We start from the raw sequence: 58,301 nt of genomic DNA on the forward strand, positions 1-58,301 counted from the left end.
TAGGCCAAAACGCTGACATACAACTGCCCAGATCAGGGGCTATAGGAAATATAGGTAGGGGGCAATTCGTGCTCCCAACAGTGTCCGTATTTCCTCCTAAAAAATAATGTCATTACAAGCAACTGATTCAAAATTTAGGTTTTTAAAACATACTACAAGTTGGAACGATATTTGGAAGATATAACGACTTAGTATTTACTGATTTTGTGTGAAAAATAAGACAGACAATTTTCAACTAAATGAATTCAGTGAGCTTTAGATTCCCCGTCATTTTTGACATTTCTTTCAATTTCCAGCAAGTTAAAATAATTGTACAGATTTCTCATCTTGCTGATACACAGTAATAAATGAACGAAATTATCAAACCTTTCATGGTGAATGTAGATCACGAGCTACCTTTACGTATAAAAAATGGAACTTCAAAGAGCGAGAGTTTAATGACAATATAGACAACAAAAGAGTTGGTCATGGATGCGCATGTCTATTTATTTATTTCCCCAGGGGTGATATCAAGCCAGAATCCAGCTATTTGCATAGCCTCCCGTTTTTAAACATCCATACCATAAGAAGGAGGAGCCCCCCCCCAAAAAAAAACAAAAAACAACAGAACTCTCAATTTCTGACCAAAAGAGCTTCCTCCGAAGTTTCTATGAACACGAGGGGGAGGTCAGAGATAAGGAAGAGGCAGACCCCCTAATATACAGAAGAAATTCTCCAGGTTTCGGGTTGATGTTACTCATTACTTTCATAATAACGGCCTAAACCAGAAATATTCCCAGAAATCAAGAGGGATTATGTATCAATTTCCACCTCCACACCCCTTCCTTAGAACTAATTCTGTATTTATCTGAAGCATTAATAAAAGTTGGGATGTTTTACCATAGAAATGACCTTTTGAGACACCTACCCTCCCCCCCCCCCTAACTGCAAAACGATCAGAGAATCCTACTGTCGAGGTTTAAAGCTCTGATCTACAACATTTTGAAATTTTGTATTTTTGTCAAAAAAGATCATGGATGTGTATTGTTGTTGTTTTTTTCCAGGGATGGTCGTATCGACGTATCGAAACAAGAATTATAGACAATCAAGAAAAGGCTCAGTCGAACAAAAATTTAATTTTTAGTTTATTTTTTAAGCACCCAAACAGAATGGAGAGCAATTAGCCCCCTGTCCATGCCCCATTTTTCTCCAAAGACATCCGACTGAAATTTTGCAATAGCCATTTGGTTCAGCATAACTGAAATAACCCCCACAGCCCCTAGGGAAAGGCTGTAAGTTTAATTTGTCCGTTGTTTGCACATAGTATTTGTTATTGGGAAACTAACGGATATTTTTTTGCGGGGGAGCTTCCATTTTTTGCGGGTGGGATTTCCATGGGGAGAAATTTCCTGAATTAATATATAGAACTTTTTTATTCGTCCTTCTTTCTTTTTGGATACCCAGTTTTACATACGGAGATATTTTACAGGGAAATTACCAGGGAGAAATTTTCAGCAGCAAGGGAAATTTCCACGGGGGAGGGGGGCACCTAGTACCGCTATGGGGTAGCGCCTTTGTCCCTATCCATACATCCAATCCATACAAAATGACCCATGATTTTACACAAAGTGTTTGTGGGAACACTAATAGTTAAACAGTATTGCACAGTTGCACAGCACTTATTAGGGGGGAAGAGAAGGATTTGAAGGCTCAAAAAGTGCATTCTTAGGTCCAATGTTTCGGAACATTCTTGAGAGGTCTTCCAGATTACCACCTAAACTTTCTTCATTTAGAAATTATATTTGTGCTGTAAGTACAACATGGGATCAGATGGGTTAGAAGCTCCTCTCTAATTACAAATTTCAATGTCTAAAACCCATGAAGAAGAATTTTTAGCTTCCCATCTTGAAAACAAGGAAACTCCCTTTTTGCACGGGTAGCAGTGTTGTGTCTCCCTTTTTTATTTTTTCCACCAGGACTAGCAGGCTACCTCAAGAGACGTTTGATCACTTGTAAGCCACTGGCCATATCTACGTTCTTTTATAGGTTCGTCTTAAAAGCTCCATCGTAAAATATCATATGACACCAACAATGGCAATTTTTAGCGTCATTTATAGAGAGGAAAGGCTAGAAAGCTTGACAGGGTGCTACTGGAAGCTCCACAGCCGAAAATCTTAAACCGGAAGTTTAGAATCCCCTTTTTTGTGACGATATACCGCACAAATTCTTTTTCTAAGTGACAAAGCTGCACATATTTCGGTGGAAAACGGGAGAAAAACCGGATAAATTTTAAGAAATCCAAAAAATGAAAAAAAATTGATTTTGAGAAACAGATTTTTTCTTATGAAAGTAAAGAGCGAAGTTGAAACCTAAAATAATAAAAAATTTCACTTCGCGGTCTATTCTAGGTATGTTTACAAAAATAGCTCAAATAAACTGATTTGTGATATTTCCCAAAATTTACAGCAAGGTGGTTCCTCCTACATAACACCATGAATTGTCCATTTTAGGGCCTAAAGAAAAATACCCCTAAAAAAAATTCTCTGACTTAGGCTATACCCCTACAAATATCCTCTCTCTATTGGTCGAACCCTGTAAAACTTTAAAGGCTCGATAACATTTACGCCAATCTAGGAAAATTTGACGGGAAGTAAAAATGTGAATCAAAATCAAAGGAGGAGCAATCGTTTTTTACCAATTTTTCAATGAAAATACCAAGAAAAGATTTTTTCAATGAAAACATCAAAAAGATCATTATTCAAAATCAAAGTGGAGGGCGTGGAAATTTTTTTGGAGGGAAATGCCCCTCCCCCCAATTGGTGTCACTACACACTGAAGACTATAAACAGTGAAAACATAAGACTTGAGTGGTGAAAACATAGACGAATGCTGTCACTTTTAAAATGGCGCTGCCCAATGAAAGGAAATTTTCACCCGAAACCTTGCTAACTTTTTTTTTCTGATTTGAAAAAAAGAGCAATAAATAGCATGTCAAAGACTCACTGTAACAAGACCTAAAATACCTTCAGTGAGCCTTCAACATTTATGAGCTTAAAAAAGGCGTTGGAAAACTTTCAAATTCGGAAAATTTGGAAAACTTTCAAAACTTTCGAAAGCTTAATCTCGTAAACCCAGCTCGACTATGGGGACACGGTAGTTGAAGTATTCATTTTTCTCAAATGAACTTAGCCTTATCGTTTTGCATTTCATTCTACTCAAACAAAAGTTTTGCCAAGCTACAATTAAAATAAGCATGTGTGTGTTCTGTAGAACTTTTTCAAGGTATTTTTGGGGACGAAAGGAAGAGGAGGGGTTGTTTTCCAGCAGCTATCCCCTCACTCGTCTCTGTGTAAATTACACAAATCAACATAATCAAGGGTCAGTTTTCGTTTCCATTCTCATAACTAACTCACTTCAGAAGTGGTTTATTTTTATCAAATGCGGTTACAGATGTACGAATTAGAAAATTTGAATATGTTGCTGTTATCGGCCAATTTCCGCCGTACTAATAAATAGCTGCTAAATTTCTTACAAACGATTGAGGATTTTATGCGTGATGAAGCATGCCTAATATGATGAAGAAGAAAATGGGGCTCAAACCGTGAAAATTCAGAAAATCGAAAAAAAAACTCCCTGAGCTTGTGACAAGCCTAGACAGTCAAACCCAAGACACAAACACAGACAGTCAACTAAATATTGGTCAACTAGTATTTCATTCATTTTTTGTTAGCCCAACTGCCAAAGCTTATAATTGGGTTCACTGGCCTAACACTTCAGGCAGAGAGGCCCCTTTAGGCTTTGGACGCTTCATTCCCCTTGCAATTCCAGTCCACTGGTTGGTCAACAAACGCTAAGTTTTTATTAGTTCAAATGTCTAAGTTTATGAATTGAATCAGTCGCCTTGATTGACACTCATTGGAGATGGGCCCAATTTGACTTTAGACGTTTGTTTGCTTGTCATTCCACGCAAATTAATGGTCTTGTGTCAATTCTAAATTCTTAGTTTAACCTGCCTAAGACCATAGGTAGGCGTGTTTTGTTTAACTCTCATTCCAGGCAATCTAACGGTCCTCTGTCAATTTTAAATTCTTAGTCAACCTGCCTGAGACTCTAGGCAGGCGTGATTTGCTAAAAAAAAAAAAACAAGTAGCGGTCCAATAAGAGAGGCACACTTACTCCCGCCGTTTATCCGTGCCATTTAACCAAATACTTGGAAAACTATAGGTTCTATGACTATCTTAGCTCTATGACTATCCACCTTAGTTCTACTGCCCTAGGAATGACGCGTGGACGGATAATAGATAGACACATCTATTAACAAATGAACTAATATCATTTTTATACAATCCTAATCAGGGGGGGGGGGGTTAATGCCAGAATTGCCTATTGTTCAATTGGACTATCTGTCTTGGCCTTTTCTACAATTAGCCATGACTTGATGCCCACAACTATTTCATTTTAATTCAAGAATCAACGAACTCGGTCGAGGCCTTTCGACCGGCTTCGGCATGCGACTACATTGGAAGTATGAGGATTCATAGCAAAAATCGTAAAAATTATGTCATATCAGGTCATGTCATATCAATTATGTCATGTCATATCTCTTTTCTGATGGAAGTAACGAGTGGTAGGCGATTAGCCAATAAAGCCCTTCCGACTACCTATTGGATTACATTTGTTACACTAATAAATGATTTCAGTAAAACACTATAAAATTTTGGCGTAAAGAGTGAGGGGCTAATCAGCGGGCAACCTCCTTCATATACAGAAAGATTTTGCTTGTTTTAAGCTTAAAAGAACTCATTTAGAGCATTTACTTTTTGAAATAAAACATGATTTTCCGAAATAAAATATTGTCTCTACAATAGGAGGGGAGTTTTCACCCTCGGACTGTACCCTCCATCTGAATATATATATATTTATATATATATATATATATATATATATATATATATATATATATATATATATATATATATATATATATATATATATATATATATATATATATATATATATATATATATATATATATATATACGAAAAGAGAAATCACCAATGCAACAGCACAAACACATAAAAAAAAAAAAAAAAAAAAAAGACTGTTTTCCTACATTAGTGATTAATATAGACCAGCACTTGAATGAGGCCTTAACCCTACTCATCCATACAATCACATAGGTCAAACAGCATAGCCATACACAATCAACCATAAAGAATAAACCATGGACAGGCAGTCATGTCGTCAATAAGTATAAGTCGTCATTTACCAAACAATAAAAACAATAAAGACAAACAGTTCAGAGGCAACAGCCCAACACAAGGGCTCGTCAGGAGAATACACACTTGCCTATAGGGTTCCGGCACTTTAATACTTATATATTAATATATATATATATATATATATATATATATATATATATATATATATATATATATATATATATATATATATATATATATATATATATATATATATAACAAAAAGAGAAATCACCAATGCAACAGCACAAACGCATTAAAAAAAAAGAAAAAAAAAGAGAGATGGAGAAAAGTAAGACTGTTTTCCTAAATTAGTGATTAATATAGACCAACACTTGAATGAGGCCTTAACCCTGCTTATCCATATATATTTATATAAATAAATATATATATATATATATATATATATATATATATATATAGGCTCTCAATTATTCTTGGAATCTTTTATCCATAACATTTTTATTAGATTGCGGCACTTTCCCATGACATGATCTCTTTTGTTACTTAGGGCATTAGATCCTAAAAAAAAATTCTTTGTGTAATATATAATGATAGTTTGACATGAGTCCCCCCTGAAAAAAAAACGCCCTTCCATGACCCGGGAAAAACAGAAAAAATTACGTTTTAAAGGTAGCGGTTTTAGGGTTCTCATACATGTTGAGTTTCATGACATAATTCCCATTAAGACTGCAAAAATTTTTGGGGCAGTTTAACCCTATTTCTGAAATTATGCAACTTTAAAATAAGTAATTGTTGCAAATTTGGAATTACCATACAATTCTAGAGGTTCTGTACGACTCTACATCAGGCCTTATTTATCTTATAGATGTTTTTAGGACACTATCTCATTGTGTCAAGTTTTAAAAGAGTTCAGATTTTACAAAATAAAAGTTGTTCTTGTTTTAGAAGATTATGTGAGATTTGAAAAATAGTACTGCTTTACTAAACTACAATTTTTAATTGTTTATAAGTTAAGAGATTATCAACTAGCTAATTTTGCTTGTCAATCTTTGGATCGTTATTCATCGGAGTGCTTTCAGAAAATTTTTAGGTCAAACTCTTTTTATCATTGCTATGAAACAAGGAATTCTTTAGGGGTAGTGTCTGAGTCTTGAGGTTCTCAAGGAGGATCTTTATTTCCTCGTTTCGCGCGACCATTGACGAGGAATTCACTCCCAGGGGGTATAAAGCTACAGTTTCAATTTCTACTACGTTCAATTTCTAACGAGAAGGAGGCCACCACTCCCTTATTCAGCCCATTCAAGTTTTATGCTCATACAATAACGCTTCGAGAATGATTATCATCCCTGAAAAAGGGCAAGCCTTCGAATATTTCCAAAACTGTTTGAGCGTAAGCTGTTGTCATGCGCCAAAAAATGGAAGCAAACGCCACATATTTGTAGTACAATCTTTTCTTTTTTTTACTTGTAAAGGGCACTACGACTACCAATTTTCATACGAAAGAGCCCCCTATCGACATTCTAGGACCATTTGTTCGGAATTATCACCCTTGAAAATAAAAACAAAACAAAAAACAGATGGACACGATTCCATTATCATCTTTGCAAAGAAAAACTGCCAAATTCTGCAATTTTATAGCTAAATGCTAGACAGCTTTGTAATAAGGTTCTCCGATATGCTGATCCCTCTCATTTTCATGAATATCTCCTTCCTTCTTAAAAATGATGCAAATATTCTCAGGCTCTTAACTTTTGGTGGTAAGTGTAGACTTATTGGATTTTTCATTATTAGAATCACCATGAAAAGTTGATTCTTTTGATGTATACATTGTTATCAAAACTCACCTTATCAGTTTTGGTTACTTGGTATTCGCACGAGTAGTTTCCTACTTACAGTTCATCACCACAAACTGTTTGATTATACCTAATTCTTTCTAGTTTTCTCAACCAGTCTTAAATGAAAATACGATTTATTTTGCAAACCCTACGGAATACAAAAAAAGAGGACGATCTCCAATCTAACTATCAGTACAAAAGGTTTACCCCCCTCCCCCAGTAACGTCAATTGGGGACGTTAGGAGGGGGTATTTGCCCCTTAGACTTTGAAAATACTTTTTTTTAATGAAAAATAAATGTCTTTTTTGTTATTTCTATTAAAAAAATTAAGGAATAGTTAAAAAATAAATTTTGTCGTCCCCATCCTATACCTCCGTGAACCGCGCTCGTAACACCCTCTCCGAAAAAATATGTGTATGCCTATAATAATATGTCCGCGTCCCTCATAAGACATTAACGACAAAAAATGGGGAATACATACCAACATCTATTTAAAGCAATTTAGTTGCAAGATACACTTCCTTTCTATTTATTTTCATTTGAAATTCAAGGCACTAGTTAGCTAAGGTTTACAAGTTCCATCAGCTGAATATAAAGATTTGCTGCCACAAGACAGGCCTTTCATAATAAATGATGAAAGACACAGAATCTTATGAAATATTTTTTTAATGAAAAACAAATTTGAGAAGTCATCCTAATTTGTTGTCCATGAAAAATGTGTTTCCAATGGCGATAATTTAGTCGGTTCGAAGTCTATAATCACTTTAAGATTTTTTTCCTAGAATAAGTCAAAAAAGTAACATCTATCTATTTGTTTAGTTCTAATTTTAAGACACTGACAAGCAAGGGTCGAAGGTTTTAACGGCTCAATGGGGGAAAGTCTTGTGATTAACAGCATTATATAAACAGAAAATGCCACGGGTTCCAACAATACTAATATTTGAAAAAAAAAACAAGAAAACAAAATGTGTATGAGAGACAACAGATTTGTTTTTTGTTTCCCAACGGTTATGCATTAGGGTCTTAAAATTAGGTCTGCATTAGGGAAAAAATTGACAATTTTCAGCACACTGACAGATCCCATCCTTTCTCGGAGAGGGGGAGGACCGAGGAAGTTAATAGGATTGCCTGGGAGGGATGTCGAAAACATGAAAAAGGTACTCTTTGAAAACGCAAAAAAAAAAAAAAATTCAAAAACACATCAAAAATTGTTTATATGCGTTTTCATTCACAGGTCTGTAAAATTTCGGGGGGGGGGGGGGTGTTCAAACTCCTTAGCCCCCCTGGATAAAACCTTGACAAGAGGAGTCGGGTAGAGGGGGCTAAAACATTTTTAGTACACTTTAGGTCGAAATAAAAAAAAATACAATGGAATCTTTTGGATCTTCAACCCTATAAGATGGTAGTCCATCTCATCCATTTGCAATTATGCTTAAAAAATCTATTTTAAAATGGCGTTTAGCCTAATATGAACTATGCAAACGACAAAGCAAGAATGTTTCAAGCATAATTTGGGCATATCAGACAAAGGGAAATCAAGAGGGAATATAAAAATCACAGCTGAACTTTTTCCAGTTTAGTGTCATCACAGGGATTAATTCCTGAAAGTCCCCCCTTTCCTCATAATCATCACTGACTGAAAAGATCTCATATTTAATTCACATGACGTCTTTTTGTTTAAAGCATAAACGATCAATCATTCATTATTTGCCAAAAATTATAATTATTATTATAGATGATTATCGCTAATGATGATTTACCGAAACTGAAAAATTGTATTATCAGTATCAGCAATTGCTCATGAAGTTTACAATATGATGGGTCTTATCCGAAATAACCCATTAACAGCCCCTAATCTTGGTTGCGGCGTTAGACGCAACCTAGTAAAAAATTATTTGATTAAAAATGCAAGTAAAATTAACTTTCTGATTTAAAAAAAAAGGTACGAAAAAAAATAAGGTAGAATATACAAATGGAATAGTCAAGATACATGTAAAATTAAAGAATAATTTGTACGTCATTCTTGAATTTTAGCTTTACGATGTTAACATAGTATTGCCAAGATATTACAAAACAAATAAGGAAATCACGGTCTGAATTTTGGGACAAGGGATTTTACATTACCTGTAGGCAATTATTAGGGGGTCACTATCGGGAATTAAAATTTTCCCTTTTTTCGTACAACTACTAAACGTTTAGTCGGAACAAAGGAAAATAGGATACTCAACGTAGCATTTCAATTCTAGATTTTGAAGCTACAACCATAGTATGTTGAAACCAGAAAATGTGTGAAAAACATGGATCTTTTAGCAACAATTTTCCAAATTATGCGCATAGGTCCTTCAATATTTGATGGGGATATTCAGTCTTTCCCTCTTACTCGACAATTAAAATAATATAATAAAAAACGAGTAAATATTTTAGTAAGACAGTAAACTTTTACCTATTTTTCATAATTTTATTTCATTTTAATTATACATGGAAAGGCAGTGTTTTCTAAGAAATTATTCGCCCCAGATGTACCCTTGTGTGCAGGTAGTATTGATTTACAGCACTGTTTTCAACCTTTTTTTCTAAAATACACCTGGACATTATCTGAAAAAGGAAAAAGAATGCTACAAAATACTAGAATTAGTATGGTTTTGAAGAAAATGGTACTTTTCACACAAACCCATTTTAAACCAAACCCAGATACAAACACGAATTAGCATCGTAATTACATTTTCAAAATAGAATGATTAGGCCTACACCAGAGCATGTAGAGACACTTTTTTTTAGCAACATAAAAACAGTTTGCAGGGAGCTATATTGTTAATAATAGCTGCGATTATTATTTATATTTTGACTTTGAGATTGACCAATTTGCAGTGAATTCCAGCAAAAGACAACCATAGAGCAGTCCCCATCCTGCACTGGTTCTGAAACCATTGCTTTTGCTGAGGCCAAAATAATTTCAATGATTTAAAAAAATATAAAATCAAAACTAGGAATGTTACGATATTAAAAAAGCAAGTATCGTATCGACATTTTAACTGATGAATTGACACGCATCAAAATGAACCAATTAGGAGTTTCAGAAACTTATATCCCAGGGGTAGGAAACACAAAATTATGTGCTATGGAATTTATTTACCCAGGCAGGAAGCATGGGGTACATAGACAGGGAGTAGGGTGCATTGTGAATAAGGAAGCTGCTAAGTCCTGTTTAGGTTGGGAAGGTATTATAGTAGAATACAATAGTTGAGACTTCAACTCACAACTGTAATCTTCATTTTAAGTCAATGTAAAATAATGCCGCATTGTATTTGGTCTTGTTTCAGTCCTGTTTCCTTAATAGCGTTTGTTTTTACGTATTTAGTAAGCTCAAAGTCGTTTTATTTGCGATATTCCGTAAGGGACTGTACCGTTTTCCATAGCTAGATCCTGAAAATCAAAATTTGTTCGTCCAGGTAGGTTCACCCCTTGTTTAATAAAAATGGCGTCAGAAAATATTTACCTGGTGGATGTATTTTTCCAGATATGTGCACGGCACTGTTTTTCTGTACCTACTGTAAAGTATGCAGTTGGCTCTAGCAAATTACAGTACTTTTGTGTCTTTTTACATCCTAAAACAAGAGATAAGAGCTCATATGGCACTTGTGACGAGGCAAGAAGAGCTAAGAGCCAAGAGCTCATATAGTATGAGCTCTAACAAAATTCTTAGAACCAATAGATTGATTTAAAAGGAAAATCAGAGGCTTAATGCCGGTCGGGATTTAAAATAAGAGCTCTGAGTCACGATGTCTTTCTAAATATCAAAATTCCTCAAGATTCGATCACCCACTCGTAAGTTATAAATATCTCATTTTCTCTAATTTGTACTCTCCCTTTAGCCCCCCAGATGGTCGAATCTGGGAAAACAAACTTTATCAAGTCAATTTGTGCAGCTCCCTGACACGCCTACCAATTTTCATCGTCTTAGCACGTCCAGAAGCACCAAACTCGCCAAAGCACAGAACCCCTCCCCCAAAATCCCCCAAAGAGAGCGAATCCAGTACGGTTACGGCAATCACGTATCTACGACATTTGCTTATTCTATCCACAAAAGTTCATCCCGATTCCTCCTCTCTAAGCATTTTCCAAGATTTCCGATTTCCCCCTCCAACTCCCCCCAATGTCAACAGATCTGGTCGGGATTTGAAATGAGAGCTCTGAGACATGAATTCCTTCAAAATATCAAATTTCATTAAGATCCGGTCACCCGTTCTTAAGTTAAGAATACCTCAATTTTTCTAATTCTCCCAAATTAACACCCCCGGCTCCTCCAAAGAGAACTGATCCATTCCGATTATGTCAATCGCGTATCTAGAATTTGTGCTTATTCTTCCCATCAAGTTTCATCCGGATCTCTCCACTATTAGCGTTTTCCAAGATTTCTGTTTCCCTCCTCCAACTCCCATGTCCCCGGATCCAATTCGAGCCAAAAATGAAGCATCTGAGACATAAGATCCTTCTATATATCAAGTTTCGTTAAGATCCGATCACAGATTCGTAAGATAAAAATACCCCAATTTTCACGTTTTCTAAGAATTCGGGTTTCCCTCTCCAACTCCCCCAATGTCACAGGATCTGGTCGAAATTTAAAATAAGAGCTTTAAAGAACAAGATCCTTCTAAATATCAAATTTCATTAAGATCTGATTACCCGTTCGTAACCTACAAATACCTCATTTTTCCGAATTACCCCCCCCCCCCCCAACTCCACCAAAGAGAGCGGATCCGGTCCGGTTATGTAAGTCACGTATCTTAGACTTGTTTTTATTCTTCCCATCCAGTTTCATCCTGGTCTCTCCACTTTAAGTATTTTCTAAGAATTCCCCCCCCAACTGCCCCCCAATGACGCTGGATTCGGTTGAGATTTAAAATAAGATATCTCAGTTACGAGGTCCTTCTAAATATGACGTTTCATGAAGATCCGATCGCTCCTTCCTAAGTTAAAAATCCGTCATTTTTTCTATTTTTTCAGAATTAACCCCCCCCCCCAATAGATCGGATCCGTTCCAATTATGTCAATCACGTATCTAAGACTTCTGCTTATTTTTCCCACCAAGTTTCATCCCCATCCCTCCACTCTAAGCGTTTTCCATGATTTTAGGTTCCCCCCCCCAAACTCCCCCCAATGTCACCCGATCCAGCCGGGATTTAAAATAAGAGCTTTGAGATACGATATCCTTCTAAATATCAAATTTCATTGAGATCTGATCACCCGTTCGTAAGTTAAAAATACCTCATTTTTTCTAATTTTTCAGAATTACCCCCCCCCCAACTACCCCAAAGAGAGCGGATCCGTTCCGGTTATGTCAATCATGTATCTAGGACTTGTGCTTATTTTTCCCACCAAGTTTCATCCCAATCCCTCCACTCTAAGTGTTTTCCAAGATTTTAGGTTTCCCCCTCCCAACCCCCCCCCCCCCATGTCACCAGATCCGGTCGGGATTTAAAATAACAGCTCTGAGACACGATATCCTCCCAAACATCAAATTTCATTAAGATCTGATCAACCGTTCGTAAGTTACAAATACTTCATTTTTTCCGAATTAACCGCCCCCCACTCCCCCCCCCCAGATGGTAAAATCGGGAAAATGACTATTTCTAACGTAATCTGGTCCGGTCCCTGATACGCCTGCCAAATTTCATCGTCCTAACCTACCTGGAAGTGCCTAAAGTAGCAAAACCAGGACCGACAGACAGACCGACAGAATTTGCAATTGCTATATGTCACTTGGTTAATTCCAAGTGCCATAAAAAGCCAGACTTCACTTTCAACATTCCCAGATGGGTAAATGTATGACAATTCATATTATTGACTTACCAATAGAGTGAATATACCACTCGATGCCTTTTTTATGCTTTTTACGAATATAATAATCGCTTCTACTGCAAATTCAAATTTAAGCACTTTTAGACCTAACCTATCCTAAAAAAGCTAGTAACACTTAGAAGCATTCGCTAATTTTGAAAACTTTTGCCAGTAAGCTGCCTAGCTCTTTTCCAGCGTTTTATTTGTCAAAGGCAGTGCCGAAACGAAACGAAGGCTCAAATAAAACGGAATTAAGCGAAACAAGACTGGAAACAGTAGCCCAAACTGAAACTATTTTGTCTCAAATAAAACGCAGCTTAAATATCCTTTAGGTGCATAATGGCAAAGGCATAGTATCAAATGTCTTATATTGTAATAAGTGCTAACCTGTAGTGAGTCCTACACGTAGGATAATTAGGCTTTGAAAACTATGTCTTGTGGAATTCTAACTGACCACATAACTAAGCATAACTAGACAAAACCTCTTCCCATATCTCAAGAGACAACACAGGATAATTTGCACCCCTTTCTCAAGAAAACTGAATAAATGCCAATATCTCTCAAACTTAAAGAAATAAAGCGTATTATCGTACCTAACTTACGAAAAATATGACATTTTTTGTTTTCATTTGGCAGAGTAAAGACTTAGTATCCGTTCTTTTAAACAGTAATACAAATAGCTAGTAAAACATGACATACAAAAATAGGTAAATAGAGAAAAACTCACCAAAATAATTGAAAAAAGTCATAAAATTTTAATTTGCCCTCCTTATGGGCTAATACAATCTTCTTTCTATTGATGAAACTGGGCAATCTCTTATGATTAGACAAATGAAGAAATTCCAAGTTACGTCAGATGGAAATTATGGCCAGAAATACTAATCTTTGGAAGCCTATAATTAAAACAAGATAGTAAAGGGAATATTGCTTTTAAGAATAAAAGATTGATCATAAGTAGTACAATAAAAATAAACTGACATTATTAGAGACAGAACTAGCATTTTAAAATGCTCTTTGAAAATTACAAAAAAAGTAAATAAACACAGATACACAATTAGCTGATACCAGTGCTGTCACTTACTTGAAGTACTTTTACTTGAAGTACTACTTAAGTAAAATTTTCCGTTACTTGTACTTGCACTTAAGTAAAAACTCTAGGGTGTACTTATTGCTTGATACTTAAGTAAGATTACGAAATACTTATTACTTAAGATACTTTAAATGTACTTGTTTTTCAAATACTTTACCTTTGACACGAAAATTTTGTGTGTGTTTGCTTTGGCAATGTACAAGAAAACACCACCTTTAGATTTAGAGCAAACTCAGATATAGCTTTTGTGTGTATGTGCTTTGGTAATATACAAGAAAACATCACCCTTTAGATTTAGAGTAAACTCAGATATAGTTCCATGCCCTGTTTTTGGATATGAAATAAGGTGTTTGCTTTTGACGAAAAAAATTATAGTATGATTAACACTTGGTTTAATTTTTGTTTTAAAGTTATATAACAAAGAAAATTGAAATTATTTCACAGTTCACTGGTCGACAGTGAGCTAGAATCCCTGGTTTTGTGCTAAATGTTGCATACTGTAGTCTATTTGGGCTTATATTTCTGACATTAGTGTTTAAGGTTTGTCATCTCGTCAACTGAACCAGATTTCTACCATTTCATCATCTTCAGGACCATATTATTGGTAAAACTACTGAAGCTATGAATCTTTGCCCATCTAAATGTTGTCTGCAATAAACAAGTCAAGGGAATTCTAGCTGGATCCAATGCAGTGATATTTTGTCAAATTTGTTCTAGCAAATTCAGGTATTCAGACTAATCTGACTTCAGATTTGTCACTCCATTCATAAGTTATAAGCCCTACTAAATTAAAGGAAAACTCAACTTTCTTAAGACTTGAAACCCTCTCCCCCTCGCCCTATTTGAGATAGGGTTTGCGATACCAGAACTTGATATGAGCCCTGATCATAGGCATCTTTGGTCTAGTTTTCATTCGGATCCGTTACTCCATTTGCAAGTTATACTAAATTAAACAGAAAACTTAAATTTTTCAGGAATTAAAACCCACTCCCCCTTGTTAATTTTGAGCTAGGATCTTTATCTCAAAACTTGATATGTGTCATGGTCTTAGGCCTCTTTGGTTCAATTTTCATTCAGATCCATCACTCCAGTCGCAAGTTACTCTGAATTAAACGAAAAACTGTTTTTAGCACGTAAAGCCCTCTCCCCCCTGTTTTATTTGAGCTAGGGTCTTCATCTTTCAACTTGATGTGTCTCATGATCCTTGGCACCAAATCTGGCCATCAAAATTTTCATCCAAATCCAACCAGCGGTTCTCCCCCTTTACGTGATTACACAGACGGACGGACTTAGGTAGCCATGTTGGCTCACTGGATCCAAAAAAAGAAAACAATAGCATATCATCATCCAGGCATCATCACCTATTTGGATGGTGGAAAATATCCATCAAGATAGGTTTTTGAGATCTGTCTGTCTGTCCGCCCGTCTGTGCAATCGAGTATAGCGGGAGAACCGCCAATCAGATTTGTATTAAAATTGAACTATTTGGATTAAAATTGAGCTTAATTAGGGCGATGGGGCTTTAGGTGTTAAAAAAAATTCGAGTTTTTCATTTAATTCACTGTAACTTGCAAATGGAGAGATGAATTTCGATGAAAATTGAATAAGATGCCTAAGAGTATATATGCCTTGAGTTCTGGGATGGAGACCCAAGTTTAATTAGGGCGAGGGGAGGGGGCTTTAAGTGCTAAAAAATTGAGTTTTTTGTTTGACTCAGTTTAACTTGCGAATGAAGTAATGGATCTCAATGAAAGTCAAGCCAAAGATGCCAAAACCATAAGACACATAATGTTTGGAAATGAAGACCCTAGCTTAATTAGGGGGAGGGGGCTTTAAGTGCTAAAAAAAGTAGAGTTTTTCATTTAATTCAGTGTAACTTGCGAGAGATCGATGGATCTCAGTGAAGATTGAACCAAAGGTGCCTAAGACCATGGCAGGCATCAAGTTTTGAGATGAAAACCCTAGCTCAAATAGAACGAGGGGGAGTGGGTTTTAAGTGCTGAAAAAGTCAAGCTTTTGGTTTAATTTAGTATAACGTGCGAATGGAGCAACGGATCCAAATGAAAGCAAGACCAAAGATGACTAGAATCAGGGCTTATATTGAGCTCTGATATCACAAGTCCTATATAAAATAGGGCGAGGGGTAGGTGGTTTCAAGTTTTAAGAAAGTCGAGTTTTCCTTCAGTTTAGTAGGGTCTATAACTACTTCCACCCATGGCTTGCCCAAAGCCTAAAAATTACCCTTTTCCAAAATAAGTCATACTGAAGACCAACCTTCAACCAAATATTCCATCCCCAGAGAAAAATTATTTTGTATGGCATACACGAGTGGGAGGACGGTTAATTTGGAAAAATTAGATCGGGTCTTAATTAAATTTGATGTTTAGAAGGATATCATGTCTCAGAGCTCTTATTTTAAATTCCGACCGGACCAGGTGACATTGGAGGGGGAAACCTAAAACCTTGGAAAATGCTTATAGTGGAGGGATCAGGATGAAACTTAGTGGGAAAAATAAGCACAAGTCCTAGATACGTGATTGACATAAACAGAACGAATTCACTCTCTTTTGAGGAGTTGGGAGAAGGGTTAATTTTGAAAAATTAGAAAAAATGAGGTATTTTTAACTGACGAAGGAGTAATCGGATCTTGAATTTCATCGGATTAAATTTATTATTTAGAAGGACCTCGTAGCTAAGATCTCATGTTTGAAATCCCGACCGGATCCAGTGTCATTGGGGGGATTTGGGGGGGGGGACCGGAAATCTTGGAAAACGCTTAGAGTGGAGTGATCAGGATGAAACTTGGTGGGAAGGATAAGCACAAGTCCTAGATACGTGACTGACATAACTGAAATGTATTTGCTCTCTTTGGGGGAGTTGGAGGGGGTTTAATTTGGAAAAATTACAAAAATTGAGGTATTTTTAACTTAAGAGCAGGTGACCGTTCATGAGGTATTTTTGAATTTGATATTAAGAAGGAACTTATGTCTCGGATCTCTTATTTTCAACCCCGGCCAGATCTTGTGACATCGGGGGAGAGTTGGAGGGGGACACCGGAAATCTTGGAAAACACTTAGAGTGGAGAGATCGGGATGAAACTTGGTGGGTAGAATAAGCAAATGTCGTAGATATGTGATTGACGAAACTGGACTGGATCTACTATCTTTGGGGAAGTTATGGGAATCCAGTGCTTTGGCGAGTCCGGTACTTCTGGACGTGATAGGACAATGGAAATTTATAGGCGTATCAGGGACCTGCACAAATTGACTTGATTAGGTTGATTTCCCCGATTTAACCATCTGGGGGTAAGGGAGAAGGGAGGAGGAAAAATTAGAAAAATGAGGTATTTTTAACTTGCGAGTGGGTGATCGAATCTTAATGAATTTTGATATTTAAAAGGACCCTGTGTCTCAGAGCTCTTATTTTAATGCCGACCGTCATTAAGCCTCCGATTTTTCTTTTAAATTAATCTATTGACTCTTATAATTTTGCTAGAGCTCATGCCATATGAGCTCTTGGCTCTTCCGACTTCGTCACAAGTGCCATATGAGCTCTTAGCTCTTGTTTTATTCCTTTTTTCTCAGAAGATTTTCGACTTAGTCTCATGGTTTTTGCCACTTCATGGTGTGAAAACTGCTGCTAGAAATGGATAGGTTGCTACTTCTGCCATATTGTCTTCTAGTATATTTAGATGTGTGCTTGCAGCGTCCCTGCGTCCCCTTAAAAGTTCTGTTTCTTACGGTAATATTGGTTTGTCTTCTATTGCATATGCAGACGACGTTCTTCTTGCTGCCCGGACTCGCTGTGGATTGCTTTCCAATTTTACTATATTAACCAATGAACTATCTAAGATTGAACTGTCAGTTAATGCGTCTAAATGCGAGTTTATTTGTTTTAATAGTCCTTATGTGGTCGCTCCATTCGTTGCTGGGACTGCAATTCTGCCATGTTCCTCTTTAGTTAGTTGGCTTGGTCTGTGTTTCGATCCAACACTTTCCACTACCTTTTCATCCCTAGTGAATCAAGCCGTGAAAAACCTACGCGTCGCTTATGGAAAAATATACCCAAACAAAAGCCGTTACAACCGCAACGGTTTGTGCATAATTTATAATGCTTATTGCGCCCCTGTGCTTTTGTTTTTATCAGGCGTGTCTCATCTGTTTCGTAAGAAAAATCGCCATACTCTACTTGCGGCTTATTTCAGATATTGCAAATTCCTCCTCCGGCTTCCTAGATGGCACGAAAAAATAAAAATAATTACTCGATTTTGTATAATAGATATGCCTTCTTGGATTCGGTCTTCCAGTGATGATTTATGTAAAAAGACTATCTACTTTATTCACGTTTACGACCCTCTTGCTGCTCCTTTATATTGAGCTTTGATTTCCCTTATTAAAAAAGTCTGCAACTGACTCACTTGGCTCCTTACTTTTACATTTGAGTTTTTTTGTTGCTAAGGTTTTTACTTATTCAATCAGAGAATTAACTACTTTATTACCTTTTATCTGTTTTAAAGCTAATCCAAAGTTTATTTTTCTATTTTCAATATTTTTTCCACCATTCCGGCATGTTTCAGAATAACCCTGTATTTTTTCAAGCATGGCGGATTTGACTGAACACTAATCGCCAGAAGTTCAACTCTACGTGCACTGTATTAATGCTGTCATATGATCTGTCTGATCCAATCAGAAGTTTTTGACTGCACTTAATTGTTTTGATAGTCTTTTTCTTTCAAGCCGATGTATTGAAAATTGGTTCAGATTATTTTTGGACTTCGTTGGGTGTCTACCAGCCAAATAAGGGCAAAAAAAATATTTTATTATTTTTTTTTATAATTCCCACATGTTTCAGAATAGCCGTGTATTTTTTCAAACGTGCCAGATTTGACTGAACACTAATCACCAGAAGTTCAACTCTACGTGCACTGTGTCAATCCTGTCATGTGATCTGTCTGATCCAATCAGGAGTTTTTTGACTGCACTTAATTGTTTTGAAAGTCTTTTGCTTTCAAGCCGTTGTGTTGAAAATTGGTTAAGATTATTTTTTGGACTTCGTTGGGTGGGTACCAGCCAAACAAGGGAAACGGTTAAAAACGATAAAACGGAAATTCTGGTTCTTGATTAAGATTTCCAAAAGAAGAATGACAGGGGACATTTTATAGGCAAGGGAAGGGGAGTAAGAAGCCTCCAGAATGGCTTTAAAAAAAGGTAGCATAGACTTGATATCAGAAATATATATATATATATATATATATATATATATATATATATATATATATATATATATATATATATATATATATATATATATATATATATATATATATATATATATATACAGGTTCACAGGGACACAACTATCTATATTCACAGGTGGGACAAAGGGACACAACTACAATGGCGCGTAACTAATATGGCGCGAAAAAAGCTAAAAAAAGAAAAAACCTAAAAAGAAAAAACTTAAAAAAGGAAAAAAATAAAAAAGGTAAAAAACTAAAAAGAAAAAAAACACCGGGACACAAATGACGACCGGGACACAGGGAATATAAATGACGAACGGGAAACAGGGACACAACTACAACGGGGACGCCGGGGGACACAGGGGGATATATAAATGACGACTGGGACACAGGGAATGTTCGATTAGCAATCACCATCAACAAAGCTCAAGGGCAATCATTAGAATAATGAGGTATAGATCTGAATACGGATTGTTTTTCCCATGGACAATTATATATTGCATGTTCAAGAGTCAGTAAACCCGACAATCTATTTATATGCACAGACAATGGGACAGCGAAAAATGTTGTATATTCGCAAGTTTTACGTAGTTAAAAACATATATATATATATATATATATATATATATATATATATATCTATATTCACAGGTGGGACACAGGGACACAACTACAATGGCACGTAACTAATATGGCGCGTAACGACTATATTCACATAGAATAAATATATACACATAGAATAAATACTTGAAGTAGTACTTGAAGTAATACTTAAGTACAATTTTGGCAAGTACTTGATATTTGATACTTAAGTAAGAATTTGGAAAGTACTTATTACTTGATATTTAAGTAAAAAAACAATGAGTACTTAATACTTAATACTTAAGTAAAAATTTGGAGTACTTGTTGCAGCACTGGCTGATACTATAATTTGATCAATCTCAAGACAAAATCCTGTTTGCTGATTAAAATAAACTTTATACTATGATAAATGTAACTGTCAATCTTGAGTTTTTTGTTTTATTTGGCAACATAAATGTTAAAAAAAATCTCCAACTTGCTGTTTTATGCTGTTTTATATTTGAGCAATTTCTGTAACTTCAAATTACACTTTTTTTTTCTTCTTGAGAGATTTGTGTAAATCAGAAAGATCTACTTCTCAAGATATAGTAAAATTCAGAATTTTTTTAATTTATGTAAGGTATTGACAATATTTGACTAAATCATTAGGTGCAAGAAGGTCAAGGGCCTTCCTCGAAATCCACTGCCCCACCTCACAAATCCTGATTTTGTCCTTCTTGGACAGCACAATAGCACACCCTAAGTTAAACTGTATATGGCTTCATTTTTATTTAATATTTTTGGTGATCAGGCATCTTCATGTTGAAGGAGTGGTTGTAGATACTTTGGAAGGAGCTCAGCAAAATGAAAATTGAAAGTTAAATATGCATCTATGAATAACATGACCCCACATACACACTGCCCCTAGGACAGTAATTGTAAATTATTCAAGTTGTCAAGTGTTAACGTATATGTTTTATTATTGATAAAGAACATGTTTTACCATGAACGTCCAAAAAGACTAGGGATATTAAGGAGAAAGTTTCAGGGAAGGTTAAGGGGGGAAATGAACTAAATCAGAATACACTATATGCATCCAGGTTGTCCAAAAACTCAGGAGTGGTTAAGAATATTAAGTTGAGACTTTCAGGGAATGTTAAAGGGGCTAATGAACTAAATCCAATGACCCTATGCACATCCTGTCAAAAGGGTCAGTCTGCAATATCTTAGAAGCAGTGAAGGGTATTAAGTTGAAACTTTCAGGGCATGTTGAAAGGCTGTTGAGCTGAATCCAAAGATACTATGTCTTCTTCTTCATCTTCTACACTATGTGCATCCTGTGTGTCAAACGAGCATATATACAATATCTCTGTAACATTTAAGGGTATTGAGTTGAAAATTTAATGTCTATGTAAAAATCACCGTGTGAGGATATCTGCAATGTATTCAGAGCAAAAATGGGAATGTTAGGGGATCAATTTGAAACTGCATAGGGGCAATCAGGGGTGAAGTGGATTTATAACTTTTCCTGGGAGGGAGAGGGATAACATGAAAGATGCTACGTGTTCTGTTCTTTGAAACAGCATGTCAGCAATATTTTGGGAAAGGTTTTAGGGGATGAGATTTGAATTCTTCGGGCACTGTTGGAGAGGGAGAGGGGAAGTGATTGGCCCAAAATCAAAGTTGAGCTCTTTAACAGCACGATTGGAGCTTTGGTAGTTTGGCACTGCAACTTCCAGATTAGAGTCACATGGGGCTCAAGAACTGTGGAGCCAGGACCATGGAAAGTTACTGTACTAATAAATGTGGCGGATGCCTTAAATGCTTAGATATTAGATTCTTCCCCAATATCCACATGCTGCTAAATATTCTTGATATGCTGCTGGTTTCTACCAGTACAGCTGAAACAATTCTTTTTTTTTACTTATCATCAAGAAGAGAAAATAATCATATTTACACAGCCTCAGAAGTTATGCTAGCATTGCTCATCAGAGACTATCTGTGTTGGCTTTAGTCTAGTTACCCCTGGCTTTCAAGCCTTTAATCACTTCCACCAAGTTGATAACTTAGAAATTAACAGACTCAGTCTGCTGATTTTGAACTGAAAAATGCCTTGGAAATTCCAAAGTAAAGACTTGGGTGACTAGACTTGCTGACATTGACCAAATCCAAATATTTCTTGCAATCCATTAAAAGAAATCCCAAAAAAGAGGGTTTTCCAAATAAGTAGAGCTGCATTAAACCAAAAATGAACAAAAATAAAGTCAAATAACAAATCAAGCAGAAAATAGCCATAAATCACAATCAACAAGTAAATACCGAAGTTAAACTTGGAATGGATAGAAATTACATAAACAGAACAGTCTGTAAACAGAACATTATTTGTGCTTTACAGAAAATAATATTTATTTTGAGCTATTTCTTTCTATTTCTCACATCATGAAAAAAAAAACACACCACACAAGCCTGGATTACTAAAAAGAACAAATGAATACGGATTAACAGTTTAAACATATATTGATATTCTGTCCAGAAACTTTTAACAATTTTAAGTTTGTTAAAATCAGGAATGAACTCAGGGTCTAAAATGTACTCCAGGAATGTGTTACCAAAATACTATCTCTCTAAAGCTCAGAAAATTGCATAGCTGACAGGTCAAGTGTATCTAGGGTTGGCAAAAAAAAGCTTTACCTTCATTTTGGGCTTCACTCTTTTTCATTGGCTCTGGTTTTTGAAAATACACTCCCTATAATATCAGTAAGATTGTGAGCCTTATCAAGGCTTTTTCACTAAATTGAAGAAATGGATTTTTTAATTTTTTAAAACCTGTAAAAACAGGATTGAGCAAAGATACAAGGCTTTGAACACATTCCTCATATCTTGTTTAAGCAGTATATGTATTTCTCAAGGCTTCATTTTGCAAAACAAGATAGTAAAAGTCACCAGATATTAGTGCCCTTTAGATAGTTTAAGCAGTATATCTATTTCTCAAGGTTTCATTTTGTAACACAAGATTGGAAAAGGTCATACAACATAAGTGCACTTTAGATAGGGAAGGAGTGGATGTCAGTGCTTGAAAATATCCTCCCATGAGTCAATTAAGGATCTGAATTTATCCCTGCAAGTTTCACTTATCTTCCTTGATGACTTTCCAAGATATTCAAAAGCCCCTAATCTAAAAATTATTACCCTGCTGACAGGCAACAAAGAACATTCTCTTTCACCAGAATCTAGTCAAAGGTCTCTCCTTTGACTCCTTTGATCCTTAGACTGTAGTCCATCATAGACTGCAGAATACACAAGAGAAAGTCCAACAGAGAAAGAAAGATTTATTACAGATAATAAACAAACAAGAGCTAAGAAATCATATGGCACTTGTGACGAGGCCACAAGAGCCAAGAGCTCATATGGCATGAGCTCTAACAGAATTCGAAGAATCAATAGATTGATTTAAAAGGAAAATCAGAGGCTTAATGTCGGTCGGGATTTAAAATAAGAGCTCTGAGTCATGAGGTCTTTCTAAATATCAATATTCATTAAGATCTGATCACCCACTCGTAAGTTAAAAATACCTCATTTCTTCTAGTTTCTCCTTTCCCTTCAGCCCCCTAGATGGTCGAACCGGGAAAAGACTTTATAAGTCAATTTGTGCAGGCCCCTGACATGCCTACCAATTTTCATTGTCCTAGCATGTCCAGAAGCACCAAACTCACCAAAGCACTGAGCCACATCCCCTGAATCCCCCAAAGAGAGCGGATCCAGCCCGGTTACGTCAATTACGTATCTATGACATTTGCTTATTCTACCAGCCAAGTCTCATCCCAATCTCTCCACTCTAAGCGTTTTCCAAGATTTCCGGTTTCCTCCTCCAACTCCCACCAATGTCAACGGATATGGTCGGGATTTGAAATAAGAGCTCTGAGACACAATTTCCTTCTAAATATCAAATTTCATTAAGATCTGATCACCCATTCTTAAGTTAAAAATACCCCAATTTTTTTTAAGTTACTACCTCCCCTAAAAAGTAAAGCTTTTCCGAGGGGGAAATAGAAAAAACAAAATACATAAAATAAAAGAACACTAGGCCACCAACACCACTAACACCACCACACTCAACTAAAAATATGAAAAAAAACACCATTTCTTTACTTTTCCTCTGGGAACTATGTATCATCGTAACCTCCACAATAAATAAAATCACTTGATGGTTGCTTATATTAGTGATTGAATTTAAAATTCAATAGGTAGGCATTAGGTTTTAGGTTCAAGGTGCAAAATTTAGCATTTGCTTGCAAAATCTGTGGGAAATGCTGATGCTCAAACCACCTATTCCAAGCAGTTTAAGGATGAAAGCTAGACAGTACAAAAAAGTCCTAGGATTTCTGTGCTGGCTGTAGATACAGTCTTGAACCAGATTTAAAGGCTGCTTTATGTGACGGGTGTTAAAATGGCCACACATTGAATGCTAAAAAATGCCAAGCTCTTGATTTGCAGGCACTATGGTACTCCAGTAGACCCCCCCCCCTCATTGGCCAAAACTTCAAATTTGATAACATCTAAGGTCCATAGTGCTTTGGCTATTGCAGAAACAGTTTAAGGGGCAGTAGAAAAGCTGAAGCAAGACATTACTGCTAAGATAAAGAAAGTCAAGGAATTTGCTACCAATCTTGAAAACAGTGCAGCCAAAAAATGCACCATTTCAGAAGTTGAAGAACATGTTGGAGCTGTAGTGAAGGAGGAAACAAATAAAGTGAAACAAGCCATTAATTATTACCTTGAAGACAAAGTCCAAAGACTGTTCAGACAGTGGAAACACAGAGAGGGAAGAAAACTTAATGTGGTTGCATATGGTATACCCCAGCAACCAGCAGTATGAAATGACAAGACATTCATTGAAAGACACCTTGCAGAGGTAGAGCTGTATGACATTATGGGTACAAACATAAGCAACACTAGATACTTACTAGTGCAACTGCTGCCAGTTGATACACCCAAAACCAGCTGACAAGAATCAACCCACAGCCAAACACCCCCCCCCCCCATTCTCTGTCCCACACCTAAATGTGAAGGGGAGCATTCTGCAAAAATCCTATGAGCTATGTCAGGAAATTCAGTTCATGGCAGATGTATCCCAGGAAGATTGGGAAAAGGAAAAGCCTTATCTGCTAAGTTTAGACACCAAACTGAACTAGGAGAGACAAACCTGGCTATCCACCATGGAAAAATTCTCTCAAAAAATTTGATTTGTCTGGAGCTATCCCCCAGCCCATGGACTGTTAGATATCCCAGAAACCAGCCCTGTACAAATAATAACAATAATAATAATTTATTTATAACCCACTGCACAAAACAATGTGAGGATAGTGAAGTAAAAAGAGAGAAAACAGAAATAAACAATCAGAAAAGAAAACAACACAAAAAAAGAAAACAACACAAGTACAACAAAATCAACAGAATGGATGAGGACAAAAGTACAGCACAACAAGTACAACACAACAAGTACAACAAGATCAACAAGGAAAGAAGTCAACAGAACAAACGGATGAGCCCATCATATGGGGTAAGCCATTGATATACTTGTGCTGATAACTTAGCATGAAGCTCCTGTAGTTTTGCAGTTATGTCAGAAGCTTTATATTTTTGGATTAGTCTCCAATTTCAATATGATAGAAGTAGATAAAAGCAGGTGTTTACAGTATTTATAGTAACATCAACATAGTTTACACAGGACACTCTTTTTCAGTAGAATGAAGGTCTTGGAAAGATAAAGTACACAGTGATCACAAAAAACTGAATACAAAGAAACAAGAGCCTTTCAATTATACTTAAGACTGATTTGACACAATCTTAGAGTATCCAAATCTGACTTTTTTACAAGCTTCAGATATTGCAGACTGACTGAAGGCCAAATATTTTTACAAATTGTTAAGCCAAGCCACTGAAAATTTTCAACAGAGGGAATGGATGTATTTTTTATTTTAGAGGAGTATTTGGCAAGGTACCATTAAAACAAACTTACTTGCATTTTCAAGATTCAGATTTAGTCCAATATCAAGGAAACCTTTTTTAACCCTTTGAAAGGTGCAGGACAGGGAAGATTTGCATCTATTGATAAGGAGAATATCATCTGTGTAAGCAATATATGACACATCATTAAACTTAAAAGTATAAGATGACAATACTCTGCCTCGACATACACCACAGAGGACTGCAATATTTTCTTGTATAAGAGTCCCATTTAGTTTTAAACACAAGTGTGCATGACTGTACCAACATCTCAGAACAAAGAAAATAGACTGATCCCAGGGACCTCCTTAAACAAAGCAAGTTCAAAATCACTTTCAATGCCTTTAACTAAACCATAGTACACAATCAGTTTCATAATTGAGGAGGGTAGGACAGACTGGGTGGAGACACAGAACTCCAAGGCAGAATTGTTTATGTCACAAATTAGTGGCTATGAACTTACAGACTCATCATCATGCAATTCCCTTCTAAATGAAAGTTTCAATGCAACTGATGATATTACATCTTCAAGCACTTCTCTATCCATTGTGAACAAGTCTGTCCTCAACATGAATCACTGCCATAAGGAAGAACACAACTAAAAAAAGCAACCAGTAAATCAAGATTTCTTAGCTCTTGTAGCGAACATCAACCAACTACCAAACAAAATTAATGCATTGAAATCTTCAATATATGCAAATGATTACAATGTAATACTTCTTATACTAATATGTGTCCCAAGAATTCAAGAAACTAGCTTCTGGACTTGCATGTCAGTTTGCAAGACTACCATACAGTATCTAACTTGTCATCCAATTATTGCCATCAAGGAACACTGGAACTGGTCAAAACCTCTTACATTGTCACCCCAAAGCCACCCTCCTGTCAGAATTGACTGAGTATACTGAAATCCCTCTGTGCCATCACCAGATAGGATACTAGCAGAGCTCATCTGCAAGATTAAAGACACCCACCATGGGCACCTACTAATTGCAGGTGACATCATCCTGCCCAACATAACCTGGAAAGACCAGTTTCCCCATGTCTCTTCTGGTTCTATGAGCCCAATAATAGACATTGTTCATGATGTTCCTCTCCCCCAAATCATCAACCAGCCAACACGTTTTACAGATGGTCAGCAACAAGCCTTTTCAACTTGATATTACTCTGGAGACCAGAAGCTCTTCTGTCCACTTCATACATGCCCTCAATTGGAAAAGTGACCATGTTGCCATACATATCAGAACAACATTCCTCAGAATAACAAATCACTACATCAAGAAGACCTTCATTAATTATGAGAAGATTCAAATGGATCTTGGCAGCACCACATGAGATAATGCCTTATCTGGCTCTCTAGAACAGCAATGGCAGAGCTTCAAAGAATTACTAATAAATAAAGTAAATCAGTACACTTCAAGTAAATTTGTACCTAAACCAAAAAAAAACTCCAAGTAATGACAAAAGAGATTAAGAAGGAAATCAACCATAAAAGCAGATATTAGAAGAAATATAAACAGCACCAATCACCTGATTACACAGGGAAGATTACAATAGCCAGAAAAAACTTGATGCAGGCCCCAAAAAAGTTCTGGCAGTACATTTCTAGCCAATACCACAATAGACAATATATTAAAAAACTGATAACTGAGCAAGACAGAGAAGTTACAGAGACTAACAAACTTGCTTATTTACTGAACCAACAATTTGTCTCAGTTTTCACCCTTGAGCCTGATGGCCCTTTACCTTACCCATCAAACTATAATAATAAAAAAAAAGCACCAATGGAAAGCATCACAGTCTCATCTGCAGAGGTCCTTAAATATTTAAAAAAGTTGTATGCTAACAAGTCACCAGGACCTGATAATATCCATTCCAGGCTACTAAAAGAAATTGCAGAAGTGATCGCAGATCCCCTCACAAGAATCTTCTAGACATCACTTACCACTAGGGAGTTTTCAGCAGACTTGAAAGTAGCCAATGTAACTCTGGTATTCAAAAAAGGTGACTGCACCAAGCCTGATGATTATCAACCTATCAGCCTAACCTTAGTTGTGGCTAAGATTTTTGAATGCATAGTTAATGATTAATTGCTCAAAGATTTAACCAAAAACAAGATCTTGTCACCCAACCAGTATGGATTCCAGTCAGGGAAATCAATAAAAACAAACTTGTTGGGATTCTTTGTAATAATTACAAACCTGATTGAACAAGGACATCCAGTTGACCTCTGCTAGACTTTGCAAAGGCCTTTGACAAAGTGCCCCATAGTCAACTGCTCTTAAAATTAATACTTATCAACTCATCCCTAATAGCCTGACTGATGAATTTCCTTACTAACTTCAAGCAGAAAGTCTGTTTATTTGAGACATATAGCCAGCTAATTGACTCCAATGAGGCCATAGCAATGAACCAGGTATTACAGGGAACTTTGTCAGGCCCCAACCCTTTTCCTGATGTATATTAACATATTTCTAATCATGTTCATAACAATATACATTTGTTTGCTGATGATGCCAAACTTTTTGGCATACTGAGCCCACATAAAATCCAATACAATCAGCACATGCTACAGAATTGACTCAAGACTGCTTCTCCAGTTCAACAAAAGCAAATGCTGAATTTTGCACCTTGGACCCAATAACCCAATGGCTTTCAATTCAATCACTAATATAAGCAACCATTTAGAGAAAAGAGAAGAAAACATTGGTGGGATCCTTGATGATTGGTTGAGGTTCCATAGCCTTGTCCAGCAGGTTGTCTCCTGAGGATAAATTACAGTTTCCTAAAAAAGTTCTTATCTAGCAAACTGGATTTTATTAATTAATTACAGAGGAACTAATTATTAGGCTAGTTGGATATTATTATGAAAGTTTATATAAAAATTTTTGTCTACCTATCAGCATATATATCAGAAAGACCAAGATAGGCTACTTAATTATCCACCTAGTTAAATGTCAATATCTATTCTATGAAAATTAATTATCTAGCTAGTAATTTATCTGGCAAGTTGGATATTCTCCTCAAACTGCATTAAGGAATTTACTCATCCTCCAAGTTGGATATATATTAGGAGGGTTATGACATAGTTTTATCCACCTAATTAGATGTTCTTGCTTTGCCTAAGAGAAATGAATTACCTGGCTAATTGGATATTGACCCCAAACTGTGAGAATCTACTTATCTGCCTAGTTGGATATATAGGCCTACCAGGACACTAAGGTAGCATACATTATTATCCAACTAGTTAGATGTTCATGCTGTAACCTTAGTTTAATCCTTATAAAACTAAGTAGGCCTAGATATTCTATATGTTACATGGACAGTCAGATATTTTGTAAATGTTTAGTTTTGTTCCAAGTGCTTAAAGTGTGTATTACTGCATATAGGGTAAGATTCTGATGATCACATATTGTTTCTTTTGTCATTATTAGAGAAGTGTATCCATTTTTTAGCTTTCTAAAATCTGCCTCCAACAAGACTAAAAATACATAAAGTGGGCTTGCTTACAGGTAAAATTACCTATAGAGCAAAGCATATTAGTCCATGAGCCCTACAGGCAGCAGGGTGAGGTCTATATTCTATATTTATTCAACAAAGAATAATGAAACTAAAAAAAAAACCTCAAACAAGGTTTACTAAATAAATATAGAATACAGCCCTTGCCCCACTGCCTGCAGGGCTCATGGACTATTATGCTTTGCTCTATATATGCTCTTTTATATCTATATTGCCTGTAAGCAAGCCTCCTTTATGTATTTTTAGTTTCCCTCATGGAGGAGGAGGGTCAACCAGAAATTGATACACTTCTAGAATTAGCATTTCTAAGTGCTTCTTTGCAGCATAGTTTCCAGTTTAGAGCACTTAGAACAAAACATTTACCAAACATTCAGTTGGTAGGTAAAGGTGAAAGAGTGTAGATGCTCATGTTGTGCCTAAGAGAAATAAATTATCTGGCTTGTTGGATATTGACCCTAAACTGCTTAGGGAATATACTTATCTGCCAAGTTAGATATATACCAGAAACAGTTAGCCACATTATTATCCAACTAGTTAGATGTTCATGATGTGGCCTTAGTTTAATCACTATGAAGCTAAGTAGATAATCTGTAGGCTATATTAGATAGTTATCCTTAAATTACCTTAAATCACAGCTTGGAGAGAAATAAGGACTTTTGATCCTGTTGAATCACTCCTTGTGATGACAGTTGCATATGTGGTTGATTAGATTCTGGTGCATCCCAGTCAAGTTTCCATGGTTTGTCACTGTACTCAGCATCCAGACAGTGTTTGAATAGATCTGTTGATTAAGCAGAAACAGTGTTCTCCTTGAGGTTGTTCTAGAGGTTCACAATCTGGTTTGGGAAGAAGCTGCATCTTGCTCTAGTCCTTGCATGAAGTTTGTGGATTTGTTTTGGGTGTCCTCATGTTATATGGGAGGGGTCAATCTCCAGAAGCTACTTTTTCATGATTGGTAGAGAAAAGTTTGTGTACCTGGATCATATCTCCATGTTTCCACCTGTAGACTAAAGAGGGGAGGTTGAGTTCCCTCAGCCATTCACTGTAGGGCTTGTTTTACATACTGGTAATCAGCTTAGTAGCCCTTTGTTGGATTTGCTCAAGTACTACCTTGTCCTTTTTGAATTGAGGGGTGGCCAGGATGGTCCCCACCTCTAAACATGGTCTTACCAGTCCTTTGTAGAGCTTGGTGATTACATGTCTACTTCTGCTGATAATGCTATGTTTAATGATGCCTAGGCCTCTGCTAGCATTGGCTGAGATCTTCTGAGAGTGGGAGCTGAATTTCAACTGGGAGTATACAATAACTCCAAGGTCTCTCTCCTCCTAAACATGCTCCAGTAGTTATTCAAATATTCAGCTAGGAGGGTAAAGGTGTAAAAGTCTTGAAAATGTTACTATCTGCCTACCCCTACATTTTATCTTGATGCTAAGTGCAGTTGAGAAATTATTTTTAGGCCTAGGCCTACATTCTAAAGAATATAATTTTTGGGTACCTTCCCCTGTTATGTAAGATTACTAAACTCTTTGATCCAGAATACTAGGATATTTTTTATAATGATAAGCAAGTACTTCCTAAAATTAAGCCTTAAAAATACCACATCCCAGTTTCATTTAGCCTAGTTTATTCTTGGGCACAAGGCTACACTATTCTGTTAGCCTCCATTTTTCTCGAGCTTCAAAAGATTCAAGATACGATGGGGGTAGAGATTTTAAATTAGAGTAGAAACTTAACTTTTATTATTGAAACTATGATAGGCACTTACTTTAATAAGAGAAACAGTAAAATTAAACTTTTCACTTAAAATTTGTGAAACTTTTAATGAATCTTTTCTTCTTAATGATGTGTCAAAAATTAAATCCCTATAGCAGTAAAGAGAGACGAAAAGGGCAGAATTACAAATAGGATTTAGCTTATATTTCAAGAGCAAATTTTTTAAATCTCAGAAATGATGTTTGTGTCTGAAATTTTATGGAAATGAGAGGATAGGTAACTCAAGTTTTAATTGTGATGATTGGTTTTCAATTGATGAGGAATTGGTTACAGAAAAGGTTGACGGACTTCTGAATATTCGATGGTAGCCTACTTCTTGGAAATGTCAAAGGGATGAAAGGACTAGGCTAATTGGTAGCCTAGTTTATATAGCCTACCATGTATACAAATTTTTAAAACTGGAACCGGGTCATTCGATTATAAGGATAGGTAGCAGAATAGAGAAGGACTTTGAGAAAGAAAAGAATGGGCCTAAGATGAAAAGTGTCTGCTTGATTCCTTTATTAAGGCTACTTAAATTGATTGGTAAAGTAGGCTAGCATAATTGGTAAATGTTTAGTTTTGTTCAGAGAGCTCTAAAGTGTGTATTACTGCATATAACAAGATTCTGATGATCACATATTGTTTCTTTGTTATTATTAGAGAAGCAGATCCATTTCTGGTTGACCCTCCTCCATAGGGTAAACCAAAAGTGTTCAAAATGGGGTTGCTTACTGGTAACATTACCTATAGAGCAAAGTATATTAGTCCATGAGTATTGCAGGTAGTGGGCTAAGGTCTGTATTCTACATTTAGGCTATTTACTGTAGTATTTTTATATTACATAAAAGTATGAAAAGCTGCAGCCTTAATGCGGCCAAAGACTCAGTGAAGTGGACCAAGCCAAGACTTTAGTGGACCACCCTTGAAGTTAAAGTGTTTTGGAAGTTTAGTATTTTGTTTTATTATGAGAAGGAAGATGTAGTATTTTTATATTACGCTGTATGGAAGTTTCATGGTGGGCTTTGGTGTGATGAGGTCAAAATATTTCTTTGGGATGACATTCACCTGGGCTCCTGTGCCAATCTTAAATTGTACAGGGAACTGGTTGTTGATAGTCTGTGGAATAACTGCTTCGTCTTTGTTCTTACTTTGCTCAATGGAGTAAAGGAAAACAGTTTTGTCGCAGGGGTTTGTATCTGCGGTGTCTTCATCAACTGCACTGACTGTCTTACTTTGACAGACCTTGTCAAAGTGGTTGGTCTTTTTGCATATGGAGCAGGTTTTCCCCTTTGCAGGACAGATGTGTGAGGGTGAGTATGTTCTGCCACAGAAGTAGCATGCTTTACTCTTGGAGCTGCTTGCTTCTGTTTGTTTGTTTCTACCACTGTTCCAGTTTTGGTAGCGGAATATAGCATCAATCTCTTGTTTGATGGGGGCTGGCCTTGTTCTGTTGAATTTCTTGAGTTGAGCCTGGATTGCTTCGTGGCTTCTGCACATAAAGGTTGCTTTATCCAGTGTGAGTTCATCACCTTCAGCCAAGAGCTTTTCACGCACATTTTGGTTTTGGATTCCACATACAATTCGGTCCTGAACCATTTCATCTGGGTCTGAGTAGGAGTATGGTTTCACTAATGTTCTTAGATCTGTGATGTATTTTTCCACAGTCTCTGTGTCGTTTTGGTCTCACTTCTGGAACAGGTATTGTGCAAAAACTGTGTTCTTCTGAGGTGAAGCATATGCTTTGAATTTAGCGAGGTAAGGTTCAATTTTATGCAGCTCTTCAGGTGTGACGTTGAAGGTGTTGAATATTTCCCGACCTTTTGCTCCAGCCCAGATGAGTAGGTAGGCACACTGTACTTTCTCTGTTTTGCCTGAAAGTGGCCCTGCAAACATCAGCTTAGTGTGTTCTTCAAAATGGTCCCATTCCTCTGAAAGAGAGTTGACCTCCCAGTTTATTGATGGCTGAAGGACGTCCATTGTTATTCAGATCCCACTTCTGACACCAAGTAATGTTGTCTATTGAATAGGTTTATTGACCCAGGCTACCTACAAAAAACATAACATGAAACTTCTATACAACATAATATAAAAATACTACATTTACCATGTTTGGTTTAGTAGGCTATAGGAGGATTTAAGAAAGCTAAAAAATGGATATAGGCCTACTTCTCTAATAATGACAAGAAACATTATACAATTGTCAGAATCTTGCTATGTGCAGTAAAAGGCACTTTAGAGCACTTGGAACAAAACTAAACATTTACCACCTAATCAAGATAATGAATAGGCCTATTGCTTTTCTGATGTAGGCTATAGTTTGAGGTTCTTATTTTAGAACTGTTGGGTAGGCTAGACCAATCTTGTTTAAAATAAAGGTAAAATTCTGCTTAATTGACTTCTTGCTATCTCAGAAAGGGTTTAGGTTAAGAAAATAAAACTTTCAGGGATGAATCTACAGGCTAAAGCATGTCCCAGGAAGGTATTTTGAAGTGTGCCTACCTCCACTCCTTCTCCCTCTAGAGGGCCCTGACCTTTGATGACCTTTAGAAATATGTTTGTTATAAAGGTGAAACCTTGTAAAATAGGTCTTCTGCTTAATTGAATTACAACAAAATTGTTTTCAGCTTCATAACTTTGCTCAATCCCATTTTATAAGGTTTTAAAGATATGCAAATACATTTCCTAAATTTTGAAAAAAAAAACATTGATATGGCTCAAATTTCTACTCAAATAACAGGAATTGTATTTTCAGAACTAAAGGCAGAGAAAAAGCAACTAGGAATTTTTTTTGCCACTAAATTTTGTTTGTTGTTTTAAGTGGTTTATAAATCCCAGACTGTTGCTTCTACATGCCATTTTTTTCAATTTATATGTTAGGGAATATTGATAAAGTAGGCTAGCCTATCATGTCTCTCACTTTATCTGATAAGCTTATAATTACTTGAAGTAAATCATAGCCTATCAATTTTTTGTGTTATAGAGGCTGACCTAAAACCACTATAAAGTGTGTGCTTAGCCTATAACAGACTGGCAGTGTATTAAATGGCTATGAACTGTCCCATGCATTAGAAGTTCCCAGAATTAAAGGACAATGGGTGGTCTCACAAGTCAGAAATTAAAAAGATTCTTGAATATCCAAGTTTTATAAATGCCATGTTATATAAAGGTTTTGTAAATAATAGGTACTAATAAGCTAGTAATAGGGTAAAAGACATCTTTTTGGGGTAAATATGTACTAAAAGAACTGATCTGTTTCTGTTTGAATTATTCAGCTTTATATTAGTTTTAACAAGATTTTGGAAGAACCTACATTTCAGGTAGGGAGGCAAAGTGGGGTCTGGGGGGAGGGGGCAAACTGAGGTCCAGGAGGGGCAGGTGCCCCCTGCCCCATAGCAAATTTCATCTCTGTACAACATGATGCAATGTGAGTGTATTAACAGATCCCTGCCTTTTATCTGCCTTCTTGGTGAAATGTTCACCGATAATTTGTCATCATAAGTTCAAAATGAGACCTCTGTTTTGACAAGTAATTGAAAAGACAAAAATTATATTTAATATTTATGATTTATAGAATAAATATCAAGCAATAAAAGTTTCATTTTTAGAATCAGAAAAAAATCAGCTTTCTCTTAATGTGAATAAAACTGAAACACCAAAAGGACACATCAAAATAGAATAATTTATATTTCCAAAAAAAGGTCCTTCTAGGTAAGTCAATAAACTAATAATTACAAGTGTTTGATCTGAAATAATTTTAATAATAACCATATTGATGCATAGCTTAGATTCTGTGTCAGCTAACTTTGTCTATGAATACATTACATATAGATGGAATAATTTATAGCTTACTCTAACATTAATTTAAGTGGACAAATTTACTAGTTCTACCTACAAGAATTTGTGACATTTTTCTGTTTCTGCAAAGACACAAAAATGGACTGTTTAAAATGGCAATCAACAACTAGTTTTGTAACATTGTGATTCTTCCCTCAAAAGCTAAAACATTGTCTCTAGTTTTATGTAAGTATAGTTGAATTTTTTTTAACCTTTGAGGATTATTTCTAATAATTTGATTTAGCTTGGCCAAATTATAATGAACTGGCCTAAAATATGTCAAAATGCTTCATTTTAGGTGTGGTTCTATGTCACCCCCCATGATTTGATAAAGGAAAATATAGCATTGAAATAAATGAGCTGGTTTCAAGTACCCCCTCCCCCAATGAGGGGACCACTGGCAATTAAAAAAAAATGTTTCACATTTCTGTAGCCAATGTTGTGACTTAACAAAGTGTAGTAAAACAAATTAATTGTTAAAAATATTTAACCAGATATGGTTGAAAAATGCAAAAAGTGATTTCATGTTATTCCACACTATGGTAGGCTACTTGTTGTCTATACTGCTGTTCTTGAAGCAAAGATAGAGAGAAATGACTGAACCCCATGGTTCAAGAGGGACAGCTCCAACTGCTGTCATGATAGGCACTAGTAATGTTGTTCAAGTTTAGGTTTCAAAAAATATGCTGTTGATTTGTCTGGGTTGAAAGGAATCTGTAGGCTAAAGGTTAAGAATAGCAATTATCCAGAATGAGACATGCAAGAACAAAAAGAGAGGCATTTTTATTGCTCATTTTAATGGTCTTATATAGCCCCAGGTTATACAAAAACTATCATAATAAACAATGAGTTTCATAATTTTTAACCTGCTGCATATTTACATTAATTAGATTTATCATGTTTCCTTCTTTTCTTAGGATGTTCACATTCTCTACTCATTTAACATAGCCATTTATTATCAATTAATCAATTTATTTCTGACCCATCAACAAAACAAAGGAGTGTTTGTAGTCCTGGATAGCAATTATCCAGAATGAGACATGCAAGAACAAAAAGAGAGGCATTTTTATTGCTCATTTTAATGGTCTTATATAGCCCCAGGTTATACAAAAACTATCATAATAAACAATGAGTTTCATAATTTGTAACCTGCTGCATATTTACATTAATTAGATTTATCATGTTTCCTTCTTTTCTTAGGATGTTCACATTCTCTACTCATTTAACATAGCCATTTATTACCAATTAATCAATTTATTTCTGACCCATCAACAAAACAAAGGAGTGTTTGTAGACCTAGTGATTGAGTAAGATAAAAAAAAAGAGAGAAAATTAGCAACAACAAAAAGAGAGATTACAATCAACAAACATAAACATAACTACATGCTATGTGAAGAGGGAAGACCACTGGTGGTTACATTTTCTAGTTGAGGATTTGAAATCTTCCACTCTTTTATCAATAATGTTTGCAGGCAGAAGCAATTTAAATTTTTGTACCAGAGAAGAATTACTGGTCCAAGGAGGCAGATGCAGCAGACACTTGTCAAATTTAGAATAGATTTGGTTTACATTTTTTTTATTTGAAGCAGAAAAAAAGTTTCAAATGGGGGATATAGCAAGAAGATGGGACACAGTTAGACTGTTGCAAAGTTTAGAAAGTTGAAACTAACTAAGATTTGTGATATTAGATGCAAGTAAAGCATATGCAATCAAAATCTTATTAGCAAGGTTTTGAATCACAAGCTTGATGGTTTCTTGAATACTTCTTCCTATGGGCATACCAAGATAAATAAGGCTATTAGAAAGTGGAATAGATGTTTCAGAAAGTTCAAGTTGTATGTCAAAATTACCCTTACGATTGAAAGCAATTGCTACAGTTTTATCAGCATTGAAATTCAGACCAATTTGCTGATATTGATGCTGGAGTTTTGAAAAAGTTCTCCTACTTCCCAAAAAGGTGCAAAAGATTCAAAATATCATCAGCATAGGTAAAATAAAGAAACATTGATTCCACCATGAATGCATGTGCACTCAACAGAACATTGAGCAGCAGAAACTGAGTTATTAAAAAGAGCTGGGGAAATTAAACCACCCTGTCTGGCACCCTTAAATATATTGAAAAGATCCAAACCCCCTTTTAATTTAGCTTTAAGATGACTATACATATAACAGAGAGATTTAATAACAGAAGGATCAACCCCTCTTTTTATAGCTTCCGACAAAATCTGGGCAAGTATACACAAATCAAATGCTCTAGTTATGTCAAGTGTGAAAAGAACAAAGAAATTGCCAGATCCTTTCACATCAGCTAGAACATTAAAAAGGACATAAAGAACATGCTCGCGACTTAATTCTTTCTCTAAAACAAGCTGATGTGGAGGAGCATAACATTTACAAGATATTTCATTGAGGATAACAGACTCAAAAATTTAGAACAAGGTACATGAAAAGATTATAGAGTGGGATGATTGACTATCTTCAAGATCTTTTTTTTTCGTTTTTGGGAAAAGGAGTTATTGGGCCAATGCAAAACTGTTGTAGCACTATACCTGAAGAAATTGACATTTGAAACAACAGCAAGAGGTGCTGCATAAGCAAATTACTAGCATTTTCAAAATGTTTAGCAGAGACCATATCAACTTCAGCAGACGTTTTTTTTCTTGATCTTTCTTAAAGCACACTTTACATCAAAAGGAGTAGCTGCAAAGGTAGACCACTGGAATTTAGCCAAGATACTGTCAAGCTCTTTTTCAAATTTAGTTTGAGTTGACAGATCAAGTGAGAAAAACTCACTTTTATAATAATCAATCCACTTAATTTCAAAAATATTACAAGTAGAAGTCTACTCAGAATGTTCAAGACTTTTCCACAAATTTCACATTATTTTGTATCAGCATGATTTTGTGGTCCTTAAGAGCTGTTGCAAATTTCCTTTTTGTTCTTAAACACATACTGTTTACTATACCAGAACACAGTCTTTCATATTCATTTCAAATTCAGAGCCATAGCTTAGTTGATTCAAATGCTGAAACAAGATTTGAGTTTTTTGACCAATCAACCACTTCTGTTTTTTTGTTGTTTTTTTTTGCAAACACATCTAGTTGGAACCACAATAAGTTCTGCACATTGAAGTGTGTGATTTATTTCTGCAAGATAACTGGCAATCTGAATTTCAATCTCATGCTCACTAAAATAAGAACTACAGTCAGAGCTAAGGAGATTGAATGGAACCTTGTTTTTTTTAAGTAGCAAGTCACACTCTAACATAAATAACTGGTGATTAATGCAGCTCCAATTTTGAATCCAGAATGAAGATCTAGAATAGCATTAACTCTTTAACAAACAACAAAAAACAAGATATATTTTAGAGTGCTAATTGTATTGTTTAGTTCATATTTCAACAAAACATCCCCAGCCCCTCTTCCTTGCTAATGGTCTCATATAGCCCTGGTCTATGTAAGGAATAATAATAATAATTGATGGAAATGGATAAAATTGGGAAACCGCAAGGAAATATGATTCATCAATTATTGCTGCATATTATAGAGTAACAATTCCATCAGTTTTGATTAGTTTTCTATGTATCCAAGGGCTATTTGACACAATTAGAGGGGGCTGGGGATGAATTATTAAAAACACAAACAAAACCAAACAATTGCAAATAAAATTAGCAATCTAAAAGTGTCTCTTTTTGTTTTAACATGTCTCCTTATAAAGGGTGGTTATTCTAGACTTTTACCTTATTTAATATTCACCACAATTACCCAGGCTAAACCAAATGTCTCGAAGTCTACACAGAGTAACTGGTTTTAAAACGAGTCAATGAGTAGAAAGAACACCAACCAAATTTATTATTAGGGCTACATATGTAAAGGACAGGTGCATATGATAGAATAATTTTATTACGAAAAGATTGGTACTCTTTGACCTAATTACCAAAAATAAAACATTGTTTATATCTGTAAACAAGCTTTTCAATACCCTCTTGAAAGAATTTTGCTGCCAATGAATCCAAATGATCTTTGATATTGGATTGAAATTACTTGCTGGGTGCTAAGTCAAGCCTGCAACCTGGGTGATCAAAATATCCTATTGAAGTTTTTCAAGTAACCATTGAGTTGCTCCAGCAGCATAGTTATGGATCAGAACAATTGCAGTGGTCAGCTTTCCTCTTCATTTGTTTTGATTGGCTCTGGGCTCCATAAACTCCACAAGCAACACACTTTCTTGATTACAAAATAAAGTGTACATGGGTTTTCTTTTGTTGAAGGTTTGTTTGGCAAATTTGAATGTATCCATTGTTGTTTTATTTCTAGTATGTTGTGCCAAATCCAGGTTTCAGTTCCAGTTCCAAAAATTGTAGGGAGGTATATGGACTAACAACAAGTCCTTTCACCTCTTTGAATTCTTCTCCAGAAAAACTAGCTACTGGAAGCGCTATTCTCCTCCAGTCTGCAAACAATGAATATATATGATTATGAACAATAATACACTGTTATTGATTGTGGGAAATGTGAGTACCTGAGCTACCTGTCCCCAGCAGTTTAAGGCACTAGGCCAGCCGGTACCAATACGGCTCTTCCTACTCATTCCCGCTCTCTTCTGCACAATCAAAAACTATGGATAAATCGCGTCCCTTTAAAAATTGACTTCTTCAAGCTTTAATCTTTATTAAACAATATTTCTCTTCTTTAAGGTATCAATTGCTGTCTTAAATATCTTACGATCAATTTCCCATGGCAGGTTAGAATCCAGGATAGCTGTATAAGTATTTGGAATATTATCCAAGGAGCAGAAACGCTTAAGAGCAACAGTCTCCTCACTCTGAGCCTGACAATCAAATAAAATATGCTGGATTGTTTCCTCTGCTGAAAAGCAGATTCGGCATAAAGGGGAATGATGTAGCTTCCAATTAAATAACAAGCTATTTAGAAGTAGGGCACCTGATTTCAGCCAGTAATATAGCACTGTATTTAATCTTGTATGAAATGGAGATAACATTAATTTACTGTGATTAACTTTGGATCTTTGCCTGATAATATCTCGTGAATTGAGGTCAGAGGAAGGACTAGGAGATAACATGGAAGTTTTTGCTGCTAGAGAATCAGCCATATCATTATATTTTATACCTTTATGACTAGGAACATGTTGAAAATAAACTTCATTTTCCTTGATCTTAAGATTAAGAAGCTGTCTTCTAATATTATATAAATCTTTGTCATTAGCAATTCTATTAATGTTTTGGATCAGTAGTAATGCTGATTTAGAGTCGGAGAGACAGAGTATATTTTCAGATTCCATGTTATAATTTATAAGTGCATCCAAGGCCAGGCGGATGGCACATAATTCAGCTGACAATATAGAAGATCCCAATGGGAGAGGAGAATAAATGTTCAAATTCAGGGATGGGATACATGCTCCTGCTCCAGCTCTTTTCCTCTGGACAGATCCATCTGTATATATTTTTCTATAGTTGGGGTAAGCCTTTGAGATGTGTTCAGCCAAAATAGTCTGGATCTCGTAATTAGGAATCAAATCTTTACTAATAGAGATAAGTTCTACTTAACAGCTTGGAGGACTCATTTCCAAAGGGGGGGGACTGAGTAAAGGGATATGCATAAAGCGAAAGTTGATTCCAGTTTGGGACCTCCAGTTGAAACTGATTTTCCATGATGAATGGGCATTGGGATAGGCTGACTTCTCAGCAAAGGTATGTGCATATACAGCATGCTTGGTTCCATAAGCCTGGATTTGCGAGAAATACTTTATCCTTAGACTAGATGCTCTTTCACTTAGGGACACCAATCCCGACAGTATTCTTAACTTTGACAGAGGAGTATGCTTATGCACACCCAAAGCTATTCGAATAGCAGAATTTTGTAAAGATTCAAGGATTTTGAATGAGGATGGGGGACGAGCTGAAAAAATTTGAATCCCATATTCTATATTTGAACGAATATATAATTTGTAAAAATCCAAAATAATTTTTGGGTGACATCCCCACTTACTTCCAGCAAGTCTTTTTAGAATACAAAGTCTCTGAATAATCAGAGATTTCAAAGAATTAATATGTTCATGCCACTGCATTTTAGAATCCATTAATAAACCAAGTAACTTCACTGAATTGCAATATGGGATCTCCCTTGAGAAAATTGTCAGTGGATTAGGAGGATCTAGAGTACCATTAGTAAATATAATGGCTTTAGTTTTACTGATTGAGATTGGGAAGCCAAATGCTAAAGAGAATCTCTGGACTAAACTTATATCCTGTTGAATAAGGCTTTGAAGAAGGCTAATATCCCTTCCTGACTTCCAAATGATCAAATCATCTGCATAAAGGCCAAATGATGCATGAGATACTTGAAATTCAGAAACATACAAGTTGAATAGAAGAGAACTCAATATTGCACCTTGAGGAAGTCCTCTCGTAATGGGGCATTGCTCACTTATAGACTGATTTACTTGAATGTAAAAATATCTATCAGTTAGAAAAGACTTTATAAAACTTATAAAAGGATACGGGAAGTCAAGATTTATTAGGATTTCCAATAATTTATTGTGGACTACATTTCCATAGGCATTCGACCAGTCAAACAGAACAGCCATTGTGACATGTCTTATTTTGAGAGAGTTACAAAACATCAATTTCTAGCCGGGTAATGTTATCTAAAGAGCTATGTCCTTTTCTGAAACCTGTTTGTTCACTAGGAAAGAGATTGTTGACTTCAGCAAACCACTCAATTCTTGATAAGACAAGCCTTTCCAGGACTTTACTAAAGGAAGGTAATACCGATATAGGACGGTAAGACTTGAGATCATTAGATGAATAAGAAGGTTTTAAAGCTGGGAATACCTGAGCAATCTTCCAGGCATCTGGGAACTTTTGACTTGACCAAATAAGATTATAAAGACTTAAGAGGGCTGTATGAACCACCTTTGGGGACTCAAGAATCCACTTCATATAAATACCATCATAACCTGGGGAAGACTTGATGTTAAGAGAATTAAGTGCTACACAAAATTCATCTTGGGAAAAAGGTTTCATCAGAGTACCCTAATAAGAACAGGTAAGAGGGAGATTACAAAAAGGAGGTTGGCTGGGATGAAAATCATTTTTAAAAACATTGGTAAGCAGATCTGCCTTCTTTTTATCTGAGACAATTGGATATCCATCCTGAATGATATCATATCTACGGCCATCATTAGGCTGCTTTCCACTATTTAGTTGGCTAATGAAATTATGGACCTTTGAAATTGGGGTTCTAAAACTGATACTTGAGCTGAAATTCAGCCATGTACTCTGTTTAGCTCTCCTACAAATTAGTTTCACCTTAGCACATGACTGCTTATAAGAGATTGCTGTTGACTGAGATGGGTGCTTTTGAAACATTTTACGAGCCTTTCTTTTTGCCAGAACTGCAACCCTACACTCATCATTCCACCAATTCTTGGGTCTTTTAGAGCCATTGTAAAAATGTACCCTAGTCATTGGAATTGCCAATTTAGCTGACTCCAGTAGGATTCATCTCAAATTAGACTCAATGGCATTAATATCAGAATTAGGAGAAACAAAGGAAAAATCCACTTTATTTAATATCTCAGGAAAAAGGGACCAATTACCTTTGGAGTTAATAAATGTAGGGACGTAGGGTTTGGGAGTGTAGCATAAATCTTGAAATGATGTAAGAATTGCACAATGATCAGATTGAAGAGACGACACCTTTACCATCTGAACTAAATCATAATATGAAGAAGGACCTAGAAGCAAATCTGATGTTGAGAAAGAGTTACAAGAAATATTATACCTGGTCTGAAAGTCAAATGGAGTGAAAATCAAGGTGTCAGGAAAATTGGACAATATGTACTCTATTCTTCTTCCTGCTTTGTTGCTACCAGCTGATTGTTCCCAGAGAGGACTATGGGCATTAAAATCACCAAAAATAAAGGTATTATTACCTGATAATTCTGTTTCCAAGATTCTTTGGATGTCCTTACTCCCATATGGATTATAAAAGGATTTTATGGCAAGATGGTTACCATTGGCTAAGGTAATTAATATACCTACAACATCTATTTCATCCCTGTAGATAGTTAAGGGTTGAGGGGAGTGTTGGATTGAAACATGAACAAAAATTGCCACACCCCCTCCCTTTCTGTTAGTTGATCTATCTTTCCTGTAGCACTTGTACCCAGGCATTTTGATTTTCTTGTACTGATGAAGATTGGTCTCTTGTAGACAAATAATTCCAATTCTATTATGATTTGCACATTGGATAAGATCAGCAAATTTATTTGAATTTAAAGAGACGCAATTCCATTGTAGGATCTGCAGCTTAGTTAACATAGGAAGGGTTGAATAGGTGACATGCATGATATTTTGAGAGAATGGATGATAATTCTGTTCCTATTTCATTGAAAATAGAATTGGAAAAGTAGTGTTCTGCAATTTCTTTTGTTATACTGGCTTTTTTATCTTTAGCCATATTTGATTGTAATATTAGGTCCACTGATGCAACATATTTAATTAAATTAGTAATATGAGGTCCAACTCTATCTTGCATAGTGATGGCTTGAGTAGAAATATTAGGAAAAGCTGCCACTCTTTCAGACCAAGATTTAGGATTAGTTTTAGGATTGTTGAGGGATGGACTAGCTTCAGCCACCTTGGGATGCTCCTTAGCCAACAGAGGGTAAGAAGTCTCAGTAGGAGGTATGAGTGCCTGATTTGGGTTGTTCTTGTGGACCTGTAGCCAGGTTTTTTGAGGAAGGGCTAAATTCCCTTCCTTGGCCTCATTAACTCTTGGACCTGATGGTACTTTGGACAGCTTGGCCAGCTCCATTGCAGCTATCAGGAAAGGGACATTTTCTTGAAGAGCAATCTTTAAAACTTTAGCTCGTTGAACATATTTAGGACATGAATTGCGATCTGTTGATTGATGTCTACCATCACAGTTTGTACATTTAGGCACTTCAGTGCATCTACTTTCTGTAGACAAGGAGTGATTACCAAGGCAATTAGGGCACCCTGGTTCAGAAGAAGAACAATACTTAGATGAGTGACCAAGCTTAAAACATTTTGAGCATTGAAGAGGTTTTTCTTGGTATATTTTATGAGCTTTTTGCTGACCAAAAAGGAATACCGAGTCAAATTGGGAACTAGCAGGTAAGATAAAGAGGACACTCTTACTACTTCTTGTTCCCTTAGAATCTAGCTTGCCCATACGATGAACATCCAGAACCTCCAGCATTTCCCCCTTATTGTTCATAAGACCATCTTTCAAGTCATCATTTGACAGTTCCAATGGTATGTTGTACAGTACTATTTTCTGAGAATTTTTCAGGGTTGGTTTCCACCATTCAGGTGTAACAGGGATATTGCCAATTTTATGTAGGCTAAGTGCTTTGCAGGCTTCATTTCTGTCTAGAAACATAACCGTTAGTGAACCATCTCTGTTCACATTCACAGTGAAGCTGCATCTAAAAGTTTTGAAAAGATTCATTCTAATATTAGTAATATTTTTGATAGAGAAAGATTGATCTTTTACTGTTGGAGTAAAAAGGATAATGGGTTTGTCCTTTATCTCCACAGCTGGAACTGAGTTTGAGAGTCCCATTATTTCAGGAGGACTCATAGAAGGCTTTTTTCGTTTCTGTTTTCTGCCCACTGTCTGAAAATCCTCATTTAGCAGGTTGTCAGTTTCAGAGATTGGTGACTCAGAGACAGTAATCATGGTTTCATTCAGGCTATCATCATTGGATATTGGAGATACAACAATAGGAATATCCGCTTCTGATAACCAATTAGATGCTTGGCCCCCTTCCCTGAGGGGGCTAGAAGAGTTAGGAAACATTGAGTTCAGGAGAGGAAAATTCCAGAAACTCTAACCACGCAATAAACTTATATGAAAAAGCAAAAGAATACTTCTCAAACAAAAGGAGTAGCAAGAGCTTTAGTTCCTTTCACTCAGAAAATAAATGAAATCAATAATATAAATTTGTCATCAATTGATTGGATATTGGTTTGCGAAATTGATCGGTTTGCGAAATTCATCCCCATTTATGATTGATTTCAAAAAGTTTTCTCCTTCATGATTGAAACACTCACTGAACCCCAAAGCTGATGCCATCTGATGAGTTTTGTGGCAGTGTGTCAAAATTTGTGAGACCCAAAATGCACAAGTGTTTTTGTAACCTAACCATTCAGTACAGACGTTTTTGGGGAGGAGATGGTGTTTTCTGCATGGTGAGGGCAGTTTCCCAGGCTGAACTTACCAGGAAAAATTTTACAGAGGGAGGATTTGCCAGAATTCCTAGAGGAGATAATTTTTATCTGTCTTGATTTTTTATGGGCAGCTTAATTTTATGTATGAAGATGTTGTGGAGGAATTGTCCAGGGGAAAATTTTTACTGCAGTTGGAATTGTCTAGGTTTTTTTCTTTGGAGGAAGGAATTTTCTGCTGGAGAAATTCTTCTTGGAGAAATTTTGTCTTTTTTCAGATGAATGTAGACTAAGAAAAATTTTTCAGGTGGAATTCTCTGAGGAAATCTCGTGGGGGTAATTTTCAGCGAGGATAGAACTATGAAGAGGAATTTACTGGGGGGGGGGGGTTCTACATATGAGGAACTATCCATAGAGAAAATCTTTGTATGGGCAGGGAAGTTACCACAGAGGAGTGGGGGAGAAAAAGTTTTTCAACTGAAAGTATGGAGCAACATTAAAACTTGAAACAAACAGAAATTATTCTGTATATGAGGTGGACTCTACGCTAAAATTTAACTTTTTGTCCCAATTCTTTTAAAAACAACTCATGAAAGCCAAGAGCTGTTTAATTAGAATAATAGCATTTTTTAAAGTACTGGTACTGAAAAACTTTGGCGTGAAGAGCAAGGGATTGAACAGGGGACATCCCCCTCATGTACAGAAGAATTTCAGTTCGTTTTAAATTACAATGTTGCTCCATAGTTTCAGCTGTTGTTTCTAGTATATTTCATTGCAAAACTTGTTTTTTTTAAATTTAGAGGATTACAAAGTGTCCTTTTGTATAAACTTTATCTTTCTCCATACAATGGACTCAGAATGTCATGTATTAGCAAAAGATTTAAACTGCTTGAATCAATGACAATACTGAAAGAGCCCCAACTGTTTAAATTTGCTTTGAATTTTGCATGCAAAAAAGTTAGGGAGAAAATGCCTTCAATTGTTTCTTTTTTTTATAACAAAGATAAAAACTTTAGCTCAGATCAATGATCATAACTTAAGAATATTTCTAAGAAGCCGTGAATTGAAAGTATATTTTTGAACTCGGGCAACCAAGGCCATTTTTTGCTTAATTTATGATATTGCTATGTCATACGCCAATGCAAAAGCAGTAAATTTGGTAAGCAAAAAGCTTATTTAAGGTCAGAAACAGATTTTGCTTTTCTAGTTTAAATTAGACTGACTTGGCAACTCTACAAAAATACAAAATTAAAAAAAATTGAATTTTATTGTATCATTTCCAGAATATCCCCTTGGATTTTGGGAAGAAGAGATGAATAATATTAAAATTTGCAATACGATTTTATATTTGATTTAGCTTTACCATATTTGATAATTAAACATGTCACTGCAAGACTTTCTTTGCATAATATACAAATTGTGCTACTGAATTTTGGACCTTAGCTTGTGGATCTTGGAATTGGTGTAGAATCCAATTTGAATTTTTGACCCTCTGAGATTCCATTGTAGCTTTTCTTTTTTTTTTCCGGATTCATTGTAATTTTTGGTTCGCATTTCACTGAATATTCAAAATTTTGGGGGGGCTCCCCCCCCCTCCGTTGTAACGCCCCTACCCGGTATAATGTAGACATAAAGCAGAATCAACTGACATTTACATGCGTTGTGGCTTCCATTGTTCAGATCTTGTCCTAGTTAATGCCTCCAAACTGGGTCTAGTTTAAATGCTACAAGGTATTTAAAAACAGTAGTTGTCTGTTATTTTTCTTCCTCTTCCTCCAAGGAAGCTGAGTCCGAGCTTCTTCCGTCTTCTTCTGCACCTGCACCCAAAGAACAAAAGCTACTTCGCTATTGTGACACGCTGGGTTGAAAGGTGTGATACTGTCATTACTTGGTTTTATTTCATATGGAAAGAACGGTCGAGTTTGGCTCCTAGATAATTTCTTAGACCACACTGCTTTTCTATTTACGAAAAATTAAGCAAAAAAAACTGGTTTTAATTTCAACAAAGCATTGAAAGTAGAGTTGTGAGAAAGAGTCAAACTTTAGCGTAAAGAGCGGGGTATTGAGGAGGGGACAGCCCCTTTCATATACGAAATAATTTCTGTTCGTTTCAACTTTTAATGTCGCTCCTTACTTTTAGTTTTAAAAAACTTGTTTTTTTATATAATTTCTGAATATTTCTGAATTAATGCAGGTTTTCATTTTGGCTCACCGTACATGAATAATTAAAACAAAATTTGCATGTTAATTTTATTTTTTTGGCTAAATGGCTTTCTCAAAGTTTGGATCGGACGATTTTGAGAAAAAAGGGGCGGGGAAGGGGGCCTAGTTGCCCTCCAATGTGTTTGGTTAATTAAAAAGGCCACTAGAACTTTTAATTTTATTTACCAACGTTTTTATTAGTAATATATATACGTAACTTAAATTAATTTACGTAAACGAACTTCTATATTCGTACATTATTATTAAGTATATCAGGGGGTTCGCCCCGTCATGTCTCCCGTGGTAGAAAAAAGTAAGAAGAAAAAACTAGCCTAAGCAATTCAATACATGCATAAAAAGATAATAAAAACGTACACGCTATCAAAGGCGGCTCAGTAGCGCTTCCCAAGCAGAGAGCGGGTTGGGCACAATGTTTTTTTTTTTTTTTTTTTTTTCTCACTAAGGCATCAAACCGTCCGTGGGAACGAACTGTAATAAGGAGCGACCCGGCTCAATAGTAACTGAAACTGTAAAAACAAAATTTTGATACCAATAGTTAAATTTAAAAAATCGTATTTTTATGCTGATTTTAGATATATAAGTTTCATCAAGTTTAGTCTTACCCATCAAAAATAACGAGCCGGGAAAAATTTGCCTTATTTTAGAAAATAGGGGAAACACTCCCTAAAAGTTCTAGCTCACAAAAGTCGAAAATCACACAATCATATTCAGCGTCTCAGAGAACCCTACTGTAGAAAGTTTCAAGCTCCTATCTACAAAAATGTGGAATTTTGTATTTTTTGCAGGAGCACAAATCATGGATGCGTGTTTATTTGTTTTTTTTTTTAGGGGTGATTGTGTTAACCCAGTGGTTCCAGAATGTCGCGAGAGGGCTCATTCTAACGGAAATTAAAAATTCTAGTGCCCTTTTTAAGTGACCAAAAAATTGGAGGGCTCCTAGGCCCCCACCCACGCTCATTTTACCATAAAGTCATCGGATCGAAAAACCCAATAACTTTGGCTTTGGGGACGACTTATCCCCCACAGTCCCCAGGGAGGGGCTGCTAGTTACAAACTTTATTAGAAATTAAATAAAAAACAAGTTTTTTTTAACTGCAAGCAAGGGGCAACATTAAAACTTAAAACGAACAGAAATTATTCCGTATATGAATGGGGTTTTCCCCTCCGCAACGCCTCGCTCTTTACGCTAAAGTTTTTTATTGTTTTAAAAAGTAGAGTTGTGACAAAAAAGTCATATTTTAGCGTAAAGCGCGAGGCGCTGCGGAGGGGAGAAACCCTTTCATATATGGAATAATTTCTGTTCGTTTTAAGTTTTAATGTTGCTCCTTACATGCAATTAAAAAAACTTGTTTTTTATTTAATTTACATATAGTAATGGTTATTGGGAAGTATACAGATATTTTCAGTGGTACTTTTTCGCGTTGGGGGGGGGGGGGGTTTACGTGGGAGGATCTTTCCATGAAGGAATTTATCATGAGGGAAGAGAATTTTCATGGAGGGGACGCAGGATTTTCTAGCATTATTTTAAAAAAATTATAAAATAAATAAAAAAAAGTTTTTTTTTCAACTGGAAGTAAGGAGCAGGATTAAAACTTAAAACCAACATATATTATGTATATAAGGGCATTCGTCTCCTCCTCAATACCTCGCTCTTTACGCTAAAGTATTTTTAGTAATTTCAACTATTTATTCTGCGACCTTTCTGATTCAGGGGTCATTCTTTCAGAATTGGGACAAAAATTAATCTTTAGTGTACAGAGCGAGGTAATGACGAGGGGGCGAACCCCCCTCATATACGTAAAAAAATATACAAATGTAGAAGTTCGTTACTTAAGCTAATTCGTAAGTTATGTATATTTATTACTAATAAAAATGTTCGTAAAGAAAATTAAAAAGTTCTAGTTGCATTTTCAAGTAACCAAAACTTGGAGGGCAACGAAGACCTCCTCCCCCACCCCTTTTGATCAAAATAGTCCGATCGAAACTGTGAGAAAGCCATTTAGCAAAAAAAAAATAATTGGCAAATTTTGTTTTAATTATTAATGTGGGGTGAGCCGAAATCAAAACATACATTAATTCAAAAACGCTCAGAAATTAAATTAAACTAGACCTACGTTGCCCGGGCAACGTGAAGTGTTGCGGCAACCTTTGTCCGGCTTCGCCGACTAAACTGTTACGACACTTTGGTTTTGTTTCTTCGCTATCGATCAGTAATCACATGATCAAAGGCTATTCCTCAGCGTTGAAAAAACAACAACAAAATCAAACAGTTCGTGGTAAGGAACTGTAGTAAGGAGCGACCCGGCTCAATAGTAAACGAAACTCTAAAAAACGGAATTTTGATGCTAAAAGATACATCAAAAGAATCGAATTTTCATGCTGATCTTAAATATCTAAGTTTCATCAAATTTAGTCTTTGTCATCAAAAGTTACGAGCCTGAGAAAATTTGCCTTGTTTTGGAAAATAGGGGGAAACACCCCCTAAAAGTCATAGAATCTTAACGAAAATCACACCATCGCATTCAGCGTATCAGAGAACCCTATAGCGAAATTTTCAAGCTCGTATCTACAAAAATGTGGAATTTCGTATTTTTTGCCAGAAGACAGATCACGGGTGAGTGTTTATTCGTTGTTTTTTTTTTTTTTTCAGGGTTCATCGTATTGACCAAGTGGTCCTACAATGTCGCAAGAGGGTTCATTCTAACGGAAATGGAAAGTTCTAGTGCCCTTTTTAAGTGACCAAAGAAATTGGAGGGCATCTAGGCCCCCGCCTACGCTCATTTTTTCCCAAAGTCAACGGATCAAAATTTTGAGATAGCCATTTTGTTCCGCATAGTCGGAAACCATTAGAACTATGTCTTTGGGGATGACTTACTCCCCCACAGTCCCTGAGGGAGGGGCTGCAAGCTACAAACTTTGACCAGTGTTTACATACAGTAATGGTTATTGGGAAGTGTACAGACGTTTTCAGGGGGATTTTTTGGTTTGGGGTGGGGTTGAGAGGAGAGGGCTATGTGGAAGAATCTTTTCTTGGAGGAATATGTCATGGGAGAAGAGAAATTCAATGAAAAGGGCGCGGGATTTTCAAGCATTACTATAAAAAAAACAATGAAAAAATAAAAATGAAAAAGTTTTTTCAATTGAAAGTAAGGAGAAGCATTAAAACTTAAAACGAACAGAGATTTTTACGAATATGAGGGTTCTAGAAATACTTTAGCATAAAGAGCGAGGTATTTAGGAGGGGATAAATACCTCGCTCTTTATGCTAAAGTATTTTTAGTAATTTCAACTATTTATTCTACGGCTTTTCTAATCAGGGGTGATTCTTAAAGAATTAAGACAAAACTTAAGATTTAGTGTAAAGAGCGAGGTATTAACGAGGGGACAAACACCCTCATATACATAATAAAAATATAAGAATATAAAAGTTTGTTACGTAAGTTAATTCTTAAGTTACGTATATTTTTTACTAATAAAAACGTTCGTTAAAAATTAAAAGTTCTAGTTGCCTTTTTAAGTACCCGAAAAATTGGAGGGCAGCAAGGCCTCCTTCCCCACCCCTTATTTCTCAAAATCGTCTGATCAAAACTAAGAGAAAGCCATTTAGCCAAAAAAAGAATTAATATGCAAATTTCATTTTAATAGTTTATGTGCGGAGAGCCAAAATCAAACATGTATTAATTCAAAAACGTTCAGAAATTAAATATAAAAAAAGCTAGTTTTTTCAACTGAAAGTAAGGAGCGACATTAAACTTGAAACGAACAGAAATTACTCCGTATATGAAATGGGTTGTCCCCTCCGCAATCCCTCACTCTATACGCAAAAGTTTCACTGTTTGCCACAATTCTACTTTTTAAAACAATTAAAAACTTTAGCGTAAAGAGCGAGGGATTGCGGAGGGGACAACCCATTTCATATACCTCGTAACTCAGATCTCTTATTTTAAATCTCAACCGGATCAAGCGTAATTGGGGGGGGGGGGGCAGTTGGGGGGGCGGAAATCTTAGAAAATACTTAAAGCGGTGAGATCAGGATGAAACTGGATGGGAAGAATAAAAACCTGTCTAAGATACGTGACTGACATAACCGGACTGGATCTGCTCTCTTTGGTCAAATTGGAGGGAGGGTAATTTTGAAAATTGAGGTATTTGTCACTTACGAAAGGGTGACCAGATCTAAATGAAATTTGATATTTAGAAGGATCTTGTGCTTTAAAGTTCTTATTTTAAATTCCGACCAGATCCTGTGACGTTGGGGGGAGTTGGAGGGGGAAACTGGAATTCTTGGAAAACGCGAAAATTGGGGTATTTTTATCTTGCGAATAGATGATCGGATCTTAATGAAATTTGATTTTTAGAAAGAATTCATGTCTCAGAGCTCTTATTTCAAATCCCGACCAGATCGTTTGACATTGGGGGGAGTTGGAGGGGGAAATCTTGGAAAAACACTTGGAGTGTAGGAATCGGGATGAAGCTTGGTGGATGGAATAAACAAATGTCCTTGATACGTGATTGACAGAATCGTACTGGATTCGCTCTCTTTGGGGGGGGGGGGGGTTCAGTGATTTGGCGAGTTTGGTGCTTCTGGACGTGCTAGGACGATGAAAATTGATAGGCTTGTCAGGGAGCTGCACAATTTGACTTAATAAAGTCGTTTTCCCAGATTTGACCATCTGGGGGGCTAAAGGGAGAGGAAAAATTAGAAAAAATTAGGTATTTATAACTTGCGAGTGGGTGATCGGATCTTAATGAATTTTGATATTTAGAAGGACATCGTGACTCGGAGCTCTTATTTTAAATCCTGACCGGCATTAAGCCTCTTATTTTCCTTTTTAAATCAATCTATTGATTCATAGAATTTTGTTAGAGCTCATACCATATGATCTCTTGGCTCTTAGCTCTTCTCGCCTGGTCACAAGTGCCATATGAGCTCTTAGCTCTTGTTTTTTTATTTAATAGTATCAAAAGAAGCGACTAAATGGACTTTGCAGACAGTTGAACTTTATCCTTTTTAATCGTAGACATCGTGACGGATGAAAGCTCGGAACAATATCTTATATTTATATCTATCCCTAACTTTTCAGGATCAAAATACCATATATGACATTCTAGTAATTATTACGAAACTATCTTATTGTTTCACATTCTCTTTTGTGCTTGTTTCTTCACTATCGGTTAAATGATGAAGTTGTCAGCCTATCGAAGTTTTTTAAACGGTTTGTTCAAACAGAACGCAATCAGTTATCACATGACCAAAGGCTATTCCTCAGCGTTGAAAAAACAACAACTACAATATAATATCGAAAGAAGGGACTAAATTGACTTTGTAGCCAGTTGAACCTTGTCCTTTTCAATCGTAGACATCGTGACGGATGAAAACTTGAAACAATATCTTATATAATCTAGTTGGTATTATAAAGCTATCCGTAACTTTTCAGGATTAAAATACCATAGGTTACACTAATTGTTACGAAAATACCTCATTGTTTTACGTTACCGTTTGTACCCGTTGCGTAAACACTTAATTCTGTCAGATTTAAAGAGATCGAATACAATTTGCACAAATTTCTAGCCCAAAGTGAATAGATTCTTACTTACAAGTCCCTATCCCGTGATAGACATCAAGCTCACCGGAAACAAATAAATGGGTACACCAACTAACAAAAGTTGCAAACCCCTCATTGCTGAAGATGATTGTAGCCCAACAGCCGATTATTACTTACAAGTTCCCTACATGTCTTACCAATGGAACCAAATTGGTTTAACCATCAAATACACCGGAAACGAATAATAGGTACACCAACTAGCAAAAGTGGCAAACCCCTCTGTGCCTAAGGTGATTATCACCTAACAGCCAACTGTTGCTTACAAGTCCTCTATATGTCTCACAATTTGTATCGACCTAGATTTCGTTTCAGTGTGTACCTTACTACTGAAGTTGTAAACCCCTTGAAACTTTCAAACTAGTATACCTCATGAAGGAAATTTCTGTACCAAAAAATGGATGTCATACACTTTGATCAGCTCATCAAGAGCTATCGATTGCCGTCGGAAAAAAATTCTATCTGTCTTAGTTCAAAAGTTGATTTTTTTTTTTTGCCGTAGGCCAACTTTCTAACGTCACCACTTAGAAAGGAGCAAAGGATAAGCTCCAGTTTCCTTAGAAATGAGAGAACTTTTAAAGTTTATTAGGCACATCTGATACCATTTCTCTGCCGCAATCCCAAGTCCGAAAAACCGAATGATAAACTCAGCTGAAATCACGAACAGAAATGGGTAGAAACAATAGATGGCAGTGCTTTCGGACCCATGGGAAAATGCCACATTTTTGCTTCTTTAAATAATTCTATTTATCACTCAAAGAAGATATATTGGCTGTGGGGCCGGGTAACTGCTGCATATATTTAATACTTATAGATTTTATTTCTTCTTCAATTTGAAAGTGATGCCTGCCTGCTTGCCTGCTAGAACGGAACTTTCCACTCGAAAGCATAAACATGCTTTGATGAAATGAAAGCTTGGCTGCGCAACTTCAGATACTCCTCTCTGACATAGGCTATATAACTCCACTTCACTTCGCACACCATAGGCTCTGGCTCGTGGACAAGCAAAAACCATCCTTTTTTTGTCCCAGGCAAGAGTTCTGCAGAGCTTTCCAAAATGTAATGTCATATTCATCAATCCGGCCTGAGGTCCACACTTTTTGTAACCGCAAAGGTTAGACCCTTACCAGTTTCCAGGAATAAGCTGAGATCGGACACATAGGGAAAAAAACGGGACAAAACCAAAGTGTTGCTCTCGCAACACAAAAAGAAGTTTTTTCAACTGAAAGTAAGGAGCGAGATTAAAACTTAAAACAAACAGAAATTATTCCGTATATGAAAGGGGCTGTCACCCCCCCCCCCCCAACGTCCAACGCCAAAGTTTTTTATTGTTTTAAAAAGTAGAACTGTGACAAAGAGTCAAACTTTAGCGTATAAAGAGCGGGACGTTGAGGAGGGGACAGCCATTTTCATCTACGGATATTCTCTGAGGCCAACCTGACTTTCATACATAATGATGATAGAAGGTAATAAGCTTATCTAAGCTATGGATGTCACCTGACATCCATAGCTTAGGTAAGCTTATTACCTTCTATCATCATTATACTTCATCTACGGAATAATTTCTGTTCGTTTCTAAGTTTTAATGTCGCTCCTCACTTTCTGTTGAAAAAAAACTAGTTTTTTTTATTGAATTTGGTATAGAAGTTGTTGTCGTAGAAACTTCGGAAGGGTCTCATTCGGTTGGTTCAGAGCCCTTTTTAGGAGTCAAAGGTGATTGGATGGTTGGACCTTGCTCTTTATGCCAAATTTGACTTTTTGTCCCAATTCTTTAAGAACTACTCTTGAAATCCGATGGCCGTTTGATTAGAATTAAATATTAAAACAAGAGCTAAGAGCTCATATGGCACTTGTGACGAGGCGAGAAGAGCCAAGAGATCATATGGTATGAGCTATAACAAAATTCTATGAATCAACAGATTGATTTAAAAAGGAAAATAAGAGGCTTAATGCCGGTCAGGATTTAAATAAGAGCTCTGAGTCACGATGTCCTTCTAAATATCAAAATTCATTAAGATCCGATCACACCACTCGTAAATTATAAATACCTATTTTTTTTCTAATTTTTCCTCTCCCTTTAGCCCCCAGATGGTCGAATCTGGGGAAAACGACTTTATCAAGTCAAATTGTGCAGCTCCCTGACACGCCTATCAATTTTCATCGTCCTAGCACGTCCAGAAGCACCAAACTCGCCAAATCACTGAACCCCTCCCCCCAACTCCCCCAAAGAGAGCGAATCCAGCACGATTCTGTCAATCACGTATCAAGGACATTTGTTTATTCTATCCACCAAACTTCATCCCGATTCCTACACTCCAAGTGTTTTCCAAGATTTCCCCCTCCAACTCCCCCAATGTCAAACGATCTGGTCGGGATTTGAAATAAGAGCTCTGAGACATGAATTCTTTCTAAAAATCAAACTTTCATTAAGATCCGATCATCTATTCGTATGATAAAAATATCCCAATTTTCACGTTTTCCAAGAATTCTGGTTTCCCCCTCCAACTCCCCCCAACGTCACAGGATCTGGTCGGAATTTAAAATAAGAACTTTAAAGCACCCAGATCCTTCTAAATATCAAATTTCATTAAGATCTGGTCACCCTTTCGTTAGTTACAAAAACCTCAATTTTCAAATTACCCCCCCCCCCCTTCCAATTCACCAAAGAGAGCAGATCCGGTCCGGTTATGTCAGTCACGTATCTTAGACAGGTTTTTATTCTTCCCATCCAGTTTCATCCTGATCTCACCGCTTTAAGTATTTTTTAAGATATCCGGTCCCCCCCCCCCCAATTACGCTTGATCCGGTTGAGATTTAAAATAAGAGATCTGAGTTACGAGGTCCTTCTAAATATGAAGTTTCATAGAGATCCGATCACTCCTTCGAAGTTAAAAATACGTCATTTTTTTCTTATTTTTCAGAATTAAACCCCCCCCCCCCTCCAATAGATCGGATCCGTTCCAATTATGTAAATCACGTATGTAAGACTTCTGCTTATTTTTCCCACCAAGTTTCATCCCGATCCCTCCACCTAGGCGTTTTCCATGCTTTTAGGTTCCCCCACCCCAACTTCCCCCAACGTCACCAGATCCAGTCAGGATTTAAAATAAGAGCTTTGAGACACGATATCCTTCTAAATATCAAATTTCATTGAGATCCGATAACCCGTTCGTAAGTTAAAAATACCTCATTTTTTGTAATTTTTCAGAATTAACCCCTCCTCCAACTACCCAAAGAGAGCGGATCCGTTCCGGTTATGTCAATCATGTATCTAGGACTAGTGATTATTTTTTCCACCAAGTTTCATCCCGATCCCTCCACTCTAAGTGTTTTTCAAGTTTTAGGTTTCCTCCTCCCAACTTCCCCCCCCCCAATGTCACCAGATCTGGTCGGGTTTAAAATAAGAGCTCTGAGCCACGATATCCTTCTAAATATCAAATTTCATTGAGATCCGATCACCTGTTTGTCAGTTAAAAATACCTCATTTTTTTCTAATTTTTCAGAAATAACCCCCCCCCCCCCAACTATCCAAAGAGAGCGGATCCGTTCCGTTTATGTCAATCATGTATCTAGCACTTGTTTTATTTTTCCCACCAAGTTTCATCCCGATCCCTCCACTCTAAGTGTTTTCCAAGTTTTAGGTTCCCCCCTCCCAACTCCCCCCCCCAATGTCACCAGATCCGGTCGGGATTTAAAATAAGAGCTCTAAGACACGATATCCTTCTAAACATCAAATTTCATTGAGATCCGATCACCCGTTCGTAAGTTAAAAATACCTCATTTTTTCTAATTTTTCAGAATTACCCCCCCCCCCCCCAACTACCCCAAAGAGAGCGGATCCATTCCGATTATGTCAATCATGTATCTGGGACTTGTGCTTATTTTTCCCATCAGGTTTCATTCCCGATCCCTCCACTCTAAGTGTTTTCCAAGATTTTAGGTTCTCCCCCCTCCAACTCCCTAGAATGTCATCAGACCCGTTCGGGATTTAAAATAAGAGCTCTGAGACACATATCATTCCAAACATCAAATTTCAATAAGATCCCATCACCCATTCATAAGTTAAAATACTTCATTTTTTCTATTTTTTTCCGAATTAACCGGCTTGGTTAATACCAAGTGCCATAAAAACTAGTTTTTTTAACTGAAAGTAAAGAGCGACATTAAAACTTAAAACGAACAGAAATTACTCCGTATATGAAATGGGCTGTCCCCTCCTCAACGCCTCGCTCTTTACGCTAAAGTTTTTAAGTGTGTTTTAAAAGTACAATTGTGCCAAAGAGTCAAACTTTAGTGTAAAGAGCGAGGGGATTGCGGAGGGGACAACCCATTTCATATACGGAGTAATTTCTGTTCGTTTTAAGTTTTAATGTCGCTCCTTACTTTCAGTTAAAAAAACTAGTTTTATTATTTAATTTCTGAACGTTTTTGAATTAATGTATGTTTGATTTTGGCTCTCCGCACATAAATTATCAAAGGAAATTTACATATAATTCTTTTTTTTTGGCTAAATGGCTTTCTCTTAGTTTTGATCAGACGATTTTAAGAACAAGGGGTGGGGAAGGAGGTTTAGTTGCCCTCCAATTTTTCGGTTACTTAAAAAGGCAATTATAACTTTCAATTTTTAACGAATGTTTTTATTAGTAAAAATATACGTAACATAAGAATTAACTTACGTAACAAACTTTTATATTCTTATATTTTTATTATGTATACGAGGGGGTTTGTACCCTCGTTAATAGGTCGTTAATACCTCGCTCTTTACACTAAATCGTAAGTTTTGTCCCAATTCCTTAAGAATGACCCCTGAATCAGAAAGGCCGTAGAATAAATAATTGATATTACTAAAAAATACTTTAGCATAAAGAGCGAGGTATTTATCTCCTCATAAATACCTCGCTCTTTATACTAAAGTATTTTTAGAACCCCTCACATGCGTAATAATCTCTGTTCGTTTTAATTTTCAGTGCTACTCCTTACTTTCAATTGAAAAAAAACGTTTTCATGTTTATTTTTTCATTGTTTTTTTATAGTAATGCTAGAAAATCCTGCGCCCTTTAAATTGAATTTTTCTTCCCCATGACATATTCCTCCAATTAAAGATCCTCCCACATGGCCCCCTCCCCTCAACCCCACCCCCAAACCAAAAAAATCTCTCTGAAAATGTCTGTACACTTCCCAATAACTATTACTGTAGGTTAACACAGGTCAAAGTTTGTAAATTGCAGCCCCTCCCTTGGGATTGTGGGGGTAAAGTAATTCCCAAAGACATAGTTATTATAGTTTTCGACTTTGCGGAACAAATGGCTTTCTCAAAATTTTGATCCGTTGACTTTCAGAAAAAAATGCGCGTGGGAGGGGGCCTAGGTGCCC

At 36.2% G+C, this 58,301-nt stretch overlaps 1 protein-coding gene and 1 long non-coding RNA gene across 2 annotated transcripts; both read right to left on the reverse strand.

The window, feature by feature from the left end:
• Positions 1-31,128, reverse strand: LOC136042716 (uncharacterized). The gene is made up of 3 exons (XR_010621397.1): positions 31,060-31,128; positions 13,606-13,771; positions 1-96 (listed from the first exon to the last, which is right to left on the reverse strand). It is a non-coding gene; the product is annotated as an uncharacterized LOC136042716 (long non-coding RNA).
• A 908-nt stretch (positions 31,129-32,036) lies between these two features.
• LOC136042715 (uncharacterized) lies at positions 32,037-32,645 on the reverse strand. The gene has a single exon (XM_065727678.1). It carries the CDS (start codon positions 32,643-32,645, stop codon positions 32,037-32,039), a length of 609 nt encoding a protein of 202 aa, XP_065583750.1.
• Positions 32,646-58,301: the final 25,656 nt, after the last annotated feature.

Source organism: Artemia franciscana, unplaced genomic scaffold, assembly GCF_032884065.1.
Source record: "Artemia franciscana unplaced genomic scaffold, ASM3288406v1 Scaffold_1840, whole genome shotgun sequence".
In the NCBI taxonomy this organism is placed as follows: Eukaryota; Metazoa; Arthropoda; class Branchiopoda; order Anostraca; family Artemiidae; genus Artemia; species Artemia franciscana.

What these genes read in the sequence shown, in the direction of transcription:
- LOC136042715 (XM_065727678.1), bottom strand. Translation starts at nt 32,645, where the DNA reads ATGGTTCAGGACCGAATTGTATGTGGAATCCAAAACCAAAATGTGCGT.